We start from the raw sequence: 60,948 nt of genomic DNA on the forward strand, positions 1-60,948 counted from the left end.
CTACAAATTACGTCTTTTAGTTTAATTTGTCAAAAACAGGCACATGGCAGAGAAAACTGGAAAGGAGTAGTGGAAAAAAGTTGTTCCTTGTATGATGAGATGTCTCTACTGGATGTAGCACTTGTCAGTTTAAAAAGTGTGGGTGATAGCACTAGAAGATGGAGCTGCTATGATACGCCGTTGTTAGATGAAATTTCCTATTTCTGGCGGAGGAACGTATCAATGCGATGATCCAAGCTGTAGCTCAGCAGCAACAAACTTTGAGGAACAATCAGTGAGCAGCAGAAATATTGTATCAACCTAATTAAACACTAACTCTTTAGAAAGCCAGAAATCTTTATCAGGTCTCTGAAGTTTTTTCTGATGCCCATGTTTTTGTTTTTATCAAGAGAAGCAGCAGCATGCTGGCTTCTGGTACTGTATCCAGATGCTTCTACTACTATATTTTTTAAATCTAATCTATCAGCCTCCTCATCTGGACAAACCTGGATGATTCTGAAACGGACCAATGTGCGCATCTCCAGATAAGCATATAATGATGTATACCTCTACAGCTGAAATGTATTTTGATCATGCCCTAGTTCTCACTTTAAAGGTGAAATTGTTAATAGACAATGTTTTTTTAATGTTTTACAAGCGGCATCTGTCGATGCTGATGTGATTTCAGTAGTCAGGCCACGTATAATCTGCATAGTCCTTTAGTCTAAAACTTCATATTAGCTTTATGGAAAGTTTTAATGGAATTGCATAACTTTTTAAAACATCTTTATGCAATATATAATGTATGCATTTGAAAAAAAATATTTAAGAAGTCATTCAGAAGTTATCCATTTAAATAAATGATGATGTGTCTGGCTGAATTTTTTCCTCAAGGTACCAGGAATTTGGATGCTTATTTCCTAATAAAAATAGAGATAATGGACTATCAAGTTCAACAAATAGCTGTCCAAATTCTGGCTTTAAGATATTAGAGAACTTCGTAATTATATACGATATTGATTTTTTTACATGAGCTTATTTGGAGAATAGTGGGATAGTTTATTTTTTTGACAATAAAAATGCAGAAGCTGTCAAATGTGAAATTTTTGACAGATTTCACTTTCTCAGAGCTGATTATTTGAGTACAGTTTGTCATCCTATAGTATAAGCAAAACTGAAGATTAATAATAAAACAGAAAATAGGTGACTTCATATGCAGCATCTCTCTACAAAAAGTTTACTTTATGCTGATTCATGTTTTATTATAAAATCTACACCTTCAGTGAAATATCATTAAACTTTGGAACACATTCTAATATTTTTATGGCAATTCAGTCCTTAGCTTGCTAATTGGAGTTTCTGTCTTGAATCGAAATAGCGGCATTGTACAGACTCTGCTCATTAATAGTGCTAAAGATTAAATCTAACTGGGGAGCTGGTTTGTTTTTTTCAGAGAAGTTTGACTTAACACATGAGCATCAGATGGATAAATGTATTCTGAAAAAGATCAAAATCAGTCTCAGTCAGGTCATTTACTGGGGGGGAGGGGGGAAGTGAGCTGAATCCTTCAATCAGCTTCTCTCATTTCCCCATCTTTCAGATACCCATTTTATTGACCCTAAATTGTTAAGACAGGTCCTTGTTAATTAACATTCATTTATATTCTGTTAAATTGCTAAAATTACATTATATTGTCAGCAGGCATAAAACAACCCAGTAAAGAAATTGTGCTGAGTTATACCTCTTCCGGGTCTGGCCTGTGTTTCAGCACATGCTTGAGTATAATCTCAACTGTTTTGTTTGGCTATATTATTTCATTCAGTTATGTGTATAAAACCCTTATAGGCCTTAATGTATTCAGAACTTCATCGTACTTTATGCTTTCTTACGGTAAGTATTGTAAAAGCCTGGACCTAGAAGAAAATATTGACTATTTGTTTTGTTCATAATTAAAGAAAGCTGAAACATTTGACTTGAAGTATCAGGCTGCAGATGTCTGAACAATAGTGCTTTGACAGAAAATACGTGGAAATATGTACAATATCTTACCTCTTGAATAAAAAAAAAGATTATCCAGACTATTAAGCATTTAAAGGTTATCATAAACTATTATATATCATTTAATGACTTCTGAAATGTTTGGAGATTAATTTGGTTTTAGCAATCAAAGTAATGATGGTCTAATAAGACAGTCTATGTAAGCAAATCTCCAAAACAAAACACATAAATGTAACTTCCCCCTGCCCCTCAAGAAGGAGAAATGTAACAGTATCCTGTAATTGTGACGTAGTAACTATTTCTTCTGGAGATTCAACATGAGATTAAAAAAAATAGCAAATTTATGCAATTAAACTAATTAGCTCATTAATGTTGAAGTATTTTGTCATTGTAACCACAGAAGAATTCATCTGAGTAAAAAAGCAGACAGGAATAAATTGCGGTAGCAGACAGAAATCATCTGGTTTTAAAATGATAAATTTATGTGGTTTATGTCTGTCCTCTAAAACCTAAGCACGGTACTAGCGTTTCTTAGGTTAATGTTATTTTTATTGATTGTTAAGACCAAGTTTTTCATCATACATAACCTGAGCCTTCTGTGTTGCCTAGGAAGTCATCACACACAGTGGAAGTGTTCCGATTTCAAACAACTTGTCTCAATAATCTTTCCTATTTAAGTCTGCTTACTTAGCTAAAAGTTACTTTTCTTCCTCATATAATGCAATAGGACATCTTCACTTTCATAATCAATGCTGCGTACCATTGCAGTAATTTATCAGCATGCTCTTAGCATCTTGGGTGAAGCTCCCGCTCCCTTTTACTGTTCACAGTTTATGGAAAACTGTACCCCGTGGGTGCTTTGGGCTTAAAGACAACTTGGAGCCTGAATTTGCTGCATCAGAAACTGCATGCCAACTACAGGCTTGAAATGTTTTTGTAACTCTGATGGGTTTGCTGCTTTGGTCTCCTCTGTATGGTATAATGATAACATCATGATTATTTACAAACACTGAGGGATTGTATTTAGTTGTCAAAGGCAAACAAACGTAGGTAAAGAGGACAGCAGTTTCACGAGATTGAGTAACAGAAAAGTGGCTCGATCTTTTAACTCAGCTATTTTTGTGCTCAAAACTACCACTTATTACCTGTAGGCGTGATGTTACAGTAAGGGGAGGAAAAACAGTTGGATGTGAACATGTATTTAAGTATTTCTAAGATGCTCATTTTTGTCAGGTGATATTTTTCATGAGTAAGAATAAATAGGATCTTTCAGAAAATGCTGCCAATCTCTGTGGGGTTTACCCAACCAGCAAAGACTAGTCCATCATAAAAACCCTCTCTCCTCTATTGTTAACAACATGTCTGAATTGACTACATAAGCAAAAATGAGGCTATGCTATGGAAATTTTACAAATTCTGAATCCAGATACCGCGAGTCTATTAACTTCAGTTGATTAAATTTTATGTGCTTATTTATAGCTAAAATGTGTCCAACATACTGGGGTACAAAGTAATGATGTAGAAACAGTCAGCCGTGTGCACCTGTTGGATCTTTCTTGCAATGAAAGAATAATAATTGACCCAAAATAACAAAAGCCACACATTTAGAAGGGTTCTTTCATTACTTTGGAGTTTTTATGTTTGAGTTAACAACAACCTGAGAGGAAAGGACCTTGAAAGAAAACAAATTGGACACAGAAATAGGCTTTACCAGAGCTGATTAATGAAACCCAGAAGTTTACATTATGGTATCTTTGCAGTTATGCTCAATTAGTAATAACTAGGTAGCAATTACTGGTTCTTAATATAACGAACTTAAACGCTGGATCAGTGAAGAGTTACGTTTAAGTTTACATCATTAACTGATTTCTTATTTATAATGTGCTTGCAATATCATTTATACCATTCCATAATGATTCTGGTTGTGATTGTTTAAATTATGTAAGAGTTTATGGAAGCATGGAAAAAAATCTTGAGGGTTTTTTGAGACCTGAAAATCTGTCTAGTTCAACCTTGATGGAATTTTAATTACATTTGGAAAAAATGTTATATCGATTGTAAGTTACATGAAATGCATGTATCTTATTTAATATAACAACTAGCATAATATTGACCATGAACTGTTACAGAGGTTTTTATTTACTTAGCATTCAAATAATTTTTTTCAAGAAGAACAGATAATAAATTTCACTCATACAGTATTCACTAGCACTGATCTACAACAAACAGCAGTGCTACATTTACTTGATTAGTTATATTGCTGTATTCAGTCTTCTTTATTAGAAATAGAATGTTTATTAAATGTGAATATTATGCCAATATATTGCTAGAGAAAAAAGCATAGTGAACAAACAGTACAAATAGTAAATGAAGTGAACATACGCCTGTATTACCCTTTATCGCTGTTGACTTGCTGATTTGTAAAATTTGCTGATTTGTAATCTGTTTCTCTGTGGCTGCTGCTAATTACAAAGAGTCTAAAATTCATAATTACTGCTTAGTACCAATGTGTGCTTGATAATGGTTTGAAAGTTTGTGATTCCTAGCCACTTTGGGTTTTAGTACTTAATTATTGTAAGGCTTATTGCAATGTAGTAGTTTCCTAAATGTAGATCTCCTAGATGCATGCAACCTTTTGGATTTAAAACACTACACGCTGCTTTCATTATCTGATATATAAAAATTACAAAAAAAGCTATGTACCAGGGGGTTAGCCAAATACCAAAGAAGATGAGGGACATACTTTAACTGAAGTTGCTGACATCATGTATTCAAATTGCTGTTGTTAATTCTGAGGCACTTTTATATTAAAAAGTGTACATCAGATGTCAGGTAGTATTTTTAAAGGTTGGATTTAAACAGGATTTTATGTTCTTCAGTTTTGGCCTTGATTACTTACTGTGAAGTTACTTAAATAACCCTATTCATTAAAATATTATGTACTTGGAACATTTGCTTTCTTTAATGGTGAAAGTGAGGAATCTATCCTTTACACATAAATTTAGTTTTGCGTTTATTTATTAACATGTCCCCTTCCCATGATTGATGCATTTTTCATGCAAGTTCTGAAAGGGGTGGAGGGAAGAAGGAAAACAGCATTCCAGTTTTAAGGAAATGTTTAGCTAAACTTTCAGTGCTTTCTGATATACTAGGGAAAAAAAGATAACCATTTTCCAGACTCAATTTATATATCATAGTTTAAGAATTGTTAAAATGTACATGGCGCAGTTACGTTGTTAACTGAAATCCTGGGATATATCCTATTTGGTTACCTCCCCAGCCAAGTCTCCCACCCAAATAGGTCTGTACCAAATCTAATGGTGCAATTAACATACTTCTGAACAGAAAACCATTTAATTGCTGTAAAACACATTAATCTGGCATGTAAATGAAAATAACTAAGGAATTTTTGGGTTTTGAGTTGAGAGGCCTGATTCAGTACACTGTCCACCAAAATAAAAGAGCCTTAGAGAGGATAGGCAGGAATGCTGCTTTATTATATAATTTTTACACTGAGGATTTAGGCAAAATTATCTATAAACAGGATCATGCTTCCAAGAGGTCTAGCTAAAAGCCTGTAGCAGATATGGGAATATATTGACTTGGGACATAACTGAAATGAGTATATACTAGTTTATTTTACTAAATGTAAAGTAACAAGATTCCAGTTGCCAGAGCTGTATGCACAAGTACATTTGTTCTCTGTTTGTGTTAATCTGAAACATATATAAACTATTTTTATAAATGGACATGACATTTTATAAGATGTTTGTGAAGTCAGGCTGTGCTTTCCCAGTTACTTGGAAAGTTAGTCTTGTGTGACAGAATGACTTGCAGAAATTTAACTTGCGTGTACCTTAACCAACAGAATCGGGTACTTTCCATGTATTGTTAATTACTTACTATCACTGAACATAGTTCACAAATGCAATTGTAGATTTTTTAGACATGGAATGCAAGCAATATGTTCCAAGAGCTGAAAGCTGTTTCTTCTGATACGAGATCTGTCATCTGTTTTTCCTCCTTCCCTACCATTTTTTCCCCTTTTCTCCCCCCTCCTTTTTCCTTTTTTTCCATATAGAAAGGCCACAGTACTCTCTAAGGGCTAGCTTTCTTAAAAAGCTTCCTTGATGATTAATAGTAAGCTAAACATACATTGTTTGAATTAGGCAAGGATTCTGTATTCTCTTTATCAGCTGATATATGTTCACGTTCACACGGAGAACATATCTGTACCTAGCACTGTTGGTCAGATGTTACTGATAGCAGCCAGGAGCATGCACAAGTATCAACCCCCTGCATAACGTCAATGTGACAATAAGCACAATCCTCTTTCTACTCAATTGCTCTTAAATGTCTACTGAATCAGAATGACTCCTCATTTCACACAGTACCTGTGGTGTGTGGAAGGCTGACTCCCAGCTTTGAAATTTTTTAAGGTTTTTTACAGCTAAGACAGTTTTAGCTACTGCTGGTATTTTTATTTACTTTGTTTAGGTTCTGCTTTGGGGTTTTGAGAGGTGTATTGATCTTGGAAATTGTTTCATAATCTCAGACAATCATTCCGTTGCTTTGATAGCCCATATTCTTGGGCAGCTTTCTCTTTTTGCCCACTGACATCATTAGCACTAGCTTCAGCTGTATTTGTTAATTAGGTTTGTGGGTTCTTCACAACCAAGTAGCATCAAAATAGCTTATTATCCCATCAACACAACTAGAGAATTGCTTTTGAACACCCCATTTTAGTCAGGATGGGAAAGAGCGGTACTCCAGACAAAGACAAAACCCCATACCTGGAACCCTCTGATTCCAGAGGAAGAACTTAGTAGTGGGTCAGCTCCGTGACCATTGTGGCAATTGGAGAAGTTTGTCAGACCTGCAGCATCACACTACCTGTTTTCCAGAGCTCTAACACAGGCTATTGCCCTATTGCCATGTTCTTAAGGAAAAGATCTCCCTGTGGTCTAGATCTTCACCTCCCCTCAGTACTTCATAAGTACTTTCCGAGGCTACTTTTCTAAGAACTCCTGAGTTATTTGTGCTCCATAAAAGACTGGACTCTTCAGCCTTGCTTGAATTCCACATTTGGAACTACCTTGTGTGCTTCTCAGACTGCATCCAGAAGATCTTTGACCATCTGGTGACCTTTATCAGATTACTGCCCAACGATTTTTGCCAGAAGTTTGACACTCCAATTATTGAGGGTCATGTGTCGTCTAGAACAATCCTGTAAGCCTCATTTGACGCAGCAGGGACAGCAGTTTGTGCTTTCACCTTCTCGTTATTTCTTAGGCAATTTTCTTGGCTTCTGTGTTTCCAGGGAGAATAAAACAATTATAAAGAGATTCTTTAGCATCCATTCCAAAGGAGCATTACAGACCACAAAGGGATGTGATCTGGAACATTGTACCAGAAGCAAGCAGAAGTAGTAGGAAATAGCTTACTTTTCTGGTTGTTCAGTGAAGTTTTGCCCTTTTTTTGAAGTATAGACTTGTTGTGGCTGAGTCTGAGCAACATTACTATTCAAATGTTCTTCTAATTACCCATTCTTCCAGGTATTTGTAACAGATGCTTGCTTTCTTGGCTAGAAGTTGTCCTTGGGTGACCTGAGATCGGAAGGGGGTATGCTGTCCTCCACATAACTACAGTGTATCAGGTATCAGTCGTTACTGCTAGCAATCTGCCTGCATTCTTGAATGAGCTGGAAAACAGATTAGGTCATTTCAAGCACCCATATCACAAGCAGGAAGTCCATGACAATGTTCTGGAGTCTTTTCTACAAGAATGTGGTTAACCAAGACCTATTCTTCCCATGGACATGAATAGGAAATGCCATCCTTTTTACTCCAGAGTGTCTTCCAGGCCCTTTTGTAATCAACTGCTGCAGGAGACAGATGCATTCATGACAACCATCAATGTGTTTTCTAATCTTTAGAGTTGTTTTGAAAGATAAAACGGGGTAATGATGATCATTCTGATAGCTAAGGAAGACCATAAGGCAGATTTGATATAATTTCAACCTTTTGGTTGAACTTGTCTATTCAACTTCATTACTGAAGTCCTTTTTTAAATGCCTAGAGGTTTTTTTTTCCCCTTTAGAGAAATACCCTAATTAATTGAAGAACAAATAAAAGGCAAATTTATTTGGCCAAGTAGACTTCATTTGCCATGTGATACACAGAAAAGCAAATTTTCCTTTCCTTGGCCTCACTGTCTGGAATTCTGCTTTATTTCCTGGATGGCACTGGGTTCCTCTATTAGCTCAATCTATTTTACAGCTGTTTCAGCACTGCACTTCCAGGCTGGTGCTTTCTTTGGCTATTGTTTTGGTTTCGGCTGCCGCCAGCAACAAAAGCGCCACACAGCTGCCCCTCCCCCCGCCGGGGTGCGGAGGAGAATGGAAAGAAAGAGGCAGAAACTGGTGGGTTGGGATAAGGGCAGTTTAACAGAACAGCAAACAGAGGGAACAGTAACAACAACGATACAGATAAGGAGAAAATACAACACAAACTCGCACAACAGACCCTCTCTCCCAGACAGGACCGGCGCCGCGCGCTCCCGAGCCGTGAGAGAGTTCCTGCCGCGCTGCCCCCCCCGCCCCCCCCCCCCACCGGAACCCAGCATGACAGCACATGGTATGGAATACCCGGCTCTGTTTGGCCAGGTTAGGATTGGGTCAGCCCACCCGGCTGTGCTCCTTCCTGGATTCTGGTGAAAATTAACCCTGTCCTGGCCGAGCCCAGGACATTATCCACCTCTTATTCCATACCATCTATGTCGTGCCCAGGTCCCCCATTGTCCAGTTGATCACCACCATTTCTCCTGTCTCCAGATATCATTCCCTTAGTCTATGGATCATCACTCTGAAGTGTCCGTTGCATTCATTTAATCCATGACTTCAGGCTCCATCTGTCGTAATGGTCTTCCATGGCAGGAGAGGTGATGTGTGGTGATGGGCGGTCACTTGCTGCATCCGGAGCTCACGACTGATGTATCTGGTGCGGCCCGTGCCCACAGTCTGCAGGTTGGAGATGTCGATCTCGATGAAGTTGCTGGGTGCCAGTTGTTGAAAACCAGGTCCAGTTCCATCATCGCTGTGCTCTGCTAGGTTTTCATCAAAAAAGTCCATCCTTCTTTAATCTGGACGATTCTTACTATGCTACTACTGGTACAAAATATAACAATTATAACAGTGATAACAGACAGTGACAGGGTTATTTAACAATTAACTTTATACAATTTATTTATGGACTATTCTTGCCCAAAATCAAATCCCCATGAGGTACACATCGGGATTCCCCATCCTTCCGCATTACCCACCAGGTACACCCAGGTCCTTCAGCAAAAGCAATCCCATGGACGGGCTTGCCTTTGCCCGAGGCAGGACTAACCCAGACTGTCTTCCCTAACATGTTCCGCATGTGCACTACAGGGACTTTATCCCCTTCTACGGGGCGCTGAGGTTTTGACTGGGCAGGACCAGCCCGGTTGGTGGACCCTCTGGTGTTAACCAACCAGTTGGCCTTTGCTAAATGAGTATCCCAGTTTTTGAAGGTCCCACCCCCCATTGCCCTCAAAGTGGTTTTTAGCAACCCATTGTACCGCTTGATCTTTCCAGAGGCTGGTGCATGGTAGGGGATGTGATACACCCACTCAATACCGTGTTCTTTGGCCCAGGTGTCTATGAGGCTGTTGCAAAAGTGAGTCCTGTTGTCCAACTCAGTTCTTTCGGGAGTGCCATGTCGCCACAGGACCTGTTTTTCCAGGCCCAGGATGGTATTCCAGGCAGTGGCATGGGGCACAGGGTAGATTTCCAGCCATCCGGTGGTGGCCTCCACCACTGTGAGCACATAGCGCTTGCCTTGGCGGGTTTGTGGCAGTGTGATGTAGTCAATCTGCCAAGCCTCCCTGTATTTATATTTTAGCCATCGTCCTCCAGACCACTGAGGCTTTACCCGCTTGGCTTGCTTGATTGCAGCGCATGTTTCACATTCATGGATAACCTGTGCGATAGTGTCCATAGTCAAGTCCACCCCTCAGTCATGAGCCCATCGGTATGTCGCGTCTCTTCCTTGGTGGCCCGAGGTGTCATGGGCCCACCGAGCTATAAAGAGTTCACCCTTATGTTGCCAGTCCATATCCACCTGAGCCACTTCAATCTTAGCAGCCTGATCTACGTGGTGGTTGTTTTGATGTTCCTCAGTGGCCCAAATCTTAGGGATGTGGGCGTCCACGTGATGGACTTTTACAATCAACTGCTCTAGCCGGGCAGCAATATCTTGCCACAATGGGGCAGCCCAGATAGGTTTGCCTCTGCGCTGCCAGTTGTTCTTGTTCCATTGCTGCAGCCACCCCCACAAGGCATTGGCCACCATCCAAGAATCGGTGTAAAGACAGAGCACTGGCCACTTCTCTTGACTGGCAATGTCTAAAGCCAGCTGGATGGCTTTCACCTCTGCAAACCGGCTTGACTCACCTTCTCCCTCGGCAGTTTCCGTGACTTGTCGTGTAGGGCTCCATACAGCAGCCTTCCACCTCCGCTGCTTCCCCACAATGCGACAGGACCCATCCGTGAACAGGGCATACTGTTTCTTATCTTCTGGCAGCTGGTTATACAGTGGGGCCTCTTCAACACGTGTCACCTCCTCCTCTGGCGATGCTCCAAAATCTTTGCCTTCTGGCCAGTCCATGATTACCTCCAGAATTCCTGGGCGACTGGGGTTTCCCATTCGGGCCCACTGGGTGATCAGTGCAACCCACTTACTCCACGTAGCATCGGTGGCATGATGCGTAGAGGGGACCCTCTCTTTGAACATCCAGCCCAGAACCGGCAATCGTGGTGCTAGGAGGAGCTGTGCTTCAGTGCCGACCACTTCTGAAGCAGCTCGAACGCCTTCATGTGCTGCCAGAATCTCTTTTTCAGTGGGAGTATAGCGGGCCTCGGATCCTTTGTATCCCCGGCTCCAAAACCCCAGGGGTCGACCTCGAGTCTCCCCTGGTGCTTTCTGCCAGAGACTCCAGGTTGGGCCATTCTCCCCAGCTGCGGTGTAGAGCACGTTTTTAACATCTTGCCCTGACCGGACTGGACCAAGGGCTACGGCATGAACTATCTCCCGTTTAATCTGTTCAAATGCCTGTCGTTGCTCAGGGCCCCTTTCAAAATCATTCTTCTTCCGGGTCACGTGGTACAGAGGACTCACAATTTGGCTGTAATTTGGGATGTGCATCCTCCAAAAACCCACAACACCCAGGAAGGCCTGTGCTTCCTTTTTGCTGGTTGGTGGGGACATAGCTGCTATTTTGTTGATGACATCCATTGGGATTTGACGGCGCCCATCCTGCCATTTTATTCCCAAAAACTGGATCTCTTGCGCAGGTCCCTTGACTTTACTTCGCTTAATGGCGAAACCGGCTTTCAGAAGGATCTGAACTATTTTCTCCCCTTTCTCAAAAACTTCCTCCGCGGTGTCACCCCATACAATGATGTCATCGATGTACTGCAGATGTTCTGGAGCTTCACCCTTTTCCAGTGCAGTCTGGATTAGTCCATGGCAAATGGTGGGACTGTGTTTCCACCCCTGGGGCAGTCGATTCCAGGTGTACTGGACGCCCCTCCAGGTGAAAGCAAACTGTGGCCTGCACTCTGCTGCCAATGGGATGGAGAAGAATGCATTAGCAATGTCAATTGTAGCGTACCACTTGGCTGCCTTTGACTCCAGCTGATATTGAAGTTCTAGCATGTCTGGCACGGCAGCACTCAGCGGTGGTGTGACTTCATTCAGGCCACGGTAGTCTATTGTCAGTCTCCACTCTCCAGTAGATTTTCTCACTGGCCATATGGGACTATTAAAGGGTGAGCGAGTTTTGGTGATCACTCTTTGACTCTCCAGCTGGCGGATCAGCTGATGAATGGGGAGAAGGGAGTCTCGGTTGGTACGATACTGTCGCCGGTGCACCGTTGTGGTTGCAATGGGTACCTGTTGTTCTTCCACCCTCAGCAACCCCACAACGGAAGGATCCTCCGAGAGACCAGGCAAAATGGACAGCTGTTTAATTTCTTCCGTCTCCAAAGCAGCTATGCCAAAAGCCCACCGATACCCCTTTGGGTCCTTGAAATACCCTCTCCTAAGATAGTCTATCCCAAGGATGCACGGAGACTCGGGGCCAGTTACAATGGGGTGCTTCTGCCAGTCCTGCCCAGTGAGGCTCACTTCAGCCTCCAATACACTCAGCTCTTGGGACCCCCCTGTCACTCCCGAAATGCAAATGGACTCTGACCCTTTGAACTCTGATGGCATTAAAGTACACTGTGCACCAGTGTCCACTAGAGCTTTATACTCTTGTGGATCTGATGTGCCAGGCCACCGAATCCACACCGTCCAATAAACACGGTTGTCCCTTTCCTCCACCTGGCTGGAGGCAGGGCCCCTCTAATCCTGGTCAGAGAATTTGCTGCTCACCTGCTGTAAAAATGACTTGGAGGTCCCCTCCAGAGGATCGGAATCAAGATAAAACTGTCTACCTGGTCTGGAGAGCTGGCTGCTGGAAACTGGAGCGGCGTTTTTCCTAACAGAATCCCCTTTTGTGATTGTTTTACCTCGCAACTCACGCACTCATGCCTCTAGACTTGAGGTGGGTTTTCCATCCCACTTCCTCATGTCCTCTCCGTGGTCACGCAGGTAGAACCAGAGGGTGCCCCGGGGTGTATAGCCTCTGTATTCCCTCTCCTGAGCAGAGAAATGCTTGCCCCTAATAGCTGAGACACTGGCCCGTACAGGTGGGGAGTAGGACATTCTTTTCGAGTCGCTTGACCAGCTTCTCCATGGCTGAGACAAGGGAGGAAGAGAGACTTTCCTCATATTTCCGGAGTCTGACAGCCACCTCATCCACTGTTGGTGCCTCTTTACCTTTCCAGTCTACTATTGCCAGTGAGTTGGCATATGAGGATGGTGCGCTCCGCACAAACTTCCTCCACATGGATTGTGAGCACTGGAGTTCATCTGGGTCTGTGGGTACCTGCTCATCATCTGTCACAGTAAACCAGCTCCCGCACAGCTAATTCCCTCAAGTACTTAATACCCCTTTCCATATTGGTCCACTTGCCAGGATAGCATACAAAATCGTCACTGAAGGGGTACCTCTCCCTCACGCCTGACAGAAGTCTTCTCCAGAGGCTGAGGACTTGTTCCTTTTTCCCAATGGCCTTGTCAATGCCCCCATCCCTGGCCAGGGATCCCAGCTGCTTGGCTTCCTTGCCCTCTAACTCCCAGCTGCTGGCCCCGTTATCCCAGCACCGCAGCAGCCAGGTGGCAATGTGCTCGCCTGGGTGGCGGCTGAAGTCTTTCCGCATGTCTCGCAGCTCGCCCAGGGACAGGGACCGGGTGATGATCTCTGGTCTCTATCTCCCGCGATGACCCTGGCTCATTGTCATCCCTCCCGGAGCGATCTGCTCTCTTTGCATCTTTCTTTAGTTTTACGGGGGCGACTGCTACTGGCACAGGTTGGTCATTGGGCTCAGCCGCGATGCCTGCGGCTGGAGCTGTGGCTGGAGCAGCTACTGTGCCCGCTGGGGAAACCGAGGCAGACTCTGCAGCTGTGGCAGCGGCAGTGCCGGTCGGGGGGGCTGTGACTGCCTGCTGGGCTGGAGGGGCTGCAGGGCCAACTGGGGGGGTAGCGCCAGTGCCTGCCGCTTCGTTTCCTCCCCCTTCCCCTTTAGGGCACTGAATCAGGTTGAACAGGGCTCGGTAGGCGTGGGCCAGACCCCAGCACATTGCGGTGATTTGTGTCTCTCTCGAGTTCCCAGGGTGGCAGCACACTTTTTGCAGATATTTTACTAGTTTGTCTGGATTCTGTACTTGTTTGGGGGTGAGTTTCAAAGACACTGGGGGTGCCCACTGCCCTAGGTACTTGCCCATGCTGTCCCACACACCCAGCCACTCACAGCTATCCAGCCCCGGCGCAGGTCTCTGCATGATGTTCTTAACTACTTGTTTAACCCTAAACAAGACCCAAAACCCATTCAGGAGGCAGAACAAAAGGAGAGTTCTGGCCTGAGCATCCCACGGGTACTCGAAATTCTCAAAAGCCGTTAGGACCAGCCTGAGGGAGACAGGGGGGGCAAAAGAGTGGGGGAAGATATCCCCTTCGGTTTTCCCCATAGATTGGGTTTGATTATTCACAAATTCTAAGACATACGATCCGAGGTACGGAAATGATCGCAGTGCCGCATGCAAATACAAGCCTAATTTCATGCACAGTGAAGTTATCATGTCATAAGTCGATATCATACAGTACAGTAAAATCATAATCCTGATCCTTTTCCCCATGATGATGAACAGCACCACAGGGAACACGTACAGCAAGTACGGATTCAAAAACCACAGCCATCTGATCAAAGACAGAAACATTTTTACCGGCAACTATTTAACACAGAAAAATGCGTATAACAAAATTTAACAAAATCTAAGGAAGCTGTTTTAACACCCGCTGCTCAGCCCTGCCGTTATCCCTGCCCCACATTGGGCGCCAAATTAATGTTTTGGTTTCGGCTGCCGCCGGCAACAAAAGCGCCACACGGCCGCCCCTCCCCCCGCTGGCATGCGGAGGAGAATGGAAAGAAAGAGGCAGAAACTGGTGGGTCGGGATAAGGGCAGTTTAACAGAACAGCAAACAGAGGGAACAGTAACAACAACGATACAGATAAGGAGAAAATACGACACAAACTCGCACAACAGACCCTCTCTCCCAGACAGGACCGGCACCGTGCGCTTCCGAGCCGTGAGAGAGTTCCCACCGCACTCCCCCCTCTGCCCCCGCCCCCCCCCCCCCCCCCCGGAACCCAGCGTGACGGCACATGGTATGGAATACCCGGCTCTGTTTGGCCAGGTTAGGGTTGGGTCAGCCCACCTGGCTATGCCCCTTTCTGGATTCTGGTGAAAATTAACCCTGTCCTGGCCAAACCCAGGACAGCTATTTAAAGAAAAGACCTTAAAAGGATGATATGCGTATGTGCAGCAGTGCGGCTTACGAAATGACATTTCCTGAGCTGAGAAACATTCTATGAAAATCACATTCACTTCACTTTGTAGAAGTGATTTTATAATGAGTTCATCCTTGGCTGGAAACCAGAGGAATTTGTTCAATTTGATACCAATGCTCAAAAGTCTGCTAAATGACAGGTAAACCACTCCTAAGCAATGAAGTACTGCTAGCATTTTACTTGTATGCTACTGTTGCACAACACTGTGTTATTAAAACCTTTCGTAAAAATACAAATGTGCATAATAAAGTTGTTATTCTGTCAATTCCTGTTATATTTTTGAATTTCTTTCCTTCTTTCTGGCTAATCAGATTTGGGCCAAAAGCCAGAACGCCATTCACAAATATGTTGTTGCAGGCTGGCACCCAGTATCTAGTTTGATCCTTTAAATTCACAAGGCAAATGCTATGATACGAAATTTGGAGATATACACACATACCCACCAGTTTTCAATAAAAGCAGAAATAAACTGTATTTTGCGTATTTTCTTAGTTTGATTTAAATTTGGCAGTACCGACTGCATGTTCAGCACCTAAGTAAAACTGTGGCTATACTGAAGTCAGTGAAAAAAAATACTTGATCATGATGTAAAGATTGTAACTCAGAAACTGGATTTTAAAACTGAGGTTGAAGAAATTTTTAATGAGTCTGATTTGCATTAGAAATCTATGTTGATACTACTTCAGCAGAAAGCTACATTATGAAAGGGCAAGCCATAGAAGAGTACAGAAACGTAGTGAGAGCATGCAGGGATGCGACGAGGAAGGCCAAGGCTCACCTGGAATTGAAGCTGGCAAGGGATGTCAAAAACAACAAGAAGGGCTTCTTCAACTACATCAGCAGCAAAAGGAAGGCTAGGGACAACGTGGGGCCGCTGCTGAATGAGGCGGGTGTCCTGGTGACGGAGGATGCGGAGAAGGCAGAGCTAATGAATGCCTTCTTTGCTTCAGTCTTCAGTGCTAAGACTGGCCCTCAGGAATCCCAGGCCCCGGAGGTAAGAGAAGAAGCCTACAAAGAGCACGACTTTCCCTTGGTCGAGGAGGACTGTGTGAGGGATCGCTTAAGCGATCTGGATGTCCACAAATCCATGGGCCCCGATGGAATGCACCCACGAGTGCTGAGGGAGCTGGCGGATGTCATTGCTGAGCCACTCTCCATCATCTTTGAGAGGTCCTGGAGGACAGGAGAGGTGCCCGAGGACTGGAGAAAGGCCAATGTCACTCCAATCTTCAAAAAGGGCAAGAAGGAGGACCCAGGGAACTACAGGCCGGTCAGCCTCACCTCCATCCCGGGAAAGGTGATGGAGCAGCTTATCCTGGAGGCCATCATCAAGCAAGTGGAAGAAAAGAAGGTTATCAGGAGTAGTCAGCATGGATTCACCAAGGGGAAATCATGCCTGACCAATCTAATAGCTTTCTACGATGACATGACTGGCTGGGTAGACGAAGGGAGAGCTGTGGATGTTATCTACCTTGACTTCAGCAAGGCTTTCGACACAGTCTCCCATGATATCCTCCTGGGGAAGCTGAGGAAGTGTGGGCTGGATGAGTGGTCGGTGAAGTGGATAGAGAACTGGCTGAATGGCAGAACTCAGAGGGTTGTCATCAGCGGCGCTGAGTCTAGTTGGAGGCTGGTGACAAGTGGTGTCCCTCAGGGGTCAGTACTGGGCCCAGTCTTGTTTAACTTCTTCATCAACGACCTGGATGAAGAGTTAGAATGTACCCTCAGCAAGTTTGCTGACGACACCAAACTGGGAGGTGTGGTAGATACACCAGAAGGCTGTGCTGCCATTCAGCGTGACCTGGATAGGCTGGAGAGCTGGGCAGAGAGGAACCTGATGAGGTTCAACAAGGGCAAGTGCAGGGTCCTGCACCTGGGGAGGAACAACCTCATGCACCAGTACAGGCTTGGGGTGGACCTGCTGGAGAGCAACTCTGCGGAGAGGGACCTGGGTGTCCTGGTGGACAACAGGTTAACTATGAGCCAGCAGTGTGCCCTGGCTGCCAAGAAGGCCAATGGGATCCTGGGGTGCATCAAGAAGAGTGTGGCCAGCAGGACAAGGGAGGTTCTCCTTCCCCTCTACACTGCCCTGGTGAGGCCTCATCTGGAGTACTGTGTCCAGTTCTGGGCTCCCCAGTTCAAGAAGGATGAAGAGCTACTGGAGAGAGTTCAGCGGAGGGCTACAAGGATGGTGAGGGGACTGGAGCATCTCCACTACGAGGAGAGGTTGAGGGAACTGGGCTTGTTCAGCCTGAAGAAGAGAAGGCTGCGAGGGGACCTTATAAATGCCTACAAATATCTGAAGGGTGGGTGTCAGGAGGATGGGGCCAAGCTCTTTTCAGTGGTGCCCAGTGACAGGACAAGGGGTAATGGGCACAAACTGAGGCACAGGAAGTTCCGTCTGAACATGAGGAGGAACTACTTCTCTCTGAGGGTGACGGAGCACTGGAACAGGCTGCCCAGGGAGGTTGTGGAGTCTCCTTCTCTGGAGATATTCAAGACCCGCCTGGACAAGGTCCTGTGCAGCCTGCTGTAGGTGACCCTGCTTCGGCGGGGGGGTTGGACTAGATGACCCACAGAGGTCCCTTCCAACCCCTACTATTCTGTAAGCCTGAGTGAAGACTGGTAATTATTGATAAGGGAGCAGCATCAGGGCATACCTCAAATTACATTGTATAAGTGTTTTTTGGATAAGATCCTAAACAAATCAACTTAATGTTTTGCTTTAGTGGTAAGAAGACTATTTTTGTCTGAAACTAATCTAAATAATGTGTTCTGAGTATTGTGCAAAGTTAATAGTGAGAATATAGAATTTGATAAAAGGAGCATTCTGTCTGAAAGTAGATTATTTTGTAATTTTCACCTATGTGATTTTGCACAACAATAAAAATAAATACAAATCCATTCATCATCGCTGCTCGCTATGAAACAAGGAGGTACCCAGGGCTTTCTGACAATTGTATAGCCTTAATGCATTTCAGGTTGCATAACAAAAAAATTTATCACTGGTCACTTTTCAAAATCCTAAGGTACATATTCAGTTTCCAACCTGGAAAATATCTTCCTGTTTTTATTAATTATTATAACACAGTTGAAAGGTTCTATACAAATGTAAAGATGGCCTTCTGATTTCACGCTTGCTCTATTCTTTTTTTTTTTAAATTTCCCTATTCCAAGTATGAAATCTTCCATTTGGTAATTCCTTCTGTCTGAAGAATTATTATTCCTGTTCATTAAATGATGTGATAAACACAGCTTAAAAATATTTTGGTGCCACAGAATCTGTTGTGAATGAGACATCTGTAGTCACAAATTTATTTGATATATAATTGTTAAAATCAAAACCAGATGTGCAGATGTGTTGACTATATAGTGATACGCTAATAACTACTGCAGAGATTTTTAGATACTTGCTAGCTAGTTTCAAGGCAGAGTTATATCGAGGTGGTCTGGAATTAATTTAGAGCCCTTCAGGCCCATCACTGAATCCTTCCATGGACCAGGCTTAGAAGCCAACGGTTGCGCCAAATACTCTGGATTTAGAATTATCCTTACATCAATGGAATTTGTTCATAATTTAAGTGTGTATGATGCACTGTCTGAGCTTAGCGATCTGTTGGAACGATTGCAGACAATGGACATTGCACTGCTAGAAGCTCTCTCACATTTGTCAGGACAGGCTTAGATTTCTGATTGCATTTTTGTTAGGTTAGGAATATATGCAATAAAGATGGCAGTGCCAGATAAAATTTGTACTATGAAAACAGGGATATGCATGACAGCAAAGCTGTTAAAATCCATGTAGCATAATTAGGAGCTTGGCAAACAATAAAATAAAATGGCTGATGAAAGCAAGGCTTTTTAAGGCTAAAGCTTACTCAAGCATCTATGTTTTCCTGTATATTAATTCCGTATTGTAGTCTTTCCTAATCAAAAACTGAATCCATGCTAAGAATGGGCTGGGTCACTTGTTGAAAAGTGTGGTCCACAAATACCAGAATTCTTGCCTAAATAATAACTGACTATTACAGTAAGTTTAACACTCCCAAAGAACTTGAAAATGTCTGTAAAGAGAAGTGTCCCAGAAATCCTTAATGTCTTGCTAGGAATAGTACGTCATTCCTAGGGTCTTCACTCTCTCTCTTTTTTTTTTTTTTTTTTAAAGTACTTAGTTTGATAGCCTCTGGTAAGTTTATTTCTGTACGTGGATGTATTTCCATTTTTCAGGCAGAAACTTTTGGCAATAATACATGTGGCAAAAACATTGTGAACATTTTATTGTGTGAGCTACATGTAAGTACTCATTGTAAAATATTTATGGAATATAAATGCATAACTAAGAAGGTAATGCTTTGTCTAGCCATTAATTTAATATGATAATAATGTCTGTCATAAGGAAATTAGATCCATTAGTGTTTCATGGATTGTAAGGGCTTTATTTCTGTATCACTCTATCTGTTATTTTCAATCTGTGCTGACAATTATACTTAATTCTTTCATAGGTAGAAATTTTGAAAAATTTCATCACTAATATAACTGGTAGACTATTCGTTCATGAACTTGTGCATTGTTCATAGATGTCTGGCTCAAAATATTATATATTCACTGCTGAACGGTTGATGATGCTTTGGTTTTGATTCAGGTATATTCAGTCAAAAGTAATTCCAACAATATGAATCAACAGTAGCAATTAATATATTTGGAAGAGTTTATGCAGCTATATACACACTAAAATTGCTCTTTTATCCTCAGAACCTTAAAATAATAACTGCCATTCTTTTTCATAGAAATAAAAAGCTTAATAGATTTTCATAAAACTCCAATAATATATTTCATAATACTCCCATAAATTATGATAATAGTTCTTCAGCTATTTTTTTGATGACTCGGACAGTACTATGTACACTGTTTAAATCATAACTTCTAGGCTAGCAAGCAATTTATAGTTCAAAATACATTTTTCTTGTACAATTCATGTGTATTATACAGAAACCCTCACTCAAAACGAAGAAATAAATTTCAGGTCCAAGAAATAACAAGCAATACTATCCACATGAATTTCTCTCTAAAAATATTTTTGTTTTATTCAAAAGAAGAACTTACAAATCAAAACTATTTCCATGACCAGGATATGCTACAGCAGCTCTACCGTGTTAAGCGTTGTGCCCCTTTTTGTTCGAGGACTGGACAGAAAGTGCCAGACTCTTTTCTGCAGTTCTTTTTCCACACGGATTATTTTAGCCTGGTTTCAGCAGTGCCTGGTCTTTCCCAGCCAGCTTTGATGATCAAACAAAGTCAGTTGCCCTGAAGGCCTGTCCTGAAAAGGCCAAATGATGTCAGTTCACAAAAGCTATGGATTTAAAAAAAATAGGAATAGACATTAAAAATTTGTGTAGTTAACATTTTTCATGACAGAATATTCCAGTGTTTTAAATTGGTCAGTAGTTTAAAAAATGATAAAAAATGCCTTTGGCAACATGAATGCAAGGCTGTCATAGAGAAAGAAATGTCTGCACCTCTGCTGAGAACTTGCAAAAGAACAGGAAAGGAATTTGGCATCATTTATAGAGACAAGTTATTTTTTCCTATTTACAGTAGTAAATACAAAGTGATAGTTTTTTCTTTGTAAGTACTTCTGATATCATCTTTAAATGACTCAAGACAAATACGTACATTTATAGGAGCTGTCAAATTTTTGCCCTCAGTCTTAAACTGGTGATGAAAATGTCATCAAATATGACCAATGTTGTACACAAATGCTTACAATTAAATAGTCTTTTCACCTTATAAAATATCTATTAATGAAGTAAATTTATTACCTGCATTAAATCCAAATGTGGACTGTTGCCGAGTTTCAGCATCCGTGAAAGGACGGAAACGACTCTCACACGCATTGATACGATGCACAGTCGGATTCTTTATTATCCCGCTTGTGCGGTTATACACATTTTCCATATCTATATACACGATTACGCTTATTCGGATAGGCTACAGATATAAATCACGCGCTGTTCACATGCCCCACATTCCCTTATGATTGGTAACTATGCACTAACGCCAATAGCAACAGACTGCCTCCACGTCCTTGAACACATCTTGGTTTTGCTAACCCACACCATGTGCACTATCAGAACTTTCTCAATGGCTGTTCTTAGCTGTCTTTTCCAGCAGCCTGTTCAGTTATGCTGTTTTGCTTAAGTGGCCTAGTCATGCTAATTCTCAAGCTACATCGACCCCAACAGACTGTTCACATTGTTGAGAGAGTAGACAGTTCTTAAAAAAACTTAGTCAAAATGTTCAGTCCTGAATGTATTATGACAATATCCAATTTAATCTTAAGTAATCTTATTTTGACGGAACCAACCCGTGTAAATGTAGCTAAAATGTTTGTGTGTATGTCAGTCTGGAATAAGGGTGTTTGGGCCATTTTTTAAACTAAGTTGTATTTTAGAGATTAAGATCCAGGTTTGTGGCATTAAAATCAAGAGACACAAATCAATGACTTGAGAAGTGTAAGAGGTCCTTAATGTGAAGTGATTCTCAACCATGGTGACTTGAGACTAAATTAGGTGTAAATGTAGTCCAACTAAATACAGCATATCAAATTGAAGGGGCTTTTGAAACAAATGTGATTGCCATTTCTGCCCTTCAGTATTTGTAGACTACAGTGGACAAAAATAGAACATTTGTGGTTTGGGTTTGTTTTTAATAGGGGAAGTGTTTTAAGGTCTCTCTTCTGTAGTTTATGCTCCTGATTGTCATTTTTAATAGAGTCTTGTACTCTGTTCCAGAAGAAGGTACCCACCCCCTCCCATGTTGGCCTAGATGATTGATCATCAAATGAACATTCACCATACAATACAAAACTGGGAGCTAACTGTACAAATTAAATTCTTTCTGTCTCAGGATTTTGCTGTCCTTAGATTCTTACAGTGTACCACATTTCATTTAAATAGGGATAGCATTGGTATAAAACCTCTGAGAGTTACTTGCCTAAGGCAGCGCACTTTGTTGCCGTATGTTCCTGCCTGTGCCACCTATTGTAGCAGCAGTCTGATTTTTGCTTGGCTGGTGAGCTTTACTTCATCCTTCCTCTTTAGCACAAATGGTACCTTCAAGTCTCCTGAAGGCTGACTGACCACTTCTTTCCCCCACTACTAACAGTCAAACTCCCAACAATTGCTAGATATTAAGCAATTGATTTTTTTTTTAATTTGAGGAAGATTAATTGCTAATACTTTCATTCTTATACATAAACAGCTAGGTTTATGGAGACTCAGTCTGTCTCTTACTCTGGCGCAACAGTTTTCTTTCTTCTTCTTTTGCAATCTGCTGTGCCTAGGTAGCACGAAACACGCAGTCCCTGGGAGTGTTAGCACTGACCCCAGCGGAACAAATCTTTTACCAAAAAAACTCCATACAACTACAGGAGTGTAGTACACAGCAACGTAGTCGTTAACGTAGGTTGATGGTGAGTGGCATCCCAAAAGGGGACTTGGTGGAATGTTGTTGCCTCTAGTGAATCAGCAGAAGCGGTGGCTTAATGGCCTTGCCTCTTAGTCGCTGTATATTAATCTCTGCAGAGCAATGCCTGACATTGCTCAGAAGTCAGATGCTGTTTATAACTACGCTGGAAACATAACTAGAACCCAACAGTGTCACTAATTTTTCTTGAGACTGTATATGCATGTTTTAGGTTAGCTATTTTTTCACTGCTGCACTTAGTTCAAACATTGTATCAGCAGTATTGTAAGGTGGCTTGAAAGGTTGTTTTGTCCATGACTTTGTCTAGTCGCTCTGTCGATACATGACCAAAAGACCACCATGTGTTCAGGTGCCGAGGCTTTCACGGCACACGTACGACATGTCTCAGAAGTACCGCCTTCTCTGTGCTTGAACCTGCTGCTTTTAATGACACCCAATACCAGCGGCAAGGGCCAGAGAGGAGCATTGTATCTATTCAGCATCTCCCTGCTGGCTGTGATTTGACGAGCGTTCATCACCTTTCCTGTTGTTTAGACTGAAGACTTCTACTCTTCACTGTCATTCTTTGTATGAAGCTATGCCATAATTTGACTCATCCTTTCCACTTTTCCCAGTGCCTTCAGTACTGCCACGTCGTTTTAAGGTGGGAAACAAAAATCACGGACCGTATTAAAGTCTGAATGGCGTCAGATGCAGTATGGGTTTATACAGTGTCATAGTAACACTTTACGTTTTGTTCTCCTTCCTAATAATTCCTAACACTCCTAACTGCTACTGAGCATTGAACATGTTTTCTTAGAGCTATCAATTGTGTATTCATTTCTCTGAAGTGATACTGATTATCAGGTTGCCAACTGTGGGGAAAAAAGTGAGAAAATACATTTTCTCCTAACATAGATGTTTTATAAGTAGATTATTTAAATGTGAGGATAATTTTAGTTTTACTTTTCAGTCCTGTAGTCTTTATATTGTGATTTCTTGATTCAGTATCTTGACTGCTGCTTGTCATTCTCTTTTTTCTCTACAATTAAATTTATGTTTCTTTAATCATCTTTTTCTGTTAATTCAAACCTACTATACAACGATGCAAGCATATCTTAATACTGGTGTTAGGACTGTTGCCAAAGAAAACATTTGATGCACTTTCCTGCAGCTTTTAGTATTATAAGATAAATATCTGTGATATGGATAATTGGGGTAGTTTTGTAGACATTTAATAATGGATCAGATATAGCAGTGGCAAAATCAATGTGAAGTTGTGTCCCACGTTGCCTCATTGGTGTGTCTCATAACATGGCTTGCAGAAAACAGCAGTTTAACCATCTTGGTCTCTCAGCACTGTTTTTGCTGCTGCGTCTATCAACTGCGTCTGTGTTACTGTAGCCTTTTGCCATGTGGATTTTTATCTCCTACGAAGCTGTCTAAAGCTGTCAGATAAGTTCGTGCAGGCCACTGTACCACCGTTAAATATAGCAGGGGTGACATTTTCTCAGGTGCAGAGGTCGACATAATGCTTATGCACCACTTAAATTTTACTGAAACTCTCATTTAAGGCCTTCACTGAAATTTTCCAACAGCTTTCGATGACTGACAAACCACTAACTTCACTAATTCAGTAACTGTTTGCCATATTTGGGCGAGATATATGTAAAACGCTTCCCTTCTGATTTGATGCCTTTGTTGTCTGAAAAAGAGCTATTTGATTTTGCCTTGTTTGTTCCTTTCTCTCGTTTTCCATTTAAATATTATACTCTCAGTTCAGATACATCAGTGAGGAATAGGTTGGGTGCTTTCTAAGACCAACGCACTGAGATGTGATCAGAAATAGGTTGCAAAGCCACTGGCTTTAGCCCTGCCTATAGAGGGCTTGTACAGAGTCAGAAGGGCAGGCAGAAGCATTCAGAAGGAAGTGAATGACTTCCTTCCCCGGTGAGCATTTCCCCTTTCCAGAGATTATTCCTGCCTCCAACATCCTCTTGTGCTGCCGCCTGGGGAATACAGTAACGCTTGTGCTGCCGGGAGCACTGGAGAGCAGCTGGAACTCCATGCCACGCCACCTTTCCTGCTGCCACGTGACCTGCGTCAGTTTGCTTCAGAATAAATTTTTAATAGCTGGACATCTGGTTAGTTTGGGTTTGAATGTATTTTTCTATCCATGTAATAAAGGAAAAAAGATTACTCAGGAAAACACTTGAGTTGTTATTAAATAAACCTATACAATAGCTCATACAGCTTCCAAAAGTTCTTCATTTATACAGCTTTTACCAATTTTCTATGTCAGGTTTTACAAATCCTGCCTTGTTTTCACTAAAATCGTGGTTCCTAACTTTACTTGCTGTAGGTATACAGAACAGTGGAGAGTCTTGGCACAGTTTAGCGTTCCATCAAAATGAACAGACTTTTGCCGAAAGAGAGGAAGTATCTGTGTATTGTTCTGTTACTGTAGGTGGAGTAAACAGACCTTTAGGGAGTCCTTTATCGCTGGAGGAAGTTATTACAGAATGGCATTAGAGCAGAGACTGCGGGAATATTTACTGGAAGTTCAGTGAAACTTGAAAGCTGTTCGGCTCACTTAATAAAATATTTATATATCCTGTTTCGGTACATACCAAACAATGTTGAAGAAAGGAAGTTATTTCAGAACAAATGAATTTTTATTAATCAGAAAGCTTAAAAACAACAAAACAGGTTAGATAATTTAAATCGGTTTGTTTAGATTTTTTTTTCCTAGACAGCACTGTAGCCCTCTCCAGGGAAAAAGAAAACATTCCCCAGCGGTGAGAGAAATGTGTCACTGGTCCTGCAGTAATTAAAAGGTGATGGAATACTAGTTTGACTTTATGGCTTCAGAAGCTGTGTACTTGTTTAAAAAAAATAAAACATACGAATGTAGTATTAATTGATTCTCTTTTGTCTTAATGCTTGAGTCATGCAAGCCTATAGAAGAATTCTCACAGTAATTTTTAACTCACTTTTCAGTTACAACTGTATACAAATATTTTACAGTGTTCAAAATAAAAGCTCCAGTAGTTTTTGTTAAGCACTTGTAGATTTTTATCTTTGAGAGCAAAAAGACCCATTTAGAAATTTAGTCACAGCTGTAATTAAGAAAGACGTGGTATTATTTTTCCTAACAGAATTCATAATAGTGCTTCTCATTTAGCTTTATTTAATTTCAGGGACTTCCTGTACCCTTTTTTTCCAAAACAGAAATATAAGAGGATTTCCATTCTGCTACATCTGATTAACGGTGCCTGCTGCTTCATTCCCACCAGACTGCTTTCACTTGGGTTTTCACCCAGAACTGTTTAAGCTCTTAACCTTTGTTAGCTTGGACACTGTACGCAAAATTCGAACAGCAGTTCTGGGAAGCGCACTTCATAAACCGCGTGCTCGTGGTAAAAGGGCAACGACTGGAACAGAGCTTCACAGCCTTCCTTCCTACAAGGTAGGACTGGACTCTGTGGCCTCCCAAAGCGAGAGGCCCCACACGCATCCTGGCAGTCAGCAGAGCACCGCTGCGGCCTACCGATACTGCGCAGGCTGCCCGTCCTCAGCGGGGCAGCCACCGCGTCTGCCTCGGACGGGGCAGTAAGTGCAGGGCAGAACAGCACACACCTAACGCTGGTGGTTCTGCGGCATCTTCCTTGGTGTCTGCGGGCATCTGCACACCCACCCATGGTTCAGGGATCGAATCGCCACAGCTGCTCTAGTCGCCTTTGTGCAGCTGGCGGCGGCAGTGGGGTTTAACCAATTTTTACAGAGTAACTGTGGCTGAGTTTATCCCCACGTGCTCCTGCCCGGAGCTAAGGCTTTCACACAGCCTGAACCGCATGCCCAGCAATGGCTGTAACAATGTTTTCACAGAATGTTCAGGGTTGGAAGGGACCTCTGTGGGTCATCTAGTCCAACCCTCCTGCCGAAGCAGGGTCACCTACAGCAGGCTGCACAGGACCTTGTCCAGGTGGGTCTTGAATATCTGGAGATATTCAAGACTCCACAACCTCCCTGGGCAGCCTGTTCCAGGGCTCCGTCACCCTCAGAGGGAAGAAATTCTTCCTCATGTTCAGACGGAACTTCCTATGCTTCAGTTTGTGCCCATTGCCCCTTGTCCTGTCACTGGACACCACTGAAAAGAGTTTGGCCCCATCCTCCTGACACCCACCCTTCAGATATTTATAAGCATTTATTAGGTCCCCTCGCAGCCTTCTCTTCTTCAGGCTGAACAAGCCCAGCTGCCTCAGCCTCTCCTCATAGGAGAGATGCTCCAGCCCCCTCACCATCCTCGTAGCCCTCCGCTGGACTCTCTCCAGCAGCTCCTCATCTTTCTTGAAGTGGGGATCCCAGAACTGGACACAGTACTCCAGATGAGGCCTCACTAGCGCTGAGTAGAAGGGGAGAACCTCCCTCGACCTGCTGGCCACACTCCTCTTGATGCACCCCAGGATCCCATTAACCTTCTTTGCAACAATGGCACACTGCTGGCTCATGGTCAACTTGTTGTCCACCAGGACACCCAGGTCCCTCTCCACAGAGCTGCTCTCCAGCAGCTCCGCCCCAAGCATGGGGTTGTTCCTGCCCAGGTGCAGGACCCCTGCACTTGCCTTTGTTGAACCTCATCAGGTTCCTCTCTGCCCAACTCTCCAGCCTGTCCAGGTCACGCTGAATGGCGGCACAGCCTTCTGGTGTATCTACCACTCCTACCAGTTTGGTGTCGTCAGCAAACTTGCTGCGGGTGCACTCTGTCCCTTCATCCAGGTCACTGATGAAGAAGTTGAACAAGGCTGGGCCCAGTACTGACCCCTGGGGGACACCACTAGTTACCAGCCTCCAACTAGACTCAGCGCCGCTGATGACAACCCTCTGAGTTCGCCCATTCAGCCAGTTCTCACGCTCTCTCCGCATCCTGTGAAAATGGAGAATGAGAGAGTTTTCTCCAGACGGGGCACACAGGGGGTAGCGGCTGCCACGAGCGGCCCCAGCCCTCTTCCCTGCCGCCCCGCCGCACCGCCGCCGCACCAGCGGCTCCTGAGCCACCGTGCATGCGCCGCCTGGGGCGGCACCCGCGCTGCGTCACTTGTTCCAGGGGCGGGGCGAGCCGAGCCGCCGTGCGCTCTCGATCGATGACTCGCGGTGCGACTAGCGCTGCTTGGCCGCTTCCAGTCCAGAGCGATCGCCGCCGGAGCGGTCCCCTGTCGCTGCCCCGGAGCCCGCGCCGCTGTCGGGGGAAGGAGGATGGTGAGGGGCGGCCGGGGCCGGGCTGGGGCAGGCCGGGGCAGGGCAGGGCACGGCAGCACCGCGACCCCTGCCCGGGCCGCGGAGCGAGCGCGGGGGAAGGAGTGGGGGCGAGAAGAAGGGAGCGGGGCCGTGAGTAAGCAGTTCCCGCGCCATGCGGGGCCGCGGCCGGGCCTTGGGCCTGCTGCCGGGGCCCGGGGCTGCCCGGGGGAGGGGCGGCCGCGCTCCCCTGGGCGGGGCAGGCGGGGCCCGGAGAGGGGGCGCAGCGGGCTGGGCGGGCGGCGCGGCCCCGTGAGGCGCGGCGGAGGCTCGGCTGGGCTCAGCGGGGGGCGGGCGGCGGGGCCTCCCCGCTCCCCTCCGGGTGCTTTCCCTCCCGGTGTCGAGGCCTAGGCGGCGGGCTCGCTGCTCGGCCGCCTCCGGCGGGGTGCGCGGCCCACCGAGGGCGGGCTCTTGCCACGGCTTGGGCAGGAACCGGGCCGGAGAGCGGCCCCTGCTGCGGGGCCCGGCGACGAATGCTGGGCGCCAAGAGCCCGGTAAGGAAACCTCATTCCCGGTGAGTAATGCTGGTTCTGTCTGCTCGCCCGCTGCGCTAACTGGTTGCATTTTGTTTGTTCTAGTTTCGCAACCAGTATGACAACGATGTCACAGTTTGGAGCCCACAGGTAAAACCTTCGCGAGCTTTGGAACCGGCTTTTTGCTTGCTTTTTGCTTCTCCTTCACTCTGGCTGCGGTGGTATTTCGGTAGCGTAGCCTGTATTGTTCCGGTGCCTGAAGCTTGCTGCAGTCTGCTCCCTGCTTGTGTTGTGGGCTGTAGGTTTCCAGAGAGCCCCCAGCGCGTCTCTGAGCTGCTGGTGTGAGAGCCTGGGTGATGCGCAGGTGGGCCCTGGTACCTCACGGTACTTCAGGCAGTTGCTTTCCGAATGGACTTGTGAGGTAAAAAATCGATGCTGTCGTCACTGGGGGTTGGACTAGGTGATCTTTAAAGGTCCCTTCCAACCCAAACTGTTCTACAACCAATTTACAGACCTGTAATAAAAAGGTGGTAAGGTATGAAAAAGCATGAAACTGATCTTAAACTTCCCAAATGTTAGGCTACTGCCTCTCTGTTTTATTCGCTAGCGAACTGGAAAGGAACTATTTAGTTTACAATTGGGAAGAACTTTCTCTTTTTTTTTTGAGTTTTACTATTTTAAAATTGTTCAGAACAAAATCAAATTATTAACAGCTAGTATTTAGTGCTTAAGTAAGAATATGCTGACTTCCTCAAGTGTGGCATAACAGCACCTGTTTCTCTTTTAGTGCACACAGATTTTACTGCAGCGTAAGCCCCTGTTTGAATAACTGTACACATATGGTAATCTGAAGCATGGAATCTGAGATACTGATTTTTGTAGTATGAATTCACAGATCTTAATTTTCTAAGTGGAAGTGGTCACAAACATCCCTGTTAGATAAATTCCATGTATAAAGCTTATGATTATAACACTGAGAGCTAGAACATGTAAGTGGTTGCATGCCATATCATTTTGTAACGCAGTTGATGTTGTGCATCAATTATGAAGTCTGTGCAACTGCGTGTCCCTAGGTTCCTGTGTTGTGGAATGTTAGGGAAGCTTCATGCTATCTCTGTTTTTAAGATTATGTTGAGATTTGCACTTGAATTCGAAATTTTATTACCTCTGAATCAGTTTCACATTATGTATTGTTATTAAAAATGTGTTCTAAAACTTGCACGGGTTATGTTGACTTAAAAATAAGTATTTTATAAATTTTAAAAGCAAGTCTCGGATCAGGTGTTTGGTATTGAGTCTTCTTCTGTATGGACATTTTTGAAGATAGGAAACTTACGGGAGAACCAGTATTGGAAATCGACTCTAGATTTGGCAAAACCAAAGACTTATTTTAAATGCAGATAGCAAATCGTGGTAGCATAAAGTTAATATATCATTAGTTTGTACTGAAAATCTTCATCATGTAGTAGTATTGTTTAAAAGATACATTTTCAACATACATTGTAACAGAGCATGTTTTGTACTTTCCATCCTATATGAAGACAACCTTGAATATTTGAATGTTCTTTAGTCAATACCATGGTAGCTGTAGATGGCTTTGAACTGTGTTCCTCCTTCTCAGTGGTTGTATTTCTCTGGCAGACTCTGTATCAGGAACTTCGATTTTAAATTTTTTTAATCTATCTGTTACTTTTAAAACTATAGCATTCTCTGGAGACTTTTAGTAGGTATTGTGAAGTCATCAACAACACTGATTTCTATTTTTTTTCATGAATTACCTTGAAAATATGAATAGTGTTGATTTTTTTTTTTATAAAAGACATTCATAGTTGCTGCTGTGCTGCAATTACTGCTCCATGCATTCCTGTAGGTGAGGCAGTGATATGATAACGTGATAAATCTTGGAATTGTTAATACAAGAGCAAAGAATAATTGTATTTATTGGAGGACGTTTTCAAATATTGTTGTAAAGAAAATGAAATACGAGGTTAAAGGCTAGGAGGGGTTTCACGCTTGTACAGCCTTGCAAGTCGTTCGTAAAAGTTTATAAATATATGTTGGACAGGTGACAGTGATTCCATACTGCTCTTGGACAGGAAATATCCTATATTATTGAAATTCCATTTATAACTTAGTGAATGAAATGGAACACTAGGGCATTTTAAGCATCTAGTGCACTTTGTATTTCTCTAGATAAATCAAAAGCCTTTTACCAAAAGTAACCCAAACAACTTAATAGAGGGTGACTTCCTGTAGATTACGCACAGTACGTGCCACTCCATCACCACCAGTAGGATGCAACTGTGTACTGCAGTTAGTACCTCCAGGACTTGCACGGTAGCAGTGAACATGCTGACTATTTGACGTACGCTGGACAGCTAGAGTGCAGAAAATTAGCTACTTTGCCCTCAGTGGTGCATTGAAAGGCCGTTGTCTTATTTTCCTGCAAAGCTCCTGGCTGCTTCTGCAGAACTTGTGGGGACTTCACTGTCTTTGAGACCTCTGCACCTCTTTCAGACTTTACTGCAGTTGACTAATAACTTGTTCAGAAGTTATTAGGGAATGAATGGTGAGACACAACAGTTGCATAAGAGTCTGTTCTTCAGGAAACTCGATTAAAAGTTAAGTGTCCAACTTCAGCTGGAAGTTCCATCTTTGAATTACATTGGGTCAAATACTTGTTCCACTGAAGACAGTAACAGAAGTCTTGTGATTCTTATAATGTCAGGATTATTCATCTTTTCTTTTTTTTTTTTTTTTTCTCTTTCTTTCTATGTGGTAGTGAGTGGCTTGGAGATGGCCAGATATATGTAGGTTAATTGTGAAGTGTTTGCAAAAGATAGTTAAGGAGGTCTATTGTTTGTCAGTTTGAACTGTGTTGTGCAGTCAGTGTACCTGTGGGGGTGTGGGGAATCACAGGTCTGAAAATCAAATCCCATTGAAAATTGGTACAGAGGATTAACTTTCGAATTATTACCTTTGATTTTATTCTGAAGGGCCGAATTCATCAAATAGAATATGCCATGGAAGCTGTGAAACAAGGCTCAGCTACTGTGGGGCTGAAGTCAAAGACACATGCGGTTCTGGTTGCTCTAAAGGTAACTTCGAAACTGTGCTCTCAGGACAATAATGTTAGTAGAAAAGTTTTTGGTTTGGCAAATCAGTTTTGCGCAGTCTGAACTTTGTGTAATGTAAATGCAATCCCAGTTGCATTTTGCTTGAGTACCAGTATAGAACTATAAATACTTCCAGTACCTATGCAAATCAGGTTTTCAGAAAATCATGAAGGAAATGAAAGATTTTTTTTTTCCATTCAAGAGGTGTATTCCTCGTTTTTTTTTTTTTTTATTAGTTATTAAGTAGTAAAACTAGTTATTTATTTTCTCAAAGCTTGTGTGAGTGTCCCTTCTTTCATTCTGACAGTCTCCTACTGAAGTGGAATTAGGTTTTTCTGGTGTTATGTTGCAAGTTTATAATTCTTTTTTTATTATTGTTTCATGATCATATTCAGTTCTTGCTATAAATGTTAGCAGATTTCTCCACAGTGCTTGGCAAACTGTTCAGTCTGCCACATAGCTTTCTCCTTTTATGCATAGAGAGCACAGTCTGAGCTGGCAGCTCATCAGAAAAAAATCCTCTACGTTGACAACCATATTGGTATCTCAATTGCTGGACTTACTGCTGATGCAAGACTCTTGTGGTGAGTATCTTGGTTGTTGACATACGCAGTTCTGCAACAATGAGTGAAAGTTCATTTGTAGACTATTGCAAATGCAATTTTATGGTCAGCTAAGGATTAGTCTTGAGTTGGTGCTCTGTTCTATTATGCCAAAGACCTCAGCATGAAATTCTGACAGATTTTTAACTACTTGGCAGAAATCTCATTTGTTTGGCCCAAAATTTTGCTCTTTGGTTTTGTTACTTGTAAGACAGTCCTGTCTGGTTTCCTCAGTGTGAGGGGGTTTCCAAGTGGTCTGAGAAAGTGCATCACTTACTTCCCTCTAGCAGCTGCTTCTGCGTGCACAAATTTGAGAAAGTTATTGAAGTCGTACACTGCTGTATGTGTTGGATTCAGAGAGGCTTGCTTTGTACCTGCTGGCCACATAGTTTCATCAGATGAGGTAAAGGTACATGGATGGAGGAGAGTTCCTCAGTTTGATAGGAAAGGACAAAGAAGGCGTAGGAGGAATTTCTAAAATAGATTTTAGTTGCTGTAATGATACAAGGAAATGTTACCGTTTAACTGCGGTGTGTTTCCAGATGATCTGTCTGTTGCCTCCGTGAACTTCTACCTTCTCTGTGTTTGTATGGCTCAAATACTGTAATACTCTTTCAAACCTGTGGTCAGATTTCTAAATAACAATTATAGGTCATGATGAAATGAAATTACATAATGCCTTTGACCCTTTTTCTCAACGAGCCAGTGTGAAAAAAAAATATGCCTACCTTAGCAGACAAGCACTGGGACAAAAACTCATTGTGACTTTCATCTAAGCATTGGTTTGATTTTTGTTTTTTTCTCTTTTTATCTTTCTTTTTTTCTCCTAGTAATTTCATGCGTCAGGAGTGTCTGGATTCTAGATTTGTGTTTGATAGACCTCTGCCAGTTTCTCGCCTAGTGTCACTAATTGGAAGCAGTATCCTTTTTTTTCCACACTTGTAACACTGTTACATCTTTTTATGTTTTTATACTTGTTCATAAAATGATTTTCATATATCACAGCTTAAAAGTCGTATTAAATTGAAGAAGTTAACTTTTCTTTATTTGTGTTTCTTGTGTATTCTTTCAGAGAGTGTCCCATAATGTGCACTGAACAGGTAGAGAAGCAATCATGTGCTGTGCAACTTTCAACGTAGTGCTGTTTTTCTGTTGCACAGCCCCACACCTCGGGAGGGGTGGGGGGGATGACTGCACTTTCAAAATACGATCATTTACTGGATTGCAGCTGCTTGCTCAGATTTTTTTTTTCTGTGGCAACTTCTCTCTCTGCATGGAATACAATGGAGACCTTGTATTCTGTTATCAGGTGCCTAGAAAAAGTTCAAAGGGATAAGAAATCAAATGAGGCTGTGCAGCATTAGGTGCACTATTTGTATTACTTGGTTGAATGCACCACTTGCTTATTTCAGGAAAACTAATTGCTAAATTTTCTTTTGGTGAAAAAGAAGTTGGTATTCCAAGTAAGTCATGAGATCTATTTCTTTTGACTGTAGTCTTCACTGCTGCAAAAAGGTTTGCAAAGACTATATTATGATTTTGGTGTGTCTCTGCTTGGCTTAGGAGAATGTTTTGGGTAATTAACGTGTTATTTTGAGATTGTTTCCTTAGCTTACTTAAGAAACCCAGATACCAACTCAGCGTTATGGCAGAAGACCATATGGTGTAGGACTGCTCATTGCTGGTTATGATGTAAGTCAGCTGCACTAGTTACTATTGATCTAAAAGAAAGTGTGCTTAATGCAACTTTATACAAGTCAAGGTGAAGAGGGGAAGATAGAAGGAAGAGGCAGACTCATCAAAATGCTCTGAATAAGGAAATAATTTTCTGTGTCTTACCCTAAAATGTACCTTTAAAAAATGTTAACTACACCTCATAAGCATATGGAGGATTAGGTACTACATTTGCAAAAATGAAAAACTAATTATTTTAAGGTGCAAAATGAGATACTGCAAAAATTAGATTTGTTTGTGTCTTAAGGGATCAAAATGTTGATCCCACAATGACAGTAATTGTTTTACTATTGATTACGGAGCTTTACAAACTATTATTTTAAATACATTTTATAAAAAAATGGATGTGGACATCGTCACTGGCCTCCCTATTACTTGATTAGCAGCAGCAGTTTGCTTCATGCAGCACACACAGAATCTCTGCCCTGAAGTACTTTGACATGAGGAAGGTCGAAGGAAATTGTATCTTGCTTGGAATCTTGCATGGCAGGGTTAAGTCTACAGCAGGTTTTTACTTTTGTGCAGATAAGATGGAATGTGTGTAAAAATATCTACTACAAGCTATGAAGTGGGCAGCGTACATAAGCACAGTACGGTTTGTGGAATAGAGAAAGAAACATTTTTGGTGCTGTCTATTCTGCCCACATAAAAAAACTGCATTTTAATGAATAAAGTGTAAAGAAAGATATTTTTTTGTAGATTATTTACTTTTTTTTTTACAGTAGCTTTGAAGGAATTGTATAAGAACAGCAATATCTAAGCAATATAATATATATTTATGTGCATGCGTGTATGCTATGTGATGTTAGTTGAAGCAAAACTGTTTTAGAAAATACCATGTGTTCCAGCAGCAGACTTGGTATGAATTTATGCATTTGTTTTATGATCTATGGGGTTTTTTCTCCCTTTGTAGGATATGGGTCCCCACATCTTCCAGACTTGTCCCTCTGCAAACTATTTTGACTGCAAAGCAATGTCCATTGGTGCTCGTTCACAGTCAGCGCGAACTTATTTGGAGAGACACATGACCGAGTTCACTGACTGTGAGTAATGAAACCCTGTCTTATCTCTAGCTGTGTTCATCAGTTACGCAGTTCTTTCTGCTACCACTTCGTGCTTTTGCATTTAGTAACATAGGAAGATAAATTTCAGGAGCCAGGTTTGCTGTAAGTGTAAACTTGCATGAAAACAAAATTGTAGAGAAAATGTTACAAATCTTCATGTCTAACATCAGGATGCTTATGACATGTAATGAAAAGAGAAAGGGTGCTCAGAAAAGCAGAGGAGAAAGTAAAAGGCCTCTGCCCTGTTTAACCCAGGGAAAGTACAATTCCTTCCCTATCAGAGCAGGGACAGTATGTCAGGGCAAGTGTTTAGGTGGTGCATTTAAAATGGTGAATTTCTTTTTAGGTGAAATGGTGCTGAGGAGTCTACTGAATAGCTGCTTGGGAGAAAAAAAAAAACAAAACAACTTGATTATCACTGCACATGGGGCAAGGCAGATGCCAAAACCAGATGCATTCGACCTCAAATGTGGGAAAGGGCTGGCTTCTTAAGGTGTACTTTTATAACCAACTCTGTGACCAGTACCAGAAAGGAGAAGAGCTCTGGAAGTGAAGCTAGCCAAGCTGATTTTCTAGTTATCAACTATGAATGGGAAAAAGGGGAAATGAGTGTCTAGAGATAATAACATGTAGTTTGCAAATGTCTTTCTGATTTCATTTTAAGGTAATCTAAACGAGCTAGTTAAACATGGACTGCGTGCCCTGAGAGAGACTCTTCCTGCTGAACAGGATCTGACCACCAAGGTAAATACTAGGTTTTCTTCACAAGAAATTCTGCTGGCACTGTTACTAGAAATTACTGTGACAAAATTCATGTAAAGCATGGCTGGCACTGAAATTTGGAAGCTGAACACTGGTAGCTGATATCTTCATTTCATGTCACCAGTCTGTGTACACTTTTCTTGATTACACAGAATCACAGAATGGTAGGGGTTGGAAGGGACCTCTGTGGGTCATCTAGTCCAACCCTCCTGCCGAAGCAGGGTCACCTACAGTAGGTTGTAGAGGACCTTGTCCAGGCGGGTCTTGAATATCTCCAGAGACGGAGACTCCACAACCTCCCTGGGCAGCCTGTTCCAGTGCTCCGTCACCCTCAGAGTGAAGAAATTCTTCCTCATGTTCAGACAGAACTTCCTGTGCCTCAGTTTGTGCCCGTTGCCCCTTGTCCTGTCGCTGGACACCACTGAAAAGAGCTTGGCCCCATCCTCCTGACACCCACCCTTCAGGTATTTGTAAGCGTTTGTAAGGTCCCCTCTCAGCCTTCTCTTCTTCAGGCTGAACAAGCCCAGCTCCCTCAGCCTCTCCTCGTAGGAGAGATGCTCCAGTCCCCTCACCATCCTTGTAGCCCTCCACTGGACTCTCTCCAGCAGCTCTTCTTCTTTCTTGAACTGGGGAGCCCAGAACTGGACAGAGTACTCCAGATAATTATCTGGGATCTAATTTTCTTAAGAAAAATGACTCTAAATAAGACATTGTTTCCCTGGTTGGTTCATTCTATTTTAAACCTTGATCAATGTTTTATATACATTACATGCAACTAGAATCACAGCTTTGCATTGTACACACAGTTAGTAATTCACCTAGAAGATGAGGGAAGGTAATGCACAAACAGTTGATTGAGTATCCAGCATCAAAAAGTTGCAGAAACTTCTGGCAATGACTTGAGGAGCTGCTGAACAAGAAAATTCTAAGGATATCCGGTAGTTTGTGTTCTGCTTGTGGCTGATCTGCCCTTTTCCATGTTTATTTTTTTTTATTCTTAGCCCGCCTTATTTTTTTAGAAGTCTAAAAGTAATGCACAATAAGATTAAAAGAAGTGGTTTTGAAAAATCAGGTATTTGTTATTAGAAAGAAAACAGAAAAAAATTGAAAGAAATTAAAACCCTTTAATAGTGGTTTTACTTACAAGATTTTGAAACATGGTAGCTTTTGTAGGCAGTAAATCTCCCTCCCTTTTCTTTCCTAGCACAATCTCCGAAAGAGGGAGCCTCCAAATTTCCTGCTTTTCCTTAAGACACAAACAACACAATGAGTGTCTTTATTGCAGGAGGAAACTTTGATCTGTTTCACAAGTGTAAAGCCACAGAGTTATTTGCAGAAAACTGCTTCTGACTTCTTTCAAAACTTTGCTTAACAGAACGTTTCCATTGGAATTGTTGGCAAAGACATGGAGTTTACGATCTATGACGATGATGATGTAGCACCGTTCCTAGAAGGTCTTGAGGAGAGACCGCAGAGAAAGGTGTGTGGTTTTAATATAAATAAATAGGCTTTGTTGAGAGACAGCATTTTGTGATTGATTATCACCTACCACATTTATGTTTATGACATTTAAAACTCTGCTCTTCTAGGAGAGTTTTAGGAATTTAATTTCAAAATTTGAAGTTACTGTATGAAAATCATATAATCATAGCTGGAGACTGAGATACCTATTAAATCATTTTATGCTGAACTGGTGACAGGCCTGTCCAATGTTAGCTTCTTTCCTCATCTACAATCAAGGGTTGTTTTTTATGTGTCTGCAACAGGAGTGGCTACGTATGTTGCTCATGCCTGCGGCAAGGGGCATGATTAGTCCCCTAATTACTAGCTCTGTCCTGCCCCATGCTTGATTTGGATAATGCTACTTTGTAAGCTGTTTGCTGACATGAGCAGTATTTGCCACTGCTGATGCTCAATCCAGTATAAAGCTGACCTGTTGTTTCCTGTCCTCCTATGATACATATTTTTCCTCTCTTTAAGCCTGTCCCGCCTGCTGAGGAACCTGCAGAAAAGGCAGAGGAGCCCATGGAGCACTAGTTGGTGGTTGAGTTCCTCTCTGTTAACGTATGTCTGATTATACAGGAAAGTTTATCTATTTGCTGGTAGCTTTGTCCTCACCTATATGCCGATATGTTGTGAGGATTGCTCTTAAAAAAGAAAGAAACCAACCCACCTATTCTTAAAAGGTAGACAGGAGGTCATAATTTGGTGTATTTTCTTTGACAAGAAAGGTGTAATTGTTTTCTAAATAGTACATGATACTGTTTTTTAATGAAAAGCATACTGTCTTTAACTTGTAAGGACACGTGGAAATAAATCACTTTCTTGGAGTCTGCTCTGGGCTTGGTTTTTTTAATCTGAACAAACACCAATTCAAATACTGCTGTCACATCAAGGTGCCGTCGCGTGTTTGACCGTTTGTCAGAGTGAGCCTTTACTGACCGTATGTACACGTGCTGCTCTTAGAAGCTGTTGAACTGAGAGGACTTTAAAGTGCCGACAAAGCTGCCAGACCCTCACGGAACAGATAGGATGCAGCCTGTTTCCCCACGCCGTCTTGTCGTCGTCTCAAACTCGGCTTGAAACGACATTTCTGGTTACGGGCGCTCCCCAGAAGCGCCGTAGGCTGAACAAGCGTGAAGCTGCCGCCCAGCTGGTGCTCTGGCGGTTTGAGCTCCCTGCTTTAGTAAACCCCGGCTCATGCGGCACCGAAATGAATCGCTGCTTCTCCGGTGGCTCCAGGCAGCCGCGGGGCAGAGGGGGGCTGCTGGCTCGCTACCAGCCCGAACCAAAGTAGTGAGGGAAGCATGTCAAATTCCCATTGCGGGTCCCCCGTGCTGCGCAGTCTCTGCATTGCGGCTGGACGAACAGGCTCTCTGGGGTCTTGTGCCCACGGCTCTGCTGCGCTGTCTGCCCGGGGCTGCCTTGGGCCCCTTCGGATTCCGGTGGAGTGCCACAAGGTTTGGGATGAACAGCAGCTGCTTTAGGGAAGCCCTGGGAGTTGGTTCTTCCCAGGTGCAAATTAGGTGTATTTAGAGTTCAATGTTACTTTTTTTTTTTTCCATTTTCCATGTTGGATCATTGTATTATAATCATTCTTGCTAATCAACACACTGAAAAAGGATAAGAAACAAGTTTTTTGGGTGGGCTCACGTAGGGGCTTGATAGCCTGCGCAATGTACTTTTAAAAAAAAAAATACTAAAAACTTGCATCTTGTATTTATTAATTAATAAAGCATGGGGCTGTTTTGAACAGGCTTTAAACACTGTGTGGAATCCATTTTAGTGATTCAGTCATGAAAATAATGCTGATGGCAGGGCTGTGCATTTGGTTTTAAGCACTAGACAAAGCTGCTTTTAATTTTTTTTCTATTCTATTGTTATTTTTTCCCTATTATTTTTTTTGCTATCTTTTTCCCTCCCCTGTTATTTTTGTTTGTTCTTATTTTTCCCTATTATCTTTCCATGGATTTTACTCCCCTATTATTTTTCTATTCCCCCCTCAATTTATTCCCCTCATTTATTTTTTCCCACTTCAATTTTTTTCTTTTCAGCTCCCCCCCCCCCCCCCCCCCCGTACTGTTTTTAGGGAAGGCGCCCCGAAGGTTACTGCCCCCACCCTCCTGCCTGCCCGGGCAACGGCTCTGACGTTGCCTCTCACGGAGTTTTGACGTCAGAGGCAGAAGACCACACCCCCTTCTCCCCGTTGCCCCTCCTCCCGCCCTCGTGGCGGTCCGGCGCGCGCTTTTCCCCCAGCCCGCACGGCAACGCGAAAGGGGCGGGCCCCGCCCCTTTCGCGTTGCCGTGCGGGCGAGAGGCGTGTCCCGCTCAGGCCGCCGTACTATCGATGTGGCCAGAGGAGGGAGCGGCTCCACGTCAGCCATTGCCGGAGCGGGATCGCCGCGGCTGGAGATCCGTACCCGGCTCGATTCGACCGGACCGGACGGCCGCGCCACCGGGTACGGAGCCTTGCGCCTGGGGAGCAGCGGCTTCGCCGGGGCTGGGGGGCGCGCGGGGCCGTGGAGGCCGCGGCGGGGCCACCGCCTCGGCGGGGCGCGTAGGCCCGAGGCCTTACGGCCGCGCCGACGGCTTCCTGGTGACTCCCTCAGCGGAGTCCCCTGCCCGCTAACGGGGCCGTGGGCCTGCGGGGGGGTTAGGCGTGGCTGGGCGCCTTCGTGGCGCGGCCTCCCGGCGAGGTGTCGCGGTGTGGGAGGTCTGAATGGCTGTGGGGCAACGGCGGCACCTGTGTGTTTTAACTCGTAGCTAAATGCATCAGGCATTTTGAGCAAAAAGTAATCACCTGGAGAACTGAGAAATGTCCCTAAACAGGGTATTACATTTACCCGGTTTTTTTTCATAAACGTGTTTACGTTATACGTTCTAGGTCGTGCGTCAGTGAAATGATGCTTTCTCAAGAGTTTTGGTTCGTAAGCTGCCTCAGTTCGTGAGGCTCCCCAAGGATATAGCTGGAGAGCAGGCCTGGCTTTTTGTCTTTCTGTGTTGTGTGAACTGTATAACTTTCAACGTCCTTATGCAGGTACTCAGAAGTCTCATTGCTGAAGTAGAGCGGCACCTACTTCTGCGTCTGTGGGCATCCGCTGGAAGATTAAACTGTGATTTCAAAGCTTGGTGCCTTTCAAGGAGGAAGGCTTGGTGGTGGTTCTCCCTGCTGAGTCTCCCAGCTGTGCATTTTGGGAGAGTTGTTTTATACTGCTGCTTTTTAGAGCCTAAAATACACTGCACGTTTTTGCGCTTTGGAGGCCTGTTTGGCTGCGATTTTTTGAGAGAATTTCTGCAGTTGGGATCTTTATATCAGTAAAGATACCAGGTGTACTTTTCACACAGATCTACTTTGTGGTCTGTTTAGTTATTGGAGATGAAGACACTAGTTGCAGGTCTTTGAGGCAGGAGTTCTGGGTTAGGGTATGGAAAAAGCGTACAAAAAGCTGCTGCTGAGGCAAGAAAACAGTCGTATTTCTAAAAATGAGCTGGAGTCATTATGTGGATATTTGTAAACTACACGTTTGAAGGATCTGATCCTTGAAAATACAGAATTCGTGACAGAAAGGAGGGGGTCTTTTTTAAAATGTATTCGAATGATTTTTTTTTTTTTAGTAGTTGGTGTACTGTTTTAATTGTGTTGTTTTCTTGCGTAGAAAGAGGCTACAGCCCAAGTTAGCACAACTTGCCTGCTCACTGTTCAGCCTGAGGTTCTCTAGGTGTCTGTTTGATGAGAAAAGGGACTTTGGGCGTAGTACCAACTTGTGTAGCATCTCAGCTGTTCATTCAAATGCTACAACTCCATGTCCCACCTTCCCTCTGAACTAGCAGAGTGGGGCAGTGCTTTTAACCGGGCTGGGAATGGGTGTTTGTAGGTCTGTTGGATTTTTTCTTAGTGCTTGAAAAATAAAGTAGGAGTGGAGAGTTTACAGGGTTTGCATCTCAGAAGTTGTCTGCACAGATATAAGAGGTGATGTAGGGTAGGAGCTGCTGTCCTCTGACAATAATTTCTTGAACTGGCACGTTAGTAAAAGGTCTCTGTCTTGGAGATGTAGCCCTGCTCAAGATCATCAGACTTAGAGGAAATGTGATCTGCAGTGGAAGCACAGCACCGAGTTGGAAGAGTTTAGTGTTTTCATCTTTTGTGTAAATCATGACCTTTGGTAGGGATCATATTATTGAGTTCTGTTGGCTCTTTTATTAATTACCAATAATAATTATATAAAACAAGTGTGTGCTTTTACACAATATTTGACCGATGTGTAGTATCGTAATTTAAAGGAAAAAGGCATCTTCCTTATTTTAATGATTTCTTAAACTCAGTCTAAGACTACAAGAAAATTAATAGCAATAAAAGCACAAAGTAGGTTTTCTGTAAGTTTTTTGACACATTTTCTGTAGAAAATGCAAAATTGCTCATGTAAGAGTAAATAACAATTTTTTTACTGTGCTTATCAATATGGTATCATACTGTTAACTGAGCAAGCTCAAACTTGAGCATTTTTTGTTACTTAAGAAATGGAATAAAAGGTTTGATTTGATTGTAGATGTCTATTATATAAGGAGGAGAAAAGCATGAGAATGAGGACGGAGCTTAATCGTTAATTTTCTTTTCTCAGATGTCAGCCACACAGCAGCTGTGATAGATCTGTAGCTTTCTCATACTTTTAACCAGAAAGATAATTGCTTTCCTCGCTAGTGTCTAGCGGAGCAGTTAGACAGTGGGGCTGAGCTGGTGTGAGGATCCTTGGCAGGTAAAAGAGCAGTCCTGCTTTCCTCTCCACCATGTTGTCTTTTCTCCTGTCCTTGGTTTCTAGTCTGTTGGAGCTCGTGCTCATCTTCAAAACTTATTTCATAAGCTGATTCAACTTGTTAAACCTGTCAAAAACTCTTCCCTTTGTTTTTTTCAGTGAAGTTTTTCAGCTGATTTTGCAGCTTGGGTTAGTTCACGTGGAGGGGCAGAGGACTGCAGGGAGGGTAATGGGAAGTGTATAGACAGGATCAGGGGATGAGTAGATGAGGGAAAAGCTGCTGCATCTGTTCAGCTGCAGTCAGGTGCCCATACGCTTTTGTTGTCTCTGACTGTGCCTAAGTTTTGGAAAGGTTTCTTTAATTTACTTTTTTTTTTTCTCTTTGGGAAATTTCATGTTCTTCATTCTTTGGTACTCACAGGAATGTTTTAGCATAACAGAAAATTGAGAAGGCTTTTGAATGTGGCTTCTCAGGAAATCCAGCGATCCCTTCAAATCACTGACAGTTATGAAAACATTTTTGTGTTGTTTATTAATAAAATGTGTTAACTTTGAGATGGCTTTGTTTGCTTGTTTTTTAGGTTGCCTGATATTTGTGTCAAAATAATTCTTCCATTGAGAAAACTTTTGTAACCAAGAATCATGACAGCTGCAGAGAATGTGTGTTACACATTAATCAATGTTCCGATGGATTCAGAACCCCCTTCTGAAATCAGCTTAAAAAATGACCTAGGCAAGTAATAGACAATGAGTTGAAGGGTAATCTATCCTACCTGAATTATTGTCGCATTCTCTTATTGTGCCTTTCCTAGAATATTGTTTAAATTTTATAAACTCAAACCAGTCAATGGGATGTTTGTTCTGTTGATTTTTGAAATATGTACATTCCTCTGTTTGCTGTTTTTTGAGAAACTTCATGATCTGTATCTTACATGTTTTGGTTTTGTTTTTTTTCCCCTTGGTCTGTGCAAAACTTTGAAATCCATTTCTGTCTTTCTGTCTGAAGCAATATCTGTTTGGGCTCAGACAGATTTAAGTAATGCAGTGATAAGCAACAGGTTGTCTTATCACTTGTTCAGTGCACTGCAGTATCTTGCTGGCAGAAATGGCAGTGTTAGTATTTAGTATACATATGACATCAGAGTGCATTGTAATATCCTGATATAAAAGGCTGTTTAAATTGAAGCATTTGAACTCGGTTAATTCCAATATGTTGATCCTAGAATTAAGTCTGAACTCTGTGCTTATTCTTTAAATATCTCTTGCTTCCTCCTTATACTTCTAGTATAAGTAAGGGTATGAATTTTATTGGTACGCGATATTGCACTCCTTCAGAGGGGATCTGTATCTTCTAACACTGAAGATCAGTATTCCTGTTAAACTAACTGCGACATGTTAGCCTTCCAGATTTCATAATTACTGTGATTTATTCTCTTGATTTTTCTATCCTCTCTAGAAAAAGGAGATGTCAAGTTGAAGACAGAGGCCTTGAAGAAAGTAATCATTATGATTCTGAATGGTGAAAAACTACCTGGGCTTCTGATGACCATTATACGTTTTGTACTGCCTCTCCAAGATCATACTATCAAAAAACTGCTGCTTGTGTTTTGGGAGATAGTGCCAAAGACCACTCCAGATGGCAGGCTTTTGCAAGAAATGATCCTTGTATGCGATGCGTACAGAAAGGTAGCCCATTATTTCTTTCATTGCTAATGTTCCTATACTGGATCTTCATAGAAAGTGAATCATTTTGTGTTATTTAATATATATAAAAATGGCTTATGCTCAGCATTTCCTTCCTGACTGTTTTGTTTCAGTGCTTCAGAGCTCGATAGTTCTAGATAACCAGCAGACCTACTACCAAGGAATTTTTATGTGTTCTTTTATGGTTATGACTTAACAAAAGTTTAGTGCTTTTGATTTCCAAGTCAGTGAGCCTCAAATACAAGGGGTGACCTAGTTACCATCTTCGTAATGTCTTGGGACAAGCCAAGGTACATAGAAGAACACTATTTTTGAAATAACTTCGTTGTGGTCTATTTGGGACACTCCTTCACAAAGCTAATAAGGTCCTTCAGCTTCTTTGGGAATGGGTCAGAAGCAGATGAATTGATAATACCCTAGAGGTTAGTATCCAGTGTGCAGGAATGCCTGCAGGGTGTGCTTTCACAGCCCTAGTAACCAGAGAAAAATCGCATACAGTGCAGAAAAATGTAATTAGTAAAACTTACAAAGACTGCACAGAAATAAGCGTTTTTAAATATGGTGGAACAGCAGTGTTTTAAGAAGGTATTTAACGAGAAGACAGTGAGGTGTCATTGTGGAACTTGTACCGTGGGAGAGCTCAGTGTGGGAGAAGACTAGCAAGTGCATTCGTCTGAGCTTAACAATTAGGTTGAAGAGTCTGGCATTTCAAATATGTTTCTGGTTGATTTTAGGATCTTCAGCACCCAAATGAATTTATCCGGGGCTCTACCCTCCGTTTTCTTTGTAAGCTGAAAGAAGCAGAACTGTTGGAGCCTTTAATGCCAGCCATTCGTGCATGTCTAGAACATCGCCACAGTTACGTGCGCAGAAATGCAGTTCTCGCGATTTACACGATTTATAGGTAAATGCCAGAAGCTATTTAAAGTTGGGGATACAAAAGACCAAGGCTAGCTTTAGTGATCTGCATAGTTCGTGAGATCTCATAAACGTTGATCAATCACTGGTGTGGTGTTTGAGGTTTTGTTTGTTTGTTTGCTTTTAATCCTCTATCCACTGGACTTTTTTGGAAAAGCAAAATGTATTGCTGCTGCTTTCTCAAGTATGACTGAGGTCCTTTTATTGCAGGTTAATCTGTATGGGCAAATGCCTTTCTTAGTCAACTAAACGTCATTAATAGTAATCATTGTTCACACCGTAAATATAGAAGAATCCTTGTAGGAATATGCATATATAAATTTATTTGAAGCAAGACATTCCTCATGTGCTGCAGTTATGCACTAAACATTATTGCAGCTGTTACTTCAGCAGTGTGGCTGAATGTTACTATTACACAGAAGTTATCGATGGGCTAATGTCTTAGCTGTCGTGGTAACAAACAATTTTTTAAAAATCCTGGAGTCTGTTAACAGTTTCAGATAGCTATGCCAAAGCTATGTATTACCATTTTATGCTTTTTGAATTTTTGTAGATGCTTGTCTTTAGGATATGCACTTAAGCCTTAGGTTCTACTCCTTACCAGTAGTTCTTTTAATTATGATTTTTTTTTTTTAAGGAATTTCGAACATCTTATACCTGATGCTCCTGAATTGATCCATGATTTCTTGGTGAATGAGAAAGATGCAAGCTGCAAAAGAAATGCATTTATGATGCTAATTCATGCAGATCAGGTAAGGATACTTGTCATCGAACTCGTTTGGTTTAAATACTTCAGAATGTTCTGGGTCACTAGCTAGTAGTTTGTTGGTAGTATAAACTATTTATATTCATTAAAAAACATATATGGTAGCATTAACCTATTTGTGGAATATTTGGTGACTGAAAGACTTCAAGTAGGTCTTTAGTGCCGTCTTCATTTTAAAGGAGCATTGCTGTGTTTGTTGAAGACATAGGTTGGTGCTGAAAACTGTCATTAGTTTTGCCAAGTGAGCTTAACCGGACTGAGAAGTGCTCCATTACCTACCGTCTTATAGCTTTTGTGGTCATGTGAGAAAGAAATGGCAGTTTCTGTTTAGTGTTTTGTATTATTTGCTCTACAATGATTTGCAATTGCCTTTTGTGCCTGGTTACCATTTCTTTTGTCTCTCTTTTTGCCGTCTGTAGAGAATGGATTTATTTGCTCTTCAGGTTTACAGTGTTTTTGTAAATTGTTTTCAATTTCAAGTTGAAGGGTTAAATATGTGAGGTTTGTGTTTTGGTTTTTCCAAAGTGTTTTGATTTAAAATATAGCTGAGTGAGCAAACTCAGAATAATTTATCTTTTATTTGTATAGGACCGAGCTTTGGATTATTTGAGTACCTGTATTGACCAAGTCCAGACATTTGGTGACATACTGCAGTTGGTTATTGTTGAACTCATTTATAAGGTAAAAGGGAAATGTTGTGGCACATTTAAAAGAAAAGTACATGTTAAATTGTGTTAGACTCCTCTTTAAAGGGAATAGAATGTTGCTGGAAGGGTCGTTATAGGTAGCATTTAGTCCACGTCAGGAACATGTCATTGTTTACTAGAGCTGAACAAGATTTGTCTCTTGAAACAATAAACAGCTCCAGTGTGCACAGTATAGGGCAATATGGTTTGCTGTGATGTGGGCTGTGTATTGTCAGACTGTTCTTCACAGACATGAGCAGGGCACAGAAGCTAGCAGAGGCTATGCCCTTCCTTTGGATCTGAGATTTTAAGACCTTGTAGCATTGCATAGAATTGTCAATAATAACTTTTTAATAGCTTTTGTAATTGGATTTTTACAACTGCGAATGACACTTCTTATCCTCAGAAAAGGTTGTCACCTTTTGCTTCATTTTGTCTGTGTTGTAAAACAGTGGAGCAGTTAAGCTGTACAGTTGCTGTTTTCTTTGTTCTTTATGTGCCAACTATGCATTGTTCTTATCTAGGTCTGTCATGCGAATCCGTCGGAGAGAGCTCGGTTTATTCGCTGCATCTACAACTTACTGCAGTCATCGAGCCCCGCAGTGAAGTATGAAGCTGCGGGTACTCTAGTTACGCTCTCCAGCGCACCAACAGCAATCAAGGTAGAAAAGTGATGTTTTCAGATGTTTCAGTAGGTTTTAGTGCACTGGAATGAATACTATATGCTGTATGTTGGTTGATAGTTTGAAAGAGCAAAAGCTTTAGTAATACAGACTGTTTAACACTTCACATGTGAACGCTGTCTCAAAATATCTCTTAACGTTGGTCACAAAAAAAAGACTGAGACTGTGTTTTTCAGACCTGCAGCTAGTGGACGTCATGTCACTTAGGTAGTGGACAAGCTTGAATACTGTGCAGACTGTTGTACAGCAGTTGGTACCAACCTGCAGTCATCTTGGCGTTCTTAGCAAAGCAGACTAAAGCTGAAGATTTGCAGAGATTGAATGGCGTATAATTTACTCAGAAGTATTACTCTTTTCGGACCAGGGTGGAAACACTAAGCAGTGAACATTTACGTTGATTACTGGTTGACCTTGGATTCCTAGATTTATGTTTGTACAGCAGGTTATTTGAAATCACACAGAAATTTTGAACTTGTGTGGAAATTTCAAAAACAGGATATGCAAGTCTAGATTTAGAGTAAAAGGATTGTAAGTAGGAGTAGTTTGAAAAGCTCAGGAGGACTGCTAATTCCAACATTTCTTGCTTTAGCATAGTCATTTTTGATGAGTAGGAAAATTGTTCATAGGAGCTGTCATTTAAACCCTATCTAGACAGGCTAACGCTGGCAGCTATTTTCAGTTGGGTTTTGTGCCCAGTTCTGTACTTAAGAGCTGGACCAAAGCGTGCCAGGTAATTTATCTCTTTATGACTTTCTCTGAACTTGCAATCAAGTCTGTGTATTGCAAGCTGATGCCATTGTGAACCTTCCTGTGTATTTTTTGTAACACTGTGGTGGAATCAATGTTTACAGTGGACCAGAAAATTTTAGAGACTGTTCTTGGGTTAATTTCTGTGCCAACTCTTTGAGTAGTTGCTTTAATTGTCACGCAGAAGGTGTCTTTTCCTGAATTTCTCTCAGAATTTTGCCAGTTTCTCTTCATTTCTTAAAAAATGTTTTTGATCCTTTTAATTTTAGGCAGCTGCCCAATGCTACATAGATTTGATTATTAAAGAAAGTGATAATAACGTGAAACTGATTGTTTTGGATCGGTTGATTGAATTAAAGGAGCATCCCTCCCATGAACGAGTGTTACAGGTATGTGAACTGTCTCTTTTCTTGCAAGCTTATTGAAGGGTTTTCTTTCCTAAACACAACTTTTGGGTGGTGTCATGTATGGAAAAATGTACTTCTGAAATTTAGATCTTCTGTTGAAACCGTATTGGATGGACTTTTATATTTACAACTTGCTGCTTTTGTTGTCTGTGTAAGGAGTAAGAATGGCAAATGCTGTCTTGATTGTAAGACTGAATGATGTCGCTTGCATGGTAGACTTTTATGTAAATGCAGAATGTCAATGAAGTGAACACTGTGAAGTTCCTAATGCCTAGGATATCTTGCTTGTTTGTGAGTATATTATATATTATGTATCCAAAAAGTCTTTGAAAATAATTGAGGACTGAAAATCAGAATTGTATGAAAAGGAAGTAATTTAAAGCAACAGAGTAGTTAACGTTTTGTTATTGATTCAGGATCTAGTTATGGACATCCTCAGAGTGTTGAGTACCCCAGATCTAGAAGTGCGCAAAAAAACCCTTCAACTAGCTCTGGATCTTGTCTCTTCAAGAAATGTGGAGGAGGTAAAATATGTATTACTTTCGTTTCATTACACTGTTTTTTATTCTTTGGAAAAAAATGTGACTTTCTTTATTTTTATTTGATCTTTTCTGCAGCTTGTGATTGTTCTGAAGAAGGAAGTGATTAAAACTAATAATGTGACAGAGCATGAAGATACAGACAAGTATAGACAGCTGCTTGTTCGTACATTGCATTCCTGTAGTGTTCGGTTTCCAGATATGGCTGCAAATGTTATTCCAGTGGTATGCAAATGTTTAATTGTATTATCATTAAATATGTTCTAGTTATACCCAAAACATGGACAATAACTGAAGCTGAGGTGTTTCTAATAGTGGCCTCGCGCAAAGCAATACTATTTTTAATCCCTGAGGAAATATAGGACTTTTGATGCTGTAGTTACTTGTCTTCTGAGACTTTAATAAGAACATGAGCTGAAGAGTAGCTTCACTTAAAAGTGCAGTGATTTGTGTCGTTAGAAAGACAATTTTGGATTATGATAATTGGTAATCAACTGGAATGTACTTAAGGTTGTTTGACTTCAGCTTCATTTAACAGGAGATATATACATACACACACATATATGCCGTTTTGTTTTTCTGAGTGTAGAGGGAGAATACTATTGTACAAACTTAGCTGTGCTGCTGTTTGTGCTCGTGTTCACTCTTTTGTGCTAGCTGATGGAGTTCCTCAGTGATAATAATGAAGCGGCAGCTGCTGATGTCTTGGAGTTTGTACGGGAAGCCATCCAGCGATTTGATAACCTCAGACCTCTTATTGTTGAGAAGATGCTTGAAGTCTTTCACGCTATTAAATCTGTCAAGTAAGTCCAAAATATGATACCAACCAGACATTGGAGCAGCCTCTGGCTCAGTTGCATTGAATGTATATTGTCGTTAAATATGTACCAAAATCCTTGCAACCCACACAGAAGAATAACTGAAGCTGAGATGTTTTGGGGGTACCTGATTTGTAGATAGAGCTTCCTTCTTGCCTGCCGGTACAAAAGATATGTTGGGTGCTTGTTGCCTTGAATGAAGAAAATAAATTCAAATTTTGTTTTTGTGATGCAGTTGATAATTGTATTTCCACTTGCTAGAGGGTAGCATTGTTGATGAAGTCCAATTATAAAGTGATGTATTTGTTAAAAATAGACTTACTGTGGGATTATTGCAGCAGGAATTTGCGCTTGTAGGCACTGGAAGAACTGTACATTTATTAGAAAAGCCAGTGTAACACAGACTGGGCTTTGCAATCTGCAAAGCTGCTTTAGTAGCTTTCAGGCTCTAAAAACTTGGTTTTCTGATGGATCTGTGAAGGTGAAGTCATGTGAGAGCTTCTGGGTATCAGGACACCGCTCTGCTGTTCTTCCAATACACAGGAAACTCTGAATCCTATTGTTGATATCTGTCAGTCGCATCCTCTTGAATTTGTCAAGGCTGGCCTTTACCACCTGACCGTAAATAGCTTCCCTTGATGCTAATTTGAGTATATTGTGAAAGCGTGGGTTAAATTACTGTTCTTGTCTTAGGATTTATCGAGGAGCTTTATGGATCCTTGGAGAGTATTGCAGCACAAAGGAAGATATACAAAGTGTAATGACAGAAGTTCGCAGATCACTTGGAGAGGTGTGTTTACATTGTTAGGCTAGCTCTTTGTGGTTTTACTTACTATTATGCAGTGTGTTTCCTAAAAAAAAGATATTTTAAAAAAATCAGGAAAGATGCAACAGGGTTTTGAGCACTTGTGGTATGTGCATAAGAAATCTGAATTAAAAACTAGTTAGGGTTTTGCATTTGTTGCTAGGGGTTTTTTTAAGCAGCATGCTTGAAGCTAGCATATACTGAGAATAAGTGATATCTGTTAAGAGGGGAAATGAGAAATTCCTTATTTCAGGAAATTATGGCAGCTTTAAGATACAATTTAATTATATCCACCAACAAAGGAAGAGTGCTTTAAGTCTGGGTTGTTCTGAGAGGGATCTAAGACAATCTGTGCGAAGTGAACTTTATGTATGGGTAGGAGGCTTCTGTATTTATTTCAACATCTGTCTGTCTCCTCGAATTGTCTCAAAACTGTTGCACTGTAACTGACCTTTAGCTTATAAAACATTGACAATGCAGATAATTTTTATTAAAGCCTTCTGCAGAACAAATAATAGCTTTTTTATATTAATTGTAACAATTGTTTCCTGTTTGTTTCTAGATCCCAATAGTAGAATCTGAAATCAAGAAAGAAGCTGGTGAGCTAAAACCTGAAGAAGAGGTATCTGTGGGTCCAGCCCAAAAACTGGTGACAGAAATGGGCACTTATGCAACACAGAGTGCTCTCAGTAGCTCTCGACCTGCTAAAAAGGAAGAAGACAGGTATTTAAAATTTCACACTAGGCCAGGAGTGACTTGTTTTTTTCTAAGTGGTATTCTCTCTCATACAGATTTAGTGTTTGAGACAATTTCCTGGTTTGAAGTATTATCCCAAGTAGATGGTGTCTGATGGGAGGTTGCCTAATTTCTTAGCATTCATAATCAAAGCTTACTGCATATCAGAAAGGACATTATTAATTATGTTATCCTAAATTCTAGTTGATTCTTTGTAAGTTATACATAAAGTCTTCTCACAGTTTTAATTGGATACAGACATGTTGCATTTAAGAAAAAAAAAGTTTTACTTTAATATCACCTTGCACTATTTAATACTTGCTATAGTTTATTTCATTGGTAGCTAGAACAGTTGCTGTATCTCCTTAATTACTGCAGATGGGATACTTCATCTTGACTAGTCATTATCATCTCAGAACTACAATGAAAGTATTATACATTACACTTTTCACTCCCTATTCTGTGTGGAAATGGCTGTGTGACTGGTGAATATGTCTGTATCTGGAAAATTACTTCTAGAGGGAAAAAAAACCCCAAAACTTCTGAGACCTTTCAAGTTTGTTTTGTTTATATGGTATGGATGTTAAGGTATGAAGTAAATAGGCTAAAGAGAGTTGTCTAAAACTATTTTTCTGATTATCATTTTTCTTTGCAGACCTCCGTTACGAGGATTCCTGCTTGATGGCGATTTCTTTGTTGCAGCTTCCCTCGCTACAACTTTAACTAAGATTGCTTTACGATATGTGTCACTAGTTCAGGAAAAGAAGAAACAAAATGTAAGTCATCTACTGTGTTTTCACTGCAGTTGCAAGGAAAACCTGGTTGTTGCCTCCTTTCATTTAAACAGATCCAGAATGGGTTAAGTCCAAAGTGAAGTGCTGGTTACGTGATTAGACAGTAATGATTATTTGGGTCACTAACAGGGCCTACTGCTTTCCAGCCAGACTATCTAGACAGTTGCTAGATAATGCTGTTTGGTGTCTAGATAACGGGTACTACAACATAAGTAATGTGTTCAGAGAGTTTATGATTTGATTAATGTGTGCCTTGTAGTAAATAAGTCAGAAATAAACGTTTCTGTAAAGCGATGTAAAATGCAGTAACCTCCTTCCATTCCCTTTCCTTTGCCCTCTTTCTCAGTCCTTTATTGCCGAAGCTATGCTGCTGATGGCCACTATTCTCCATTTGGGAAAGTCCTCTCTTCCTAAGAAGCCGATTACAGATGATGATGTGGATCGTATTTCCTTGTGTCTGAAAGTTTTGTCAGAATGCTCTCCTCTCATGAATGATATTTTCAACAAAGAATGCAGGCAGTCCCTCTCTCATATGCTGTCAGCCAAGCTAGAAGAGGAGAAACTTTCCCAGAAGGTGAGCTGTTATAAGCGTGTAACCATAAACGCTTGGAATTTTTTACGGCTGTTCACATCCGACCACGTCCTAGAAATGTCACCGTGTAACTATGTGTAAGTCAGCCATTACTTGACTGTGTCTCTGCACTAAGGAGTGGAATTCCTGGTGAGTTCTTGAATATTTCTCTTGCCTGCAGAAAGAATCTGAGAAGAGGAATGTGACGGTTCAGCCAGACGATCCCATTTCCTTCATGCAACTTACTGCTAAAAATGAAATGAGCTCAAAAGAAGACCAGTTTCAGCTTAGCCTTCTTGCAGCAATGGGAAACACACAGAGGAAAGAGGCTGCTGACCCTCTTGCATCCAAACTTAATAAGGTAATGTGAAAGTCTACACTTTGTGCTGCTTACGCACAGGATTAGCTTTGGGAATTGCAGGCTGGAACTGATGAACCAGACTATGCTGCTTGATTGGAAAGACCCAGGTATTTCCTGGTTAGAATCGGGAGAAAGAGAAAAACCCCTGTGCTTAAAGCTGTTACCTGCTTCATTTGGGGAGCAAAGAATAAGGAGGAGACTTGGAGAGTGCTGAGCTGGTGAGATATGGAGAAATTAAGATTGTTTGCTGGTCTGAAGAGCCCAATAAGGTTTGCAGGAAAGAGAGCAGGGATGTCACAAGTGATTAAGAACCCCTTTCTTTCTTTGGATGCCATATCCTATTGCCAAGTGCGGTACATCCTTGTTTCACTCGTTATACCTTTTTTTTGCTGCTGGTTACCAGGACCTGCAGAGAAGGTCCAAAGAGAACAAATCTCCTGATTCGTTCATTAGTTAGAATAAAAAAACCAGGGTTTTATTCTTTAAAATTCTGGGTGAATTGTTTTTACTGTTTAAAGTTACCTTTTCATTTTAAGTCAGAATTTCTTTGTCCTGCTGATCTTTTTAAAAATAAATGGCATTAACAGTCCCTGTTTCAGGAACTTATGTAAATTCAGTTCAGAATAATTTCATCTGGAAAGGTTTTATAATTGTGGTGTGTATACAACAGGACATGTGAAGGAAGGATGCGCTTAAAATTTATTTGTATTAGTAATACGCACAGTCACTGTGTGTTTAGCTATATCGAGGAAATATGTTTTGGAATACTTGTGATGTTTAGGAAATCTACAGTTTGTGCATAGTTTCTTTAGATACTATTTTCTAGACAGAACTTGTGGTGATTGTTTGCAGTATTTTTTTCCAATTTTTTTTTTTCTTCTTACTGGTTAGTTCTGTGAAATTGGTAAAAGCTCTGTGCACACCTGCTTGATTTGGAGGCTGATATTAAAGAACAATGGAATTAATTGTACTTTATTCTTATTTTGTTGACATTGTTTGACATGATTCCATGTTTTAAACGGGTTTATGAGACGAAAAATACCTTAAACTCTGTTCTTTATCAGGTTACTCAACTGACAGGTTTCTCAGACCCTGTCTATGCAGAAGCGTATGTCCACGTCAATCAGTACGACATTGTGTTGGATGTCCTTGTGGTCAACCAGACCAGTGATACTCTGCAGAACTGCACACTGGAACTAGCCACACTAGGTGAGGAGTACTGGTGGAAACAAAGCAACTGTTGAGCAGCAGTGGGGTGCTGGGCATTGGCACCCACTTATAAAGAGTTTCTGAAACATTTCTAAGTACTCAGAAATTTATGCCAGCTAGTTGTTGTTTTGATAGGATGTATTTGAATGTCTTCAAAAATAATTTTTTTTTTCCAACAGGTGGTATCTACTGGCACTGACAATACTGTCTGACGATATAAACCAGAGTTAGATTTTGAAGTTTTTCATGCTTTTTTCACTAGAAAAATAGCATTCCGTTTCCACTTTTCCTTTTTTTTCTGAGATATTGGTCAGGTTTTTTTGATATACTTGTTCTCCATTGTGCTGTTACCAAAGAGCAAGAGGACAAAATCCAAACTGGTATGGAGCAAGTGTCATTCAACAGAAAGGTATCTGCCCTAGGTGGTGCTTGCACTCAGCCTGAAGTCCGTAAATATTGTGTTTACTCAGCTGAAACCATTCCCTGTACCAAGAGCTGTACCAGAGGCTTCCTTGAACAAATGCTGAGGCTTCAGTAACTTCTTTTAGGGGAGGCACTGGAGCGGATAGTCTGAGAACAGTAACCAGTTTCCTATTTACCTGGACAAGCTGGAGAGTTGGGCCTGTGTGAACCTCATGAGGTTCAACAAGGCCAAGTGCAAGGTCCTACAGCTGGGTCAGGGTAATCCCTGGTATCAATACAGGCTGGGGGATGAAAGGATTGAGAGCAGCCCTGCTGAGAGGGACTTGGGGGTACTGATAGACGAAAGGCTGGACATGAGCCGGCAACGTGCGCTGGCAGCCCAGAGGGCCAACCGTGTCCTGGGCTGCATCAAAAGAAGTGTGGCCAGCAGGTCGAGAGAGGTGATTCTGCCCCTCTACTCTGCTCTGGTGAGACCTCACCTGGAGTACTGCGTTCAGCTCTGGAGCCCTCAGCACAAGAAGGACATGGAACTGTTGGAGCGGGTCCAAAGGAGGGCTACAAAAATGATCCGAGGGCTGGAGCACCTCTCCTGTGAGGACAGGCTGAGAGAGTTGGGCTTGTTCAGCCTGGAGAAGAGAAGGCTGCGGGGAGACCTGATTGCAGCCTTTCAGTACTTAAAGGGAGCCTATAGGAAAGATGGGGACAATCTTTTTAGTAGAGACAACAGTGACAGGACGAGGGGTAATGGTTTTAAACTAAAACAGGGTAGGTTTAGGCTGGATATAAGGAAGAAATTCTTTACAATGAGGGTGGTGAAACACTGGAACGGGTTGCCCAGAGAGGTAGTGGAGGCCCCATCCCTGGAAACATTCAAGACCAGGTTGGACAGGGCTCTGAGCCACCTGATCTAGTTAGCGGTGTCCCTGCTCGCTGCGGGGGCTTGGACTAGATGACCTCTAGGGGTCCCTTCCAACCCAAAACTTCCTATGATTCTATGATTCTATTAGTTGTCTTCTGTTTTGGCAGTCAGGGGTTGAAATATTTTTACAACATACTAGGAGAATTCATGTTACATACTTTTAATAGATGTAAATATGACTGAAGGGAGTAACCTTCCTCCTAATCTTTTGTAAACCATTTGATCAGACTAATAGTGGAGGTAAGTAAAACAATTATATTACGTAATAGATTTTTGTGTATTTTGCTATTCATCAGCTCAGTAAAGCGGAATTCTGTATTTTCCGGTTGGTGTCTTCAGATATGTTACAAAAAATGACTTGATGCATCATTCTTGTGTGTAGAGCTGATGCTGTTCATGCTATGTTCTCAAATTGCACAGTTTGATAGAACGAAGGAGTCTTTTACAATTGGTTGCTAAAGGATTAGGAAAAATACAGCTCTTACTGTTTCCCGGGAGCAGTTATATTTATAATCGAAGTGATACTTTGACCTGTTTAAAAACAGCTTAGTGCATGTAATACTGGATGTTGAACTTTGTTTTTGTGATGATTGGTGGTAGGATTAACTATTACAGTGTTGTCAGTGATTAAAACAGAAGGTAAAATTAACCATTTCCTGATAATGAAAAATTTAATACTAGACTCCATCCTAAGCCCATTTAAGTCAGTTCTTATATTTGTTTTCGGTAGGATTTGGGTGCGCACACTAATATTTTAACTGAGATTTTATTGTAGTGTAAGTTATTTTGTCTTACAGGTAGCAAATGGTAAAAAAACCTAATCAAACAAAAAAGAAATCCAGATCAACTAATGCCTTTATGCTGGTGTTTAGTGTAACTCTATAGACATTAGAATTTAATGACAAGAAAATAAAAAATGTTATTCCAAAAGCTAAACTCATTGTGTAGTGGTAATTTTCCTGGATTCCCATCTCCCAATTTCTTTACACAGGTGACTTGAAACTTGTGGAAAAACCATCTCCTCTGACACTTGCTCCACATGATTTTGCAAACATTAAAGCTAATGTCAAAGTTGCTTCAACAGAAAATGGAATAATTTTTGGTAATATTGGTAAGTAAACAATTCAGTGTGCAAAATTAACATCAATGTGTAGCAATTCTTAACTGCTTAATGAGCTCAAAAATAATTAAAACACTTCATGCTAGAAGAGGAAATTTAACAGTCTACAATTACATGTACTTTGTGATGATTTTATAAAAATTTATATCGCTTTTACTTAAAATTATAGTAAAACATGCTACCTTTAGAATGATTATCAGCAAGATACTTGAACTGGAGTCTCTGAGTTTGAAATGAGCTAGGCAGCCTTGCCTGAAAGACCAGTACACTTAAAGTTCTGTGGCAAGTGGGTGAAGCACTTGAAGAGGACAGAGGTCAGCAAAGAGATTGAGCAAGTGTTGACTGTTGTTAACTGGCACGTGGTAACTGAGCACTCTTATTTAGTGCAGATTCACATTTTTAAACATTAAGGTGGTTTGTGTTTTATATTGCAGTGTATGATGTCTCTGGAGCAGCCAGCGACAGAAACTGTGTGGTTCTCAGTGATATTCACATTGACATCATGGATTATATCCAGCCTGCTTCTTGTACGGACGCGGAGTTCAGACAGATGTGGGCAGAATTTGAGTGGGAAAACAAAGTTAGTTTTATTTTTTGTGTGTTATTTGGGGTTTTTGTTGGTGAGGTATAATTCTGTCTCTTGTTTCTACATCAGTTCTTGTGATACAAACCTCATTCAACATCCGCACTGGATGTAGGCTTCAAGTAACTCATTCTCTTATTGTTGTCTCACCTGTTTCAAGCCTGGTGATGCAAATAACTAGTTTTGTTCTTACGAAAGAGGTGTGGGCATTGAGCCTTACCTCCTGTACGGAAGGTGTCCGAATTGCTTGGTGATCACTGTGTATTTCGGCTCAAAGGTGAGATAGCAATAAGTGTCAGTTTACGCTGAGACTGCGGAGTAAGTCGTACTGCTTAGCCTCTCCAGTTCTGAATTACGTTGTCGGGGTTTTTTTGTTGGTTTTTGTTTTGTTTTGTTTTTTAAATGTAAGAATGTGTGTGGTTGTAAGGGACTTTTTAAAGATCATTTAGTCCACCACCCCCGCCGCCGTGGGCAGGGACATCTTTCACTTTGTTACTTGGCAATGCAGCTGTAGCATACAGAGTGGTTATGGCTGCTGCGCAAGAGCAACAAAATGGTGGGTACACTTAATATTAGAAGGTGCCCAAACTGTTAGTTACAGACCCATTAAAAAAGGGTTTAAGGGAGATAATCTCATGCAACAGAGCAACATAATTTAAAAACAGAGTAGAAACATTAAAACTGGATGGGAGATATTCTACACAAACTGTAGCCTTGTTTGGTCCATCTATTTGTGTATTCACTTGAAAGTGGATTGAAGTTTCCTCAGAGGGGACCTGTAAACTATAAATTTTAATCCATAATATGTGAAGCCTTAGCAATTTGTAAACTATTCCTAAAAGATGTGTTAAAAAGCAGTTCATACAAGACCCACAGTACTCGGTATGAGGAAACTAACGCAGCCCAGAGAGCTTTGTTGATAGAAGGGAAGTACGAAAGGGATTTTATCATTGGTTGAAAGCACGCTTTTGGACTAGATAACATTTTTTTTTTTCTTGTGTTGGCAATAGTCAACTATATTCAGACAAGAAGTATACTATTTGCTGTAAAAAGTCTACATGATCAACGGAGTATCATATTCACCTAATATGTTTTAGGAATCATGGTCACCGCATGGAATTCCCACCCTTTAACAAGTGGATGGTAGGAGGTGAAGCCTTTGTATTAAAGTCACCACATCATGTTATTTTGGGCTAGTTTACTAAATGTGGTGTTCCTCAAGGAAAAATGTAGCGGTAATCTGCTTTATAGAGCCCTGAAGAAGAGATGGTTTCAGAAATGCCTGAGATGCTAATTAAAGTAATTGCCATTTTTTTCCCTTGAAGGTTACAGTGAATACCAATATCATTGATCTAAATGAATACTTACAGCACATACTGAAGTCAACCAATATGAAATGCCTGACTCCAGAGAAGGTGAGCTATTTGCTTGAAGACTTCTAGACACCCTTTTAGCTTGTGTGCTTTGTTTAATTTGTTTAGCATTTGTTACAAATATTATTAGAGACGCTTGTTTGCAATATGAAATAGTACATATGCTTCGAAGTTTTTGAAATGAGTATTCTGAAATGAGTAAAAGCAAGGTAATGTTACCAAAATTTTATGTGTCTCAGTCAGTTTAGCTGTTTCTTGCCCAGCTAGAAAATCAGAATGTCTGTTTTAATTTTTGTAGTAGCTAAGTTGTAGTATAGATTTGATGGAACCATCTGTTTTTATATAGGGGTTTTTTTGTAGCTCTATGTTCCTTCCTTCTCTGTCAAAATTTACCTTTCTTTTGCCAATTTTCCCTTTTTGTTATAAAGCAAAATTTGTATGTATGTACGCGATAGCTATTTGCTTTTAAGATACACTAGCTAATAACTATTTTATGTGTGTATAGTAGCTATTGTACCTATTTTGGCTATTGCTGCTATTTAGCTGCTTTACCAATTTGCTGTTCATTAAATCAGACTATAAAAGGGAATCCTGCCTTGTTTTGATGAATATTGTAGGTTGCATATCTTTCAGTATTAGTTTTAGAAAAAGGGTACCACTGTTTCACATTGCATGATTCTCACAATATATAACATGTTGTGTGCAGAGAAGGAAATTTAAATATTAAATACTGATCTCTGCCTCGCTATACATAGGATGAATTAAAAAGTATTTAAAGGGGTTTGGCCTTTCTAAAGAGTTCAAATGTGCTTTCTGTAGGCACTTTCTGGTTATTGTGGCTTTATGGCAGCCAATCTTTATGCGCGTTCCATATTTGGAGAAGATGCACTTGCAAATGTCAGCATTGAAAAGCCAATTCATCTTGGACCAGAGGCACCTGTCACTGGTCACATACGAATCCGTGCAAAGAGTCAGGTAACGTGGCTTCTATTTGAGCACTGTTTCTCCATGTCACTTTCAAGAACATGTACTGAGCACTCTAAAAAAACTTGCAAAATTTTCCTGTTAATTAGTTTCTATTATTAGGTAAATGGGAAAAATGTTAGGGAACATGAATATAGAAACTTCAGCCTTAGTTCTAAAAAACTATCTGATACACATTTTATGAGGAAAGAGTGGGTCTTTAGTTGGGTGTAATCCTACCCTGAAAGCACACTGTACATCTCCACCAGTGCGTTATCATAAAATAGGCCTTTGAGCCAAGTTTTTCTTATTTTATCCATTGCACAGCAAATAGGATAGTATACTTGATTTGCTTTTAGATAAAGAGCAAATGCTTCCCAAGGTTCCATGATCTGTTTCCTACTGAATTATACATTTCAATTTCATGTAACAAGGAAATTTCATGCATGTAATTGCTGGTCACTGGTTCTTTTTACAGAATCCAAAGTCTTTTAGTAGAATTATTTTGTAAAGGTACATTGATGAGTCTGCTCTGGATTTTAGAACTTCTATCTGCTGACTAAAAAGTCCAAAATTTGGAACTGTTCGATAACAAAACAGCTAGTGTACCAGTAAAAGTATTTTAAACAGCATACAATAAAGAACTGCCTGACAATTTTCACATTCATCACCTAAAACCATTTAGTGTATGCGATGTCACTGTAAAGACTTCAGAGTGGTTTAAATTAATGTTTCTGATATGTTTTCAGTGGCATTTTTACATAAGACTGCATTCAATTATATATGCCAGCTTAGTTTCATCTTGAGATCATTCTGTTGTTGATGAGATAGATTTATTTGTGTGGTTTCTTTTGAGATTTTTTAAGTTCCTATGCAATATTAGTATAGTTCTGTAATAAAATTATTTTCTATAGCTTTATCACATTGAGTGCTAGTATCAGCACCGAGACTTGCAACAGCTGAATTTCAGTAGCTGGACTGACAGTTGTAATTTCTTCAGTGGCAGCATACTTTCAACTGGTGGGACATCAAAAGGCTTACTTATTTTTCTACCTTTTGTATTGATAACACATTTAGCACTTGCTAGCTCAAATTTAAGTGTGATTATTTCAATAGTGTGTAGATCTAGCCTTTACCTAGTGTTAAGAAGGCATGCAATATAATGTATATAAACGAACAGTTAGAGATACTTAATTTCCATGCCACTAACTTAATAGGTTTCTGTATATAGAATTTCCGTTTTAGTGTTCATAAAGTTAGTTTGAAGTATGTGTGTCATGAATGTTGTCTTTCTTTTCCTTACAGGGAATGGCCCTGAGTCTTGGAGATAAGATCAATCTGTCTCAGAAGAAAACAAGTTTATAAATGTTACCTAATGTCTTTTCAGGTCTTTTACAATTTAACCTTAGGTATATGGCTTTTGGGATCCGGAACATATTATATTCTTCAGTGTTCTGTAATTGTAGAAGCCAAGCTTTTGAGCTGAAAGCATTCCAGCAGATAATTTATAGGCTCTCCATGATTGATACTGAGCAAAATTTTAAATGTCCAGGTTTTTTTTTTTTTTTCCTTTGTCCTGGATCTCATGTTTTCTTGGTCTCTAATATATACTGATGCTCATAGTACAATAAATAAATCATGCCAGTACTGTTTTGTCTGTAAATTATAAATGCTGTTGATGAGTATTGAATATCTGGCAGGTGTATCTTTGATACTGTAAGAAAGTGGGACTGTGTAATAGGTTAAGTGCTTACAGTAATGACTAGGCCTGAATTGTGTGAATGTGTGGTCATGACTTAAAATACTCTGGTATACCTAGGAGAATATACGTATTTGACAACTAAATCAAAGGCTGTATGTTCTAGGTGGCTGGTTTAGTAGTGCAATCACTTGGCACAGACAAGCTTGTAGTGTCAGAAAAGAGATTGTCAAAATTCAGCTCTTTCCAGCAAATAGTAGAACCTTAAACTTTGTTTCTGAAATGCTCTCCAGACAGCATTATCATGAGTAACAGAATATTGCTGCTGGTGTTCTTCTTGGTTTGTTT

The 60,948-nt window shown here is 41.3% G+C and overlaps 2 protein-coding genes across 4 annotated transcripts; both read left to right on the plus strand.

Moving 5' to 3' along the window:
• The first annotated feature begins 27,613 nt into the window (after window positions 1-27,613).
• On the plus strand, window positions 27,614-37,856 carry PSMA1 (proteasome 20S subunit alpha 1). Of its 2 annotated transcripts, none has more exons than XM_075426155.1 (10): window positions 27,614-27,739; window positions 28,354-28,398; window positions 31,245-31,346; window positions 31,845-31,948; window positions 32,797-32,885; window positions 33,588-33,658; window positions 34,614-34,743; window positions 35,429-35,508; window positions 36,902-37,006; window positions 37,507-37,856. In XM_075426155.1, exons 1-10 carry the CDS (start codon window positions 27,737-27,739, stop codon window positions 37,561-37,563), a joined length of 786 nt encoding a protein of 261 aa, XP_075282270.1. In that variant the 5' UTR covers window positions 27,614-27,736; the 3' UTR covers window positions 37,564-37,856. The 2 variants fall into 2 exon arrangements, with proteins under 2 accessions (XP_075282270.1, XP_075282269.1); XM_075426154.1 differs by lacking the exon at window positions 27,614-27,739 and adding an exon at window positions 28,026-28,269.
• Window positions 37,857-39,346: 1,490 nt separating this feature from the next.
• Window positions 39,347-60,548, plus strand: COPB1 (coat protein complex I subunit beta 1). Of its 2 annotated transcripts, XM_075425825.1 has the most exons (22): window positions 39,347-39,485; window positions 42,359-42,510; window positions 43,234-43,463; window positions 44,216-44,385; window positions 45,037-45,151; window positions 45,754-45,846; window positions 46,376-46,513; window positions 47,551-47,670; window positions 48,105-48,212; window positions 48,306-48,452; window positions 48,885-49,030; window positions 49,739-49,835; window positions 50,413-50,573; window positions 51,241-51,361; window positions 51,726-51,953; window positions 52,132-52,311; window positions 53,376-53,520; window positions 55,854-55,973; window positions 56,417-56,562; window positions 57,891-57,980; window positions 58,758-58,913; window positions 60,207-60,548. In XM_075425825.1, the coding sequence occupies exons 2-22, from the start codon at window positions 42,420-42,422 to the stop codon at window positions 60,264-60,266; spliced, it is 2,862 nt and encodes a 953-aa protein (XP_075281940.1). In that variant the 5' UTR covers window positions 39,347-39,485; window positions 42,359-42,419; the 3' UTR covers window positions 60,267-60,548. The 2 variants fall into 2 exon arrangements, with proteins under 2 accessions (XP_075281940.1, XP_075281941.1); XM_075425826.1 differs by lacking the exons at window positions 55,854-55,973; window positions 56,417-56,562; window positions 57,891-57,980; window positions 58,758-58,913; window positions 60,207-60,548 and adding an exon at window positions 53,700-55,837.
• Window positions 60,549-60,948: the final 400 nt, after the last annotated feature.

Source organism: Opisthocomus hoazin, chromosome 7 (genome assembly GCF_030867145.1).
Source record: "Opisthocomus hoazin isolate bOpiHoa1 chromosome 7, bOpiHoa1.hap1, whole genome shotgun sequence".
Taxonomy (NCBI): Eukaryota; Metazoa; Chordata; class Aves; order Opisthocomiformes; family Opisthocomidae; genus Opisthocomus; species Opisthocomus hoazin.

Excerpts from the sequence above, each read along its gene's own strand:
- PSMA1 (XM_075426154.1), top strand. The coding sequence starts at position 28,249 with ATGCTGGGCGCCAAGAGCCCG. Across the intron at positions 32,886-33,587 it reads AGTGTCACTAATTGGAAGCA|AAACCCAGATACCAACTCAG; the intron begins GTATCCTTTTTT and ends AGCTTACTTAAG. Across the intron at positions 37,007-37,506 it reads AGGAGAGACCGCAGAGAAAG|CCTGTCCCGCCTGCTGAGGA; the intron begins GTGTGTGGTTTT and ends CCTCTCTTTAAG.
- COPB1 (XM_075425825.1), top strand. The coding sequence starts at position 42,420 with ATGACAGCTGCAGAGAATGTGTGTTACACATTAATCAATGTTCCGATG. Across the intron at positions 51,954-52,131 it reads AGGAGAAACTTTCCCAGAAG|AAAGAATCTGAGAAGAGGAA; the intron begins GTGAGCTGTTAT and ends TCTTGCCTGCAG. Across the intron at positions 52,312-53,375 it reads TTGCATCCAAACTTAATAAG|GTTACTCAACTGACAGGTTT; the intron begins GTAATGTGAAAG and ends GTTCTTTATCAG.